This window comes from Nyctibius grandis, chromosome 3, assembly GCF_013368605.1.
Source record: "Nyctibius grandis isolate bNycGra1 chromosome 3, bNycGra1.pri, whole genome shotgun sequence".
Lineage (NCBI taxonomy): Eukaryota > Metazoa > Chordata > Aves > Nyctibiiformes > Nyctibiidae > Nyctibius > Nyctibius grandis.
The window spans coordinates 57,725,870-57,797,958 of record NC_090660.1 but is presented as its reverse complement, the minus strand read 5'-3'; the positions used below and the strand labels follow the sequence as shown (position 1 = coordinate 57,797,958).

The 72,089-nt window shown below is 39.6% G+C and overlaps 2 protein-coding genes across 3 annotated transcripts; one reads left to right on the top strand and one right to left on the bottom strand.

The window, feature by feature from the left end:
• Window positions 1-31,109: 31,109 nt before the first annotated feature.
• METTL4 (methyltransferase 4, N6-adenosine) lies at window positions 31,110-50,738 on the bottom strand. Of its 2 annotated transcripts, none has more exons than XM_068396332.1 (9): window positions 50,662-50,738; window positions 49,470-49,978; window positions 48,620-48,682; window positions 45,853-46,219; window positions 42,120-42,189; window positions 40,018-40,192; window positions 39,708-39,814; window positions 39,038-39,126; window positions 31,110-32,335 (listed from the first exon to the last, which is right to left on the bottom strand). In XM_068396332.1, exons 2-9 carry the CDS (start codon window positions 49,896-49,898, stop codon window positions 32,190-32,192), a joined length of 1,446 nt encoding a protein of 481 aa, XP_068252433.1. In that variant the 5' UTR covers window positions 49,899-49,978; window positions 50,662-50,738; the 3' UTR covers window positions 31,110-32,189. The 2 variants fall into 2 exon arrangements, with proteins under 2 accessions (XP_068252433.1, XP_068252432.1); XM_068396331.1 differs by having other exon boundaries at window positions 50,633-50,714.
• A 124-nt stretch (window positions 50,739-50,862) lies between these two features.
• NDC80 (NDC80 kinetochore complex component) lies at window positions 50,863-69,539 on the top strand. Its single transcript, XM_068396966.1, has 17 exons — window positions 50,863-50,917; window positions 52,196-52,306; window positions 52,767-52,853; window positions 53,623-53,746; window positions 53,873-54,045; window positions 56,452-56,554; window positions 57,420-57,509; window positions 58,730-58,823; window positions 59,959-60,065; window positions 60,897-61,041; window positions 61,325-61,530; window positions 62,746-62,898; window positions 65,768-65,857; window positions 66,687-66,779; window positions 68,294-68,424; window positions 68,956-69,058; window positions 69,417-69,539. Exons 2-17 carry the CDS (start codon window positions 52,206-52,208, stop codon window positions 69,537-69,539), a joined length of 1,923 nt encoding a protein of 640 aa, XP_068253067.1. The 5' UTR covers window positions 50,863-50,917; window positions 52,196-52,205.
• Window positions 69,540-72,089: the final 2,550 nt, after the last annotated feature.

Below are 72,089 nucleotides of genomic sequence, written 5' to 3'. Positions count from 1 at the left end.
TCAACTTTGGAAACGTGCTTTGAGTTTTACAGGTTTACCTCAAATCCCATATTAACGTTGCTTTCTGTTCTTCTTTTGCTTTGTGTTTCCTGAATGACCTTGAGCTCATACACTCACTGGTGGTAAGTGCTAAACTGGCTTTATAAGTGGAAGGAGCGTTGTGCACTATTCATTATACAATTCAGGCTTCAGCAGATATCCCATTTCATGCATTTATTTATGAAGATGGAACAGCCCAGAAATGGGTTTCCCCTTCAGCTGAAATCCTGTTGTATTCTGATACTACATCTTTGTTTCTGTACTTCGACAGACTATGCAAAATCAACCGCTAAAAAGGAGGAAAAAACAGAAAACTAGTACAGAGAATTTATGCGGTTCAGAGGAATATATATCTGAGGTCAGAGGATTGTCGATTAGAGAAATTATTCTGGCAATTTCTGTATTTCTTCTGTTATTCTATGGAAATGCACAAGCAAGTGGTAAAACACCAGTCCTTGGCATACAGATGCCTCACTGATAGCTTCCACCCACAGGGGAGGCAGGGATTAGAAGTTACTTTGAGAAAGTTTTATGGAAAAGAGGAAGAGAAAAAAGAGGAAGATTGGACAAAACCATGAGTGGATTCAACCCACAGGTTCAGGGAATGGATAAGGACAGTGTAAGAAGGAGGACTCTAGTCTAAGCCACCAATATATCATTTCTCTCACGAGCCACTTCTGGAAAACACATGCTGAGTCATGGGCACTATAAGCAGTAATTTTGGGAGAGATGATTGTTTGCTAGTTGAACTGCTATGTGAAAGGTCCCTCAAAATGTTAATTTGCTTTTGGAAATGCGTTAGGTCATTCAAGAAATACACAAAAAAATGTCTTACCTAAAACCCAGCTCTCTGTCCAGTCAGTTCTGGATCACAAATAATTAACTGTTTATTTTCCTCATATTGCTATTAAAAGGTTATGTGTTAAACTCAGTACTGATGAGAAGAAAAATAATAGTGTTCAACCCCCACCCCCAAATGAATCTCTCCTAGAATTTTTTCATGTTAAATGTCGAGATCCTTATGCAACTGTATTTCAAATGCACACACAGGCATACCATGCTTGCATATTTAACTATGTTTTCCTATACAAAACCTGCTTTCTGTCTTACAGACTGAATTACTAGCTGAAATGTCCCTTCTGGCCACATTTAAAATCTTGATTATAATCCTTGATGAAACAGGGAAGTGAACAATCCTTGCATTTAATCAGAAAAAATTAAACCAATGAGCTTTCCTGGTAGATTTATTACTTCTCTTATGGATGAAGTTCCACTGGCTGACCATATGCAAGCCAAAAAAAAAAAAAAAAAAGTCTATATAAGAGGTCAGGGCCATAATGTTTTAATTGAAAATAGTATATTCCTGATATGTTCCTAAGAAAAACTGGGTATGTACTTTTTCTCCCCACTTGTATGAGGACCAGATAGGAAGGGTCAAAGGCAAAGCTCAGAGCTGAGACTCAGCAATGATGTAGAGAGATGCAGGATAGTGCCAAAGGTGGTTTTAGCTAATAGCAGTCCTGCCTAACACTAAGCGATAGGCTTTAGTTCTTTGCCATTGCATTCACATAATGCCAGAGGTTGACTCCTTTGGCATCACTGTAAAATTTATACCAGCAAAAAAGTTTAATTGAATGTACATATTTAGGACTACACATGTGAAAAGTATGTTCCTGAGCTGCAAGAAGAATCAGATGGGAGAGCTTTTCTCCTCCAGCTCCCAGCCTCTCTCAAACTGAGTCTGAACAAAAAGTATGCCCTCTCTTCGCATTTGTCTCGGGGTTGTACCAATGTTTGTGAAGGGTCTAACTGGAGTGTTCTGCGCTGTTTCTCTTTTTTCCCTACCTCTACAAAGCCAGCAATGTCACCTGCACATCTAAGGCTAACGGCCAAGCAGATTCACAAATGCCTGCAGTTTGGGCAACGTTTTCAGTTTAGTTTAATATTCTCTGTAACAATACCAGGTGGATCCTCATGGTTGGGGCAAAGACTCTTTTCCATTGCACACTTACCACACTACCTGAGAAACTTTTCAATAGCTGTCTATGTCTTTGATTCCTGAGCTGCAGGTACAAAGACATAAAACTGTGGGGTTTTTTCTGCAAATTGCAAAATGTGCAGAAAGACACCAACATTTGTCTTCTGAATTTCTGGAAAAAGCACAAAGATGCTGAAGAACGATTTGCAATAACAGTTTGGAGTTGGCTGACAGCAGAACAGGAGAAGGCTCTTCCCAGTGTGAGGTGACGGACAGTCCAAGAGAGCTGTAACCATGCATGAACTTTGACGGGCAGTAGTTAGCAACAGGACCACAGATGGTGTAGCAATAAAGAAAGCTCAGGGCGTGAAAGGACATGGAAATCTCTATATCTTAGAAATATTAGTTTCCCCTTCCAATTCTTTCTCCTTTTCTTTTTCTCCTGACAATCTGATAAAGTGTGGGAGGCCAGTTGTCTGCAAGTGAAAGGTAATCACTGCTCTGCAGTCCCCAAGAGGGGGTACTCAGTCACTGCTTAAGGAGAACCGAGAACCACAGGTGTGAGCCAATTACTGCAGACTGTACACACCACATGCTTCTCTAGCCTACTTAGATAGGAAAGTATTTTGAAATTAAATTCTACAACTTTGTTTTCAGACCCCTTTCTGGTGTGGTTTTAAAAAAACAGAAGGGATGCGTTTAATGTTTCTAGTTCTGAAATTTTGGTCATTCATACTCAGGCACTTTAAACCAAATAATCCAGATCCAAGGACATGGATAAACTTTGTAGACATGCCTTTCACAGACACTTTGAGATGCAGGCACCTTGTTAAAAGAAGCGAGTAATGTTGTCGTCTATTGCAGATTGAAGTTGTTCCAAATGCTGTCTTCCGGCAGCAAACTTGAGCATCAAAGGACTTCTGGTCCAATGGAGCCCTCACAAGCCTGATCAATAAATCAACTGGATATTCCCCGGCAGGGTACTATCTCTGTAATTGTTTTCTTCTGACTTTCTTCTCACCTCATGAAATAACAGGTGAGAAAAATCTTCCATCCCAACGCAAACCAAGACAGAGAGATACATAGCAAAAGCAATGGTGAGACAGCTGGGCAACTGCTTCATTACAGAGTAACAGGCTACCAACATTTGACTGACATTCCCATAGCAAAAAACAAACAAGCTCTGCCTACTAATATTCATTTTCTTCCTCCTGCCTACCTCTTTCAGAAATGATAATCCTCTGATAATTTCTGCTGAATTCTCCCTAAGAAACAGATAAGATGGGGCTCCAAGCACGCTGTGCAAAGGCAAGCCCAATAGAAACAAGAGTCATATCAAACTCCACGCATTCTTACTTTCCCTTTGTCTAGGTTTGCCCTTCTGAGTGAGGTTTCAGCATAGCATACATGGAGAATTTAATTAAGGAGGACCAATGGGAGCAAACTTCCCCTGTCTAGCACACGTACCATGATCTCAGCTTTAGAAGCTCATGTGATTACTGAAGGAACTGGTTATACAGAAAAGCAAATCTTGGTTGTTCTTCGTTCTTAAACTCTGATTACATCTCGTAAATATTGTGCCCTTAAGTCATTTAATAATTCAGCTTTTCCACTTCGAAATAGTATTACTGCTGTATAAAAGGTTACCTGGAGGGCCAGTTCTAATTACTGAATACATCCTGCATAAAAAGAGTCAAAATTTTTTCCAAATGTTTACCAACCACAGCTTCGAGAATATTCTTTTACAAGGATAGTTCAATCGCAGTGTATCCATCTAACTTCATTTATTTTTCTGATTTAAACACGCGGCTGCTCCAGCTGTGGATTTCTGGATTTTTTGGAAACAGGTGCCTGTTAAACTAAGTTCTGGTTGAGAGGATAGTATTAATCAATATATTGCAATTTGCAAGCACTTAAGACTTGAATACCCCATTAAATCCAAATCTATCCTCAGAAGACACTAATTACGGAAATGCATTCATATATTTCAGTGATAGTAGTTACACATCTGCCACATCTGCCTCAGACAGACAAATGAAAAAATACTGCTGCGAGTTAAACATGGAGCTGTTTGTTAGGCACATAAGAAGGTAGATGCAGCAATGCAGGCTACCACCTATTACAACAGAATTTCATGACTATATAGTTATAATTCTTCCATAGCTGATAGATAATTTTCAAATACTAAAATGGAATAGAAACAGATAAAAAACAGAAGTTAGTTATAATTTTTCAGGATAAAAACCTCTGAGTTTTACATTGATTACAGTCCCTGACTGAGCAAATATTCATTTGGAGTCACCAGACTATACCTTTCATCATTTTACATGCTGTTAATCTTTGTAATAAAAAGTATAGCAAGCACAACAATATCTGTCAAGAGTATTTGCAAACATAAGGCACTCAATTTCAACAATTTGATTAGTTATAAAAAAATTGTCCTATTACCATACCTATAATGAATAATAATCCTTGCAAGGATTTGAAAAAAATGACATGACAGTCATGTGGAGTAATAACTCTTGGGGTATCTAATGGGGCAATAATATCTAAGGTAAGTAAAGCCTTCTGGAGCCTTCCTTTATAAATTACAGTCATACAGTGAAGACAGTGCAAAGTTCAGCAAAGCCAGCTGGAAGGCTTCTTTGAGCTTCAGGAAGGATTAATCAGACCATGACAAAAGCACTTCAGTCAAACATAAATAGAGCTCACATTAGTTCAATATTGGCACATCACTGGTTTAAAAGATAAACAGGTTTTCTGTCTTCTAAAAAAGAACATCTGCATTGAAAGTGTGATGTAAAAACCCTTACAAGTAGACAAATCAAAATGGATTTTCACCAGGCTATTGGGTCACATACCTGTAACCCAAGCTCCTTGTTTCCCATCAGATTTACAGCATCTGTTCCAAATCATGAGGCACTTCCCTGTTTAAATTACTAAGGCTTTACTTTTAGCACTGCAATAATGTCGGTGGTTTAGGGAAGAGGTAATTTTCTTCGCAGAAAAGAAGATCTGCTACAGCTCGAACCTCCTGACAAAAAAAAAGTGACGTTGACTGACAATGGGCATGCACTATTTCAAAGTGAAAGGCAAATATTTGACAAGGTTATAATAGACTCAAATAGACCTCTCCAAATGAATACCATGTGCAGCCTTAACATCAGCAGGACTCTGCTGTAATGAATATATCTATCCATTTCTTCAGGCCTCACGAGCACAATGGGCCTGGGGTAGAGGTGCCCATCTCAAGCCGAGGTCTCACCTGGGGCTGAGGTCTGATTTGGCAAAAGGAAAAAAGTGGCAGGACATTTTAAGAATTGTCAAACGAGGGAATTTTGACATAGCCTGGGTAGCCTCTCATCAAAGCAGTGATGATCCAGCTAGTCGGTGGAATGGTGGGGCAGACAAATTGCCTCGTTTGGCTCGCCTGCAAAAAGAACCAATAACAGAAAATTGGGAAGGACTATTGGAGTGGCTGCATGTCAAACGAGGACACACAGGAGCCAAAGATCTTTACTGTGAGGCACAAGCTCGAGGCTGGTCTGTCACTGGGGAGAACATAGTCCAAGCCTTGAAAGAATGGTTTAGCTCATTCCCAAGACCCCAATCAATTCCACCAGACAATGGTTAACCAAAACCTCACCTGGTCCTTTCACTAATAGGACGAAGAAGTTTTTTTTTTCTGTTCTTTACAGGTTGTAAGATAGAAGTTTGGAAAAGAAGAAGAGAGCGGCATTTAATGGAAATTTTGATTGTGTGTATAGTTTTAAATTGTATAGCTTTAATAATCTTTGCAGTATGCCTTTATCAACATTGACAAAATTGTTTTGGGCAGTTGTATGTTGTCTCGTCTGTACTGTTCGAAGCACACCTGGTGAGAACCTTGCTTCCTTGTTTTCAGGTTTAACATGGGAAAATGAGTTCTTGTTGTTGGGAAAATCGATCACTCAAGCTTTTAATCTTACTAATTGCTGGGTGTGGGGCAGACCATTTGGTCTGGAAAGTTGGCTGTGGATCTCAGAATCACAGAATCACAGAATCACAGAATCAACCAGGTTGGAAGAGACCTCAGGGATCATCGAGTCCAACCATTGCCCTGACACCACCCTGTCAACTAGACCATGGCACTAAGTGCCATGTCCAGTCTTTTCTTAAACACATCCAGACATTTACAACCAAGTGTGAGCATTTGCACACCCAACAGATGTCCATGACAAAGATAAGGAGGGTTCTAACAAAGACACAAGCACAGAATCTGACACTTCAGCCTTTTGTTATGATTTCTTATCAGAAGAGATTATATGTGAAGACAGTATGGTGCTTTCTGCTGACCTCAACTGTACCAGTGCAATGAAAGTGCAGTCCTTCTCTGTTAACATGTTGCTAGACTGCACAGCCCTTGATCTGTCTGCTTGCTGGTCTTAAAATATGCTATTAGAAAATACTTCATTTCTTTCCCATGGTTCAATCTATCATGACCTCACCAGCTGAGGCAGATTTAAGCTTTCATTTAAAAGAAATAAAGAGAAACAAAAAAACTCAAAACAATACACAAAAGGGAAATGTCTACATTTTCTGTCTCTGAAGTGAAATTCTCTAAAGTGATTTGATGTTGTTGAGCTTCCTGGTCAAAGAAAATACTTTCCCTGAGGTATCCCTAGAGCCCATTCTGAACATGAGAGATGCTGTGGGGGAGAACGAAGTTCTTTAAATAAAACTTTGCAGAAGCCACAGGTGACCAGGACACAACCTGAGATGGTCATAGCCACCTCTTTCTCAACATACCTTCTCATATGGTCCCTCTCCAAAGTAAGGGGTGGTGAAGAAGGGGAATCCTCAGCCACCGGAAACTTTTTGGTGGAAAGTCCTTCTGGTTTTTCAGGCATGAGAGAAGCCAAAACTTGGGCCTTCTGAGGTCAATCATCGTTTGAAAACTGCTCCCCAAAGACTTCACTGCTTTAAGACTTCACCTAGGGAAATCAAAACTAAATAGGGAATGAGAGGGAATGGTGCACTTCACTGGCTAGGCAGTTTTAGAAAAGATTCCAAGCACTCCATATACCTGAAGGTGCTGCTGGCACAAAAAACTTGTTTTATTCTGATGTTGCTTTGCACCTAGGAGGGTGAACGTTCAGCTTCAGGACAAATATCATCTGACTTGTGAGGTTCTTTGTCTTCCAAACAAAGCTTTGGCTTTTTTTTTTCCTGAAGAATTTCAGCTTGATGGATACTGGCAATGGAAAATGTGTTAAATAATGCATGAAGAGAGGGATGGACACAAGAAGTGTCAGTTTTCCTTTTTATGCCCTTTTTCCCTGCAGCCTTTGAAACATATTTTATGCAGTTGCTTTATAATTCATACAAATATATAAAGGCTAACCCTGCACATTAGGCTCTGATGAATATAGTGTGCAAATTCATATGCAAAGCAGATGTAACCCTCAGGCCATTGGCATATGCCCAGATGCAAAAGAAGTACCACCGTGTCATGCAACATTTTTTGTTTCTGGCAATCCCCCTGAATTTAAGTCAGGAATTAAACTAAATGGAACAAACAAAGGCCATCTATTTTACACTCCTTTACACCAGAAGTACAAGCTCAGATCAGCATCCTCTCTCTAACCTTGTGGGATTTTTAGCTGCCTCCAGATTAAACAAAGCTGCTGTTGTTATTGTTCCTTCCCTTCAAAAATATCCACAGGTCTGTCAATGATTTGAAAGTAGTGGTGTAGTAAGACGTTATCTCAAAAAAAGGATGCCATACGTACAACAAACACCCTTTACTTCAAACACACATATATTTGTATTGCTTGCTCAGAGCTACATTATGGCTAAAACAAATGGATGAGCACATTGAGGAAATCTTCTTTCTAGTCATACATGTTGGCGTCATATACTTTGACACAGAAAATACCTTAGCTTACTAAGAACCTGCCTAGTAGTAGTGCCAATATGAAACTGAAGAGAAGTATATTAAAAATATTTGCTCCGGCATGATGCAAAGCCAACAAACATCATTGGAAAGACTTCCACAGTCTTTCCTGAACTTAGTCCTTTAATTCTCTCCAGCAATCACAGTCTATCATGTACTGATACTCCCACATAAATAAAGTCAAAATGCATGTGCATCAGAGAACAATTAGTCTGAGAAAAGGAAGAACAAAACAATACTTTCAAAGAACAATTTCTACTAAAAATTTAGTATTAATATTTTACCACTAGGCTAAAACATCAGAGAAAACAGCATATTATAACTCTGAATGGTGACATAAGAAAACCATAAAAAACCTAATTAAAGTACATTCTGCATAACAGCAAGTCTTGGCAGTGCAAGTCATCTACCAAACACTATGAAATGCATTTGAGATTTGGAAAGCACGTGCAATTTTTTTTAAAAAAAGATATAATTTAGCTCAAGAGACAAGGAAGTTTAATAGCATTTGACTTGCTCAACATTTTATGTTTGCCTGAAATTACACATTCATCATATAATCTGATCCTTATAAATATTATTTATCTCACAGAAAGCTATCAGGCCATCAAGCTTGGGGTCCCAGTAAACTGGTACTGTACAGGCATAGACAAGCCACAGCTTTTTCTAGAAGGGCTTAATACTTGTAGCTCTGATCCAACAAATGCTCTCAACCATAATCTCTTTGGCATTAATAATTTATTATACTTAATGAGACTTCTAACATGTAGAAAATTAGACAAGTCGTTATGTCTTCAAAGGATCATTTCCTGCCAGGCGAAAGTAAGAAAGCAGCGGAGACAAGGTAGAGGAATGATCATTCTGGCTTAGATAAACAGCTCACTAATTCTTCTTTTAAGGGTATGAATTAATCACCTCCAGTTACCTCTCACAAAGCCATTGTTACTTAGTTTTTATATATAACTGTATGTCTCAAATATTTTTTTCAAGTGTTGCACAACTGTCAATTAGCATTAATGTAACTCAAGGGTCTGTTAAGGTCTGTTTGCTTGATAGCCTTTTTTAAAAGCTTAAAGTAGTTCATTTCCTCTCAGGCTGTTCCCCAGTCCCAAGCCCAACTTCAGTAAAAATCACTCTTTGCTCTCTTAAAGCATCCTTCATTCATCTTTTTGTCAGCAGTAATTCTATTTCCTTTACACAAATATTAGTACTTCTTGACACTGTGACAGCCAGTTCCCACAGCAGTAAAAATATGGTCCTTCTGCTCTTCCACTGCTTCTTCCCTTCCTTCTGATCTCCTGTGCACCAGACTGAAGCTAGACTTAAAGGATCTTCACCAGAAGAGACTACCCTAGGCATCTTTCCTGGGTAAGGCTGACTGGTTCAGATTAAAACCTCAGATTCAGACACTCTCAGAAAATTGCTCTTGCTTGAGCCAGCTCATCTCAGTCTCACTTAATCAGAAGAGGAATTTGCTCTTGCCATGTAAGAAGGGTTATATCACCCTTGTGAAGAAATTTTAAGAACAAGGAGATTGAAATATCCTACCAGACTCAACACCTGTTCCTAAACCTTGAGCCTCTGTCGATATAAGTATGAACATAAATTTTCTTCTCGTTCCAAAAGCAGATGTTGCTAAAGGCTGGCAAAGCAGCAAGCACAGGCACTCCAGAGCACTCTCTTGACTTCACATCTCTCTTTCTCTGAAAAACAGCTAACTGGAGACATTCGAACTATTGACAAAGCTAAAATGCAAAAGCTTCTACAACATCTCTGAAAGCAGCAAATTGCACTTGCAGGAGAGATCTGAAAAAGATGTCAGCAAAGGACACTGTGAGTGCTAACTTCCATGGTTTTGTAAATATAGTCCCATATTCATCTGCACAAAGGCTAAATCAGCCTGTGCAGCAGTTACGTTGTCTGGGTTTGGATTTAGTTTTATTTTAGAGTGAAGCACACTCAATACACCAGACAAAAGGAAGCCATGAGAAAAATGGGAAGATGCTAAACTAGGGTTGAGGTCGGCAAAGTACAGATGCCAATGTAAGAGGGTAGGACAAGTTTTGGAAATAATAGGATGGAGATTTACACTGGGAAAACTGAGTATGGTAGAATTAAATAAAGCAGATGGGTATAAGACTTAAGTGCATGAATCTTAGATTTTTAGCCCTTTCTCATCTCCAAAATATATTAATTTTCAGGATCTGTTCTGCTCTCTACTTTTCTGCTCAAATATCACAGATCCAGGTCCCACCTCTTCTTTATGCTGTGGAACCAGTCTATGCGAAAGGAGAAAAGTGGGAGATTAAAATGGTCTTTACCCATGGTAGAGACTAAATACTGGCTCAGAACTGGCCGCTGTTTCCTTAAGGGACCTTGGAGGAAGAGACTGCAACCAAGATACAAGATTCAGGTGGTTTCAGCATCTTACACTGCTCCAAGACAGCACAATTTAGAGCATGTGAAGAATTAGGGCAGACCTAATGAGTCACCAAGTTTTGCCATATTTTGTGACTAGCATGGAATCAGTGTTATATCTTTTTCTTTTTTTCCTTTTTTGGGGGGGGCAGTGGGAGGGATTTAGCATCTGAGATGTTTTTCTTGTGTTACAATTTTTTTAACTACTGCATTTGCAACATAACAGAAAGAATGCAAGTGTCAATGCTTGCACATTTACCTTTTCTCATTAGAATTTATCTTAATAATCATACATTACTCCAGAGCAGCAAAAAAATGTGTCCTTGTTTCTGTCAAATATTGTATATTGTATTTAGTATGCAAAGTTGTTTTTAATCTTCAGATTGGTCTGCATAGGTATAAATAGCACCTTACAGCATTGTTTTTGCAGCCTTAATGGGGAAAATGTACGCACTGGGGCAAAGTAATTGGATTTCAGCTGAGAAGCAGCATTTGAATGAAATCAATAAAGATCCTGTCATCTAATATTTTAAGTTTGATACAATGTGTATACTGGAGGTCAGTGTAAATTCATTAAAAAGATCAATGCAATGGAATTTGTCTTGGGTGCCTTGAAATATCCTAGGGTGAATTGAGAGGAAGTTGCCAAGGAAACAAGAGATGCAACTCAGAGAAACCTTTACGTGTTTTAAGTTGATGCTGAATTCTAGTGAGTTTATAAGATATTATAATATAGGAAATTGACATGGAAACAAAATTCAACAAATGGTTAATGAATAGCCAAGCTGGGTAATTACTGCAGGTGGCTGTGTCAAAACAGTTTGGTCTAGAACATCCTTAAAAAATGTGAACTATGCACAGGTTCTTGGTTGTTGGGTTTTTTTACCCAAGATAAAAAGAGCAAATGGTGCTTAGATACCAAAATGGCAGATGCATTAGCAAAACTATTAACAGATAAACATCTTTATAGCTGGGTTAATTTTGAATATTATAAATCATAACTCCTTGACTAGCATCTAGAAGCTCTGCTACAGGTAATAAACCTGCTTGGAATTTCAAATATACTTCTGTTGTATTATTGTTCATATTAATTGAAACATTTTAATTAGAAATATTTTAAAAACTCAATTGGTGTTTTGATCGGTGTCTTCTCTCTGCCAAAGGCTTTTTGTTTGCAGGGTTTTGGTTTTGCTTTTTTTCTGGGTTTTAGTCCCACATCTACTTTTCTTCAGTAATAAATCCTTCCTGACGTTATTTTAATTTCTGTAACAGAAAATAACAGTCATTTTCCAGCATCATGAAGGCATCAATGTTTTTCTTCCTTTATCATTCCATTTCAAATCCTCAATTTCCTCTTTTATTAGGGATGATGCATTTCTTAGTGCATTTCTTAGCGCATTTCTTAGTGCACTTAGACCCCTGCGCAGTGCTTTAGGGTCTCAACAATTATGTGAAAATTCTTATAACTTTATATCAAATTCAAAGAAAAAAATCCAAGAACATATACAGTAACATGCAATCCATTTCCTTTTTTAATGTATTAGATGAAACCATGACATTGGCACTCTCAGGGAGATTAGCTGATACAGATGCTACAACTGAAGACGTAGAGGACGTCTATTCTCTTAGATACAGACAAACTACATCTAATGTATAGATAAAGTAACACTTCTGCATGGAAATTCCTTTCCCAAGGCTACTCATAATTTACAATAATTTTACTTCCCCAATGAAATCCCATTTTTAGCCCTCAAATACTCATTCCTGGGAAGTTTTTCCCATCTAACACTCATCCTAAGAACATATTTCTATATAATTTGCTTAAAAGCTCCTGGCCTTTATGTTCTAGATCAGCCTGTCACTTGTTAAAAATAACAGCTTTTTGAAATGTTTCACAAACATTACTGTCTGCCTTAAATAGCAAGGAATTAAGATGCCAAATACTGTGTAACAGCATTTGTAGCTACCTCATCATTTTAAGTTATAGCTGCAGTTATAAATTTCACATTATGTCATTTCCCCCAGCTACACACACACACAATGTGTACATTTTGAAGTGTATCTGTGCTTGCAGAGGGATGGGGCTAAAGAAAGCTTGTGCCATTCACTTGGACAGTAGAAATGCTGTACACCTTTAATGAGGTTTGACTTTTTCCTGAACATACAAAAATCTTCCCTTTGACCCTTTCACCCCCTCCTCACCATTGTGCCACAAGAGTGACATAGGTTGGTGGAGTATCCACACACCCTGCAGTCCTGTCTGCCCTCTGCCTTCTGCCCCAGGTTGTTCCTCATCCAGTGCAGCACTGGCTGCAGCTGCACTGATGGCTAACAGGAGAAAAATAGGAAATACAATACAAAAATGCAAAATTTTCTAGCCCAGCAAGACCTCTACGGTTTCGTGTATTTGGACCTAAAGAAAGCGAATGTAGATGGAGTGTTACTTTCACATCATCTTCACATCAGTTTCACACAGTCCGGATGGATGCTTGGCTAGAAGAAAAAGGAGAATCTAGCCCTCTCCACTTCATTAAAAGTCTTGACATTTCAGCACTTCCTCAGACCTTTGAATAAGGTTTTCCAGGAGAATCTCAGCTTTCATATAAGATTCTAGACTTCTTTAAAAGGTTTAGAAAGAGAGGACAAAGAAACTAACCCCTGTATAGGTTTTTTTTGTATGCTTTTTTAAACATCTCTGTAATTTTGAGAGGCTTAAATCATAACACACGAATGTTTGGGACTGGTCAAGAATCAGGACTATAAATGTGAACCATTTTTAGCATGAATGCATGCCCTTGGAAACCACACACAATTTTTGACCGTCATTCCTCCTAGCAGAAAAACTAAATAGAACCAGGATTTCACTGAGCACCAGATGCTGTCCCTGAGCTATGAAGGGTACGTACAGTAAGACAGAAACGAGCAAAAAAATTCATTGTCATTTGCAACGTTGTAGTTAAGCCTACCTTGCCCTTAAATGTGTTTTGCAGCCTCTATGATTTTGTAATTGCACAGCTTTGTGCTAAAGATAATAGAATAACCTTGACTTGTGCTTCATAGCAACACAGTCAATTAAATACTTACATATGGACAAACACTTGAATATATTGTATTGTGTCTGGATGCTACGTTATACTTCTCTCGTATACTGCATTCAATTAACTCAAGGCTGTTGCTAGTTCCTGAGCTTGCTGCAGAATAAAGTCCTTTAGAGAAAGCATTTGCCTCTTGTGCGTCAACATATTCAAACCTTCAACTTGAATGAATCCTCTGAAAGTTTAATTTCAACACTATTAGTGCTAGAAACTCTCTTTTTAAGGCCTGTTGCAGTTTAAGGCAGCTGAGGAAGCAGATCAGACTCTGGCTCATTGCTCATTGCCCAAGGATGGTGTAGTCAGCTGGACAAAGGTAAAAATGTGTCTTTTTGTATTCCAGGTTTGCTATGAAGTCAAATGCCAGATGTTCTCTGTTTTTTTATAGAATTTTTTAGAAGTTATTAACTTCTTGAGATCTTAATTAAAGGGGCATGGGAATAAGAAACCTTAAAGATTTTTTATTTTGTTTTCTCAACTATTGGCATTAACTAAGTAACAAGAAAAAAAAAGCAAAAAGCTCAGTTGTAACAGCAGCATTTGCCCAGCAAATTATTTTACTTGATGCTATGTAAATACAAGCTGAAGCCCTGGGAATCCTGGGATACACAGTTATGCTACTTTAATAATTGTCTGTCCTTCTTAGATGCTCGTAAGGGTTAGCACTTACTCATGCAAGAATTACTGGCATCACTGGGGCTTCTTGCGTACTTTGTAATCACCAGCGCTACTGGATTCACTCAGGGATAACAAATTGTGCTTTACCTAACTAATATGACAAGCATTTCCGATTTTGACTACTCACAAAACTCTATTTGCATCCCTCAAAAAATATTCATGCTGAAACAAGCACAGAAATGTAATGCATGTACCTCTGAAATTTGTAGCAGGTCTATAAAGGAAAAGGCAAAACTCCTCAAACAATTCCTTATGAATGATCTTTCCAACTGTAAATGTGAAAACTGAACCTTAAAAAAAAGAACAGTCCTTTTTCCATTAACGTAACTTTCAAAATGAACAGGTTTGTGAGCTTTTTATTCTTGAAAAACGTAGCTGAACCAACTACAGAAGCCAGAGCTGCCTTCCCAGAAGTCTGTTAAATAATAAATATAAAACCCAATAAATTTCAGGCACTTCAAACCAGGCACAAAATACAGAAAACTCACAGTCAGTATATCAGAACCATGGATTCAGGCCATTTTTACTCACTTGTGCAACTTAGAGCAGTTTGTTTCTCACTGAAGTGCTGTTCACACAAAGCATCCACAGCAGAGGAACATTTTAAACATCTTGTGTATGGAACTTCCCATTAGGAAACACAGCTTGTGATACAGCAATTAAACAAAAAAGAAATTAAATGACCCTCTCAAAGGAGGAGCAAAGGAAGGTTTTTCTCTTCCAGTGCTTCAGAGAAAACCATCCCATTGCTTACATGCTCCTTCAGAAGTTTTCAACTCTCTTCTAATCTGTAGACCTCCCTGCATCTTCCCAGGATGGACTCATGGGCAAATTTAAGCCTATGGCCAAAAGACCTAGCAGGGATTGAGCAAGAAAAGGCCCATAAAAGGGTGCAGGTTGGGATAGAGAATCCAGCCAGTCCCTTGGTTAGCATCAAGACAACGGTCTTGCGCTGCAGGACGTGAGCATGCACACCTGTGAGCTAAGTCTATAGCAAAGTCGGTATGGTCTGGTCTCGGTGAATGGTGGTGGGGAGGGAGCGCAGAGGTGAGGCTGTTAAATGCCAGTTGTCACTTGCCGGTGGGCTGCAGCTTCCATGCTTGACACCTCCAGCAGTGGCACCAGCTTCTCCTCTGATTGAGAGACCAGACCACCTAGTCTCAAACCCATCTGGTGCAGGGCCTGCCGACACCACCAGTGGCATCCTTCATCCCAGGGGGAGAAATCCTGATGTCTTCCATTCTCTCCCACCACTTTGCAGCCATTCCCTGCACCGGACCTGGGCATGGCATGGCTGCATTGACAAGTCAGACGTTTAGAGATTGCCTTTCAGCAGCACCTTGCCTTTAGCCTGTGCCCCTCGCTTGGCCAGCAGACATCTGTTCTCAGATAAGCCCGGGTGAAAGGCTTAAGTGCACTGCTGACAGAGAGATTTGTCTAAAATGTGGGTGGGAGCCTGAGTTAAGCCTGCAGTGAAAACATGCTCTCAGTTTAGATGATCCATCACAAGAGTGGCAGATCCAACATGCATCAATGTGCATTTACTGTCCTAAATCACACTGTTGCTAGTGTCAGGAAAGAAAAATTAATAAAGCAGAGAGAAAATGACAGGTAAGGACAAATCACAACGAGTGAAAATACTATGTACATCCATAAGCACATGGGCACACCCCGCCCCACACGTACACCACATAATGTAATTGCATGTGCCCTGATCACACCTGTAGGGAGATAGTTCAATTTCAGCCATAAAATATAGCTCCAGTTTCTTGGGTATGTCATAGATTTCAAGGGCTGTAGTTTTTAACTATCAGTTGACAGTCTGGGCTTGAAAGAATCACCATTCATTTCACTGAGAGTAATCATAGTGTGCAAAGCCACTGATTAAAACGATGACCTAAAAGAGAGACAGAAGGGAGAGAGAACCTCTCCGCTCCCTCCTGCCTCTGCTCACTTCCCACTCCTTGGCGCTGGATTCCTTAACCTTTGCCACAACTTGCTGGTAAATAGTCTGGGCTAAAATTAGATATATAGCAAAGGGTAGGTGTTACCATCTGCTTCATGTTGTTAATTCCTGATGGCCTGATAACATCTATTTCTGATGTTCTTTATTAGCTTTCTGGGGAGGAGAATAGAGGGATAGGCCTCTAGTGCCACCATCAGTAGTTTTCAGTATTTGCTGCTTTTCTTCAGTTCACAGCCAGCTTTGCCACAACAGAGGGTTTTCAGAAGAACATGCTAGGTAAGACAGAAGACCATAGATACACAGTAAAAGAACTGGCAGCGACATCTGGATCTGCTTTCAGTTAATTCGGTAACCAGCATGTCTTCTTTCATGCAACTGTGGACCATTTTCTCTGCTGTGATCTTTTTGTTGTTGTTGTAAGCAATAGTCAGATTAGAACAGAGCAATAACAGACTGTCCATCCATCTTGGTTGTCTGGCAAGACAAAACCTCTCCCAGATATTGACCACATTTAAAAACCTATGCACACTGCAAATATAAGCTTAGACTGGCCATGAGTGACTTATGGGTATATTACCTGTTAAGCAAAATAAAGTTCTCAAGCAAAATAAGTATTATTCTTTTCTATTAATTGGCTGAGAAAGTACCAATTATACCTGCTAAGCATTTTTATTGTTTAGAGATAAAGAAATACAATGCTCTTGTCTCAGCTGGATTTTCAAGGGTCAGATGACTACGTTTTGTGACATTCAAAATCACGTGAAAGCATAAATAAACCTCAAGCAAATCTAGGTCTAGCATGACGTGAGACCAATTGCTGTGATCACCACAACATACCACAACATTGTCTAATAGGATTCTGTCCCTTTAAATTGCATTATTTTAGACATTATCCTTCATTGCAGTGTTTTGAAACCATCACTTCTGCTTTTTCTCATCTTGTTCTGTCCCTCCATTTTCATTTTTCACCTACAATCATGCTCCCAAAGAAGGAGTAAGTAAATCAGAGAAGTGACTTAGCTTACGTGACTCTCAGCCTCTTACTCAGTAATGAGCATGTGAAAGGTGGTTCTTTAAAAACCATAGCTGAAGGCCTGAGTTGCCTTTCTGATCTTTTCCATTATACATGGGTAAGGATTTTGCATCATGCACAGCTGAGCGTACTGCCAATGTAAACTGGGAGGAGAAAATAACTCAGAAATGAGCTTAGACCACACCAGCTAAACAGAATCTTCATCATAGGTAAAATTTTTGAGAAATAAGGGAAAGGTTCATTAAATATTTTAAAGGTTAGTAGTGGAGACTTCCTTTTTTGACACAAGCTTGGCATGCATTACAAGTTTTCACCAAGAATCCTAACCTTTATAAGACTGTTTATTTTGGAATTCAGACTTTATGCAGACTTCTTACTTTTCTCTTGGAGATCCTCATAAAAGCTCCCTCATAGCATGCTACCAGTCATCTCTTCCTAGAACCCCTGTTGGACATACTCAACATATCTCTTTCTTCTCCTATGTGCTAGAGATTCCATCTGATATCACCCATGACAGTGAAGTGCTTCCTCCTCTAATGAACTAGATGATGCAGCAGTCCAGCTCTTGCTCCCATTGAGGTGCTGTCCTGGCTGGGTGCCTCTGCCATCCTGATCCGTCTGCCCAAAGCCCTTCCTGAGAAGGCCGACTTTTGTCCTTCCAACTGCATGAAATAGCCAACCAACCACGCACCGCTATCGGGACTGGCAAGTATATTTGTTTTCAGCAGCTCTGTGGTGAGTCAGTGAGACAGATGTAGTCTTCAGGGCTAGCAAAGTCACATTGCCTTTTTATGAATAGCTGAGGTATTCGAAACTGCAAAACAACTTCCCAGAGGAGGTGAGTGAGCCTCAGCCTGAGATGGCTCAGGCCCTCCTGGAAGACTCACTGCCTGGAAACATTAGAAGGTAAGAAATGGCAACGGCAACAGCAAATGTCAAAGAAGAGACTTACTACTCACAAATGATACATAAAAGATCCCCATCCAGTGGGAGAACTGTATATGATATTAAGCTCTCCCCAGACATAGAGCTGTATTAGGTAGAGCTGGAAGACTTGTAATCAAAGTAGATAAATGCTTTGGCTGCTTTTAGAAAGCCTCCTGAAATATTTGGTCCTTTTCAATCTAAACAGATTTATATCTCAACATGAACAAGCTGTACTAGGACAAGCAGATAAAAGGGAATGTCTGCAGGTGAAAGTGTTACCATAAAAGAGAGAGCATAGCTCCAACACACCATGTGACCTAGAAGTGAGAATTGCTGGATACTCAGCTCAGTATTTCTAAAACTGTGGTCTGTGATGTTTCTAAGGGTCAATAAAAGATATAAAACATGTTCGAAATGTTAGACAGCAAGAGCAGCTGTAGTTCATTTCTACAGGAGGTGGGACACAAATGCAGATTATAACACAAGGCTGCAATGTTCACAAGACGAGGAACTGCAAATACTCTTAACTGCTAGCAGCAGCTCAGTTCTTTCAAGGCAAAGGATTAAGTATAAACACACGCAGCCTGTAATTATGGTTGGGTTTGATGCTCCTTCAAGACATGGAAGGAGCTACTTTTGGTGCAGTGAGTAAAAAGGCTGGGGTCACGTGGAAAATATGAGTCAAAAAATAGTCACAGATGGTTTAGAAAATACTACGCCTGCCTTATGCGGAGCTGTCTGTTGTTTTCTACAATCCAAATAAGCTGAGAAATTCACAGAAGGGATCATCAGTGATGGGGAAAGTGGACACCAGGAACTGTCAGGCAAAGGGCTACAGCTTTGTTCATGTAAACTAGCACAATTTCATCAGCTTCAGTGAAACTTCCCAAGTTCATACCAGCTGAGGACTGCCACATGTACCTCCAAGAACTGCTATGCAGAAAGGTGAGAAAGAATGAAGGTCTTGCAAAAATGAAGTCATCACCTACAGTACCCACTGGGAGGAAGAAAACTAAATACTTGTATCTGTACATCTTACTCACATACTCCCTTCTCTCACAAACACACAAACACATAAGTATGCAAAAGGACAAGGACTGTTTGCTAATCCCTGGCTATTGCAAATGTAGACAAGTAAACCTCTGTAATCAGATCTGTATGAAGCTTCAATTTTTTCATAATAAAACATTCATGTTACAGATGCCCTGACAGATTTTACCATCTTGCCATTTTATTGATTCTTAAATAGGAAGGCTATCATACTTCTGACTTCTTCTCATGAGGAGACTAATTAGATTTATTTCATCATTTGGTTCATCAAAGCAGGAAGTACTTAAGTGTCGCAGCTGGTCTCAGACTAAATATCTAGTACCAAGATTTTAAATGAAAACTATTACATCTTCACTGGGTAAGCATTTCATAAATGGCTAGATAGTAAAAAATGATGAAGATAACAGATATTATCTCACATCTCCGGGCTACAAAGGGTGTCTTAACTCTACCAGTGCACTTGGATTTATTTTCACTTGCTTTTGCTACTACCATCATCCAAGAGGCTTTGCATAATGATCAGATCTGGAAAATTCAGAGAGTATTTAGATTTCTGGCAAAGATTTATGACTGAGAATTAAAAACTCAGAGGCAACATCTTCATTTTAATTGAATCCCCTGTTATTGATGCAACCTTTCCAAGCAGAGTACTCACCACTATGGAAGGATCAACTACAAGGAAGCACATTCCCCATGGAGAGGATCAATCCCATTGTCTGATCACTATTCACTGCCCATCATTCCTCTCTGAATTAGTGGGATATCTTCTTCTTTTGCACACATGGCTTTGTACAATAATCAAATCCTCCTGTGAAAAAACACGTGTGACAAAGCCAGATATTTAATTTTATTGTGCTTCACTTTCTCATATGTGTATGCAGGGGACAAGAATAGACAAGCTACTCACTTAAAAGAAGAGTTTGTTCACCATAGTGATTTGGAGTGAAATTGCTAACTATCACCAGCAGACAGTTAGCAAAAGGCCTAGTCTTTAGAGGTCTACTTAAGGCCTCAAAAAGAGCAGTGTGATAATGGGTAAGTCATTTCCTTTAAAGAGCATTCTCATGAAAATCATATATAAAAGCAGTCTTAGTATTAGTATAATACCAAAACCTCAGTAACTTTGTTATGGATAATATAATCCTGTTTCTCTTACAGACCTGTAATGTCATTATGTAAATGGCTATACAAAGCCATGACTATATCAACAAAATGAAATTGTTGTGTAAAACAGTTCCCAGTCTCTGTAAATGAGGCTTTTCAGCACTATAAAAACAGAAATTTTCCTCTTATAATGTTAAGAGGAACGTTAACATTCTTGATTCCTATTGCATTTTTTACTGTGACGGTTATCACAATTAACCTTGAAGATCACAGGATCAAAAAATAATATGTATGTGTGAGTTGCATCATGCAGTGAAAATTGTAATACTATTTAGATCCCTTTTATGTTCTGCACTTCCTTGACCTTATTAGAAATTTAGAAATCCTTGTAACTTTGCCTGCCCGTTAATTGGTCAGAAACAGCTCTTTGTAATCCAAACCCTCTTGGTTTTTTTTAATGAGTTAGCTGTAGGCCTCATAAAATTTTAGACGGAAGTTTTGACTGGGTCACTTTGATGTGGGAAAACATAATTTTTATGTCAGAGCTGTCTCTTTGAAGTTATATGAACCAACAGATGAACCATGAACCTCAGAAAAGGGCACATTCTTTCTTTCTGAACTCAGCCTAACTTTTGGTGTGCACAGAATAATGAAAGATACAAAGGTCACATAGTTAAAACCACACAATGAACAGTTTGAGGGCAGTAACAGTGTCATAAAAATATTTTCAATAAGCTGTCCCCTGAATTAATAGTGTATAACTGTTACAAGAGAATACTGTTAAATAAAACTGTAAAATTTAGCTACAACCTTCAGTTAATGATCCTGTAAAATCATGACCCGCGTTGCTGACATTTTTAGCCTTTTACATTATTACCAATTTTTTCAATTTCTAACTTATATATAATAATTTCTGCCTCCTTTAGGTGGATTAGAAAATGATTACATTTTTCTCTTTTTGACCCTCATGTTGCAATTTGCATGAATAACACAACTGTTTACCTGGATCCTTCTTTAAGCAAAATAGTTTTAAAAAGGGAAAACATGATAGGGAAAAAAAGATCAGAAATGAAATTCAGATTTTTCTACTTTCTGCAATTGACCTGTAACCAGCAGTGTGCAATTCCACTGTGCCAGTGATGCCAGCCAGGGGAAATGCACTTGCTATTCTGTGTTGAAAAATGCTACTACCTCCAAAACAGCTAAGAGATGGATCTTTCCAGATTGTAAAGTGTCAAACGTCTGTATGAGCTAGTCCACCACGGTGGCTTAGAGAGCCATGAGCATTGTAGTGGCACTAGCTGTGGACTAGACTATGAAAGCATATAATTCTCTTCTCATTATTCCACTCCGTTTTGGGCATCAGTTTCCACTTTTTCTGTTATTTCCTCTTTACAGTCCCTCATTTTCTTACACATTAACCATTAAAGAAAGGCTATTTAAGGAAGGAAAGAGAATGGAAAAAAGAGGAGGTCTAAGACAAGCCAAGGTGAGGAATATCCCACCGGTTCCAGGTGCTTATGGGACTGTTAGCTCCATAAGGCTTAATCTGAGGCGAATAGAGGCAATGTGACAGACAAAATGAGAATGTCTGACCTCCCTCTTCCCCAGCAGAACATGTTGTTTGGTTTTTACAAAAGAAAAGGAAAACTGAATAAGGGTGACCAATATTTCAACTAGTGATAAGCAATACTGCTATTTTGTTTTAAGACAATTTACTTACTGATAGGGGAAAAAAAGAAGACATGCCACTGCATGTTGAATGACAGGGGAAAAAAATCTTACTCAAATACTTGCCTTTATAGCATTTTATTAGTAGTATGTTAACCATGAATACTATCTCCCTAGTCGATCTGAAAAAAAGTCACCTATATTCAGAAGCAGGGCTATCATTTCCATTAGGGTCATCAAATTAGGCCTCACTTTGTTCTTTTGTTATCAAACAGTGTCTTTGTTTAGCCCGCACCCGGGGGTAAACAATAGCAGGTTTTTTCTCTCCCAATGTCCCTTCCCCAAATGAGGAAGGGAACTGGGAAAAGGAGGGAGACTTGTACGTTGAAGTTAATCAGATTTTAATGAAATGAAGAAATCAATATAAATGACAACACTAAACAGACAAAAGTATACTTATCCACAGATTACTGGCAAGTTACTCCAGTAATTGCAATGAGGAAGAGTAAGACAGGAAGAAACATAAGAACAAAAAAAAAAACACAAAAAAACCACCTCTTCCTAGCAAACCCCCTCTTTTATCGTGAGCTTGATGTCAATGATATAGAATACACCTGTGGGCCAGCCAGGGTCAGCTGCCCTGGATTTAACTGCTGAGGGCCTTGATCACCGTGGCTGGCCACAAACTGAAACCAAATCCCGATGAAACCAGGACAAACAGGTATCACCAGAAAACTGATAAATAAAATTCCAGTTGTGGAAAACAATCCTGCTACATTCCTGCACAAGTTGTTTTCTCCTCCCTCCTTCCATTTTCAGGTAATGACATGGGATGGAATAGTAGGATTCTCTCTATTAACGCCTGGCTACAAGACTGGTGCTACAGGCAGGGCTTTGGGTTCTTTGATAATGGCTGGTTTTATAAGACATCAGGCGTGACCGTAATACATGGGAAAGGTTTATGTCGTAGGGGCAAAAGGGTTCTGGGACAGGAATTAGCAGGGCTCATTCGGAGAGCTTTAAACTAGATTCGAAGGCGGATGGGGTAGTAGCTGGGCTTGCACCACTGGGGCAACACTCTAGTGTTGAGGTAGACCAGGAGGCCTCCCATCCCCCTAGGGTGAAATCGGTGTGCTCAGCTCGCTCCCTCAAATGCCTGTACACCAATGCGCGCAGCATGGGGAATAAACAGGACGAGTTAGAAATCCGTGTTCGGTCGGGGGGCTATGATTTAGTGGCAATTACAGAGACTTGGTGGGACACCCCGCATGACTGGAATGTGGTCATGGATGGCTATGTCCTGTTCAGGAAAGACAGGCCACTAAGGAGAGGTGGTAGAGTTGCTCTTTATGTGAGTGAGCAGCTAGAATATATTGAGTTCTGTCCAGGGGCGGATCAGGAGCGAGTTGAGAGTTTGTGGGTGCGAATTAAGGGGCAGGCTGGCAGGGGTGATACTGTTGTGGGTGTCTATTACAGGCCACCGGATCAGGATGAGGAGGGTGATGAGGCCTTCTACAGGCAGCTGAGAGCAGTCTCACAATTACAGGGCCTGGTTGTCATGGGGGATTTCAACTACCCTGATATTTGCTGGGAGGCCTACTCAGCCAGCCATCCTCAGTCCAGGAGGTTCCTCCAGTGCATTGATGATAACTTTCTGATGCAAATGGTGGATGAGCCAACTAGGAGAGGAGCGCTGCTGGATCTTATCCTCACTAACAAGGAGGGTCTGGTTGAAACAGTGAAGGTTGAGGGCAGCCTTGGTTGTAGTGACCATGAGATGGTAGAGTTCAGGATCCCATGTGGCAGGAACAGAATAGCTAGCAGAATCACAACCCTGGACTTCAGGAGGGCCAACTTTGGCCTTTTCAAGCAATTGCTAGGGGAAATCCCATGGGACAGGGTACTAGAAGGTAAGGGGGCCCAAGATAGTTGGTTAGCATTCAAGGACTGCTTCTTCCGAGCTCAAGATCAGAGCATCCCAGCAGGTAGGAAGTCAAGGAAGGGTACCAGGAGACGTGCATGGTTAAACAGGGAACTGCTGGGCAAACTCAAGTGGAAGAAGAGGGTGTACAGATCATGGAAGGAGGGGCTGGCCACTTGGGAGGAATAGAAGTCTGTTGTCAGAGGATGTAGGGAGCCAACCAGGAAAGCTAAGGCCTCCTTGGAATTAAACCTTGCAAGAGAGGTCAAGGACAACAGAAAGGGCTTCTTCAAATACTTTGCAGGTAAAGCCAACACTAGAGGCAATGTAGGCCCACTGATGAATGAGGTGGGGGCCCTGGAGACAGAGGATAAAAAGAAGGCGGAGTTCCTGAATGCCTTCTTTGCCTCTGTCTATACTGCTGGAGGCTGTCCTGAGGAGCCCCGGACCCCTGAGGCCCCAGAAGAAGTCAGGATAGAGGAGGAGTCTGTCTTGGTGGATGAGGGCTGGGTCAGGGACCAATTAAGCAACCTGGACGTCCATAAATCCATGGTCCCTGATGGGATGCACCCGCGGGTGCTGAGGGAGCTGGCGGAAGTCATTGCTAGGCCACTCTCCATCATCTTTGCTAAGTCGTGGGCAACGGGAGAGGTGCCTGAGGACTGGAGGAAAGCGAATGTCACTCCAGTCTTCAAAAAGGGCAAGAAGGAGGACCCGGGGAACTATAGACCGGTCAGCCTCACCTCCATCCCCGGAAAGGTGATGGAACAACTTGTCCTTGGTGCTGTCTCTAGGCACATCAAGGATAGGGGGATCATTAGGGGCACTCAGCATGGCTTCACCAAGGGGAAGTCATGCTCAACCAACTTGATAGCCTTTTATGAGGATGTTACCCGGTGGATAGATGATGGTAAAGCTGTGGATGTGGTCTATCTCGATTTTAGTAAAGCATTTGACACAGTCTCCCACAGCATCCTCGCAGCTAAACTGAGGAAGTGTGGTCTGGATGATCGGGTAGTGAGGTGGATTGTGAACTGGCTGAAGAAAGAAGCCAGAGAGTGGTGGTCAATGGGACAGAGTCCAGTTGGAGGCCTGTGTCTAGCGGAGTCCCTCAAGGGTCGGTACTGGGACCAGTTCTATTCAATATATTCATTAATGACTTGGATGAGGGAATAGAGGGCACTGTCAGCAAGTTCGCTGATGACACAAAACTGGGAGGAGTGGCGGACACAACGGAAGGCTGCGCAGCCATTCAGAGGGACCTGGACAGGCTGGAGAGTTGGGCGGGGAGAAATTTAATGAAATATAACAAGGGCAAGTGTAGAGTCCTGCATCTGGGCAAGAACAACCCCATGTACCAGTACAAGTTCGGGACAGACCTGTTGGAGAGCAGCGTAGGGAAAAGGGACCTGGGGGTCCTAGTGGACAACAGGATGACCATGAGCCAGCAGTGTGCCCTTGTGGCCAAGAAGGCCAATGGCATCCTGGGGTGTATTAGAAGGGGTGTGGTTAGCAGGTCAAGAGAGGTTCTCCTCCCCCTCTACTCTGCCCTGGTGAGGCCGCATCTGGAATATTGTGTCCAGTTCTGGGCCCCTCAGTTCAAGAAGGACAGGGAACTGCTAGAGAGAGTCCAGCACAGAGCCACGAAGGTGATTAAGGGAGTGGAACATCTCCCTTATGAGGAGAGGCTGAGGGAGCTGGGTCTCTTTAGCTTAGAGAAGAGGAGACTGAGGGGTGACCTCATTAATGTTTATAAATATGTAAAGGGCAAGTGTCATGAGGATAGAGCCAGGCTCTTCTCAGTGACATCCCTTGACAGGACAAGGGGCAATGGGTGCAAGCTGGAACACAGGAGGTTCCACATAAATATGAGGAAAAACTTCTTTACGGTGAGGGTGACTGAACACTGGAACAGGCTGCCCAGAGAGGTTGTGGAGTCTCCTTCTCTGGACACATTCAAAACCCGCCTGGACGCGTTCCTGTGTGATATGGTCTAGGCAATCCTGCTCCGGCAGGGGGATTGGACTAGATGATCTTTCGAGGTCCCTTCCAATCCCTAACATTCTGTGATTCTGTGATTCTGTGATACATTACTGTTCTTCCATTTATCTTATTTACTGCTGATTCTTTTCTATCTTCATTCCTACAAAACAGGCATCACAAGGATTAATGGAGAAATCATAGCTTTCTCTCATGTGGCTCGCACATTTTTATGTCCTTGTGACAGCAGCCAATTTCACTATTGCTACAATTTCAAATCCTCAACTCCAAGAGTGTGGCCACATGGTACTTCAGATGCCTCAGGATGGCTGTGGTTGCACATCCAATGATGCTGTTGCTTGCGTTTACTAAGCAGCCCCTCTTTCTTCCCTCACCTCCAGCTGCTTGTTTCCAACCCCATGCTACACTCTGTTATGTACTGTTGTTTGTGCGAACAGGTAACAAATCAATTCAAATTGTCTTTTCCTAAACCACACAATTTTATGGCCAAGCCTTCCCAACAGTTACATGAAATCTAAGGCAATTCCAACAACATCAATGAGACTCTGATGTAACAAAATAAAGTTACTGATGTGTAAATGGATGCTTGATTGAAGTAAATCAGTTGAGAAAGAGGAGATGGAAAAGGAGAAAGGAAGAAGAACTAAACAGCACAATAACCAGAGCTTATGGAAAGTCAGACTTATTTTGTGGTAAGTAAATGGAAAACTATTAACTGAAATATGTAAATGTTCTGAAACGAGTAATAGAAATTTCAAATTTTCTCATCACAGGGAAAAGATTAAAAATGCCACATTTCTTAAGAAAAACAACACTGGGATTCCAGTTCCAAGACCTCAGTGTCAACGATGCCTCCCAGCCCTTCTTCTCATAGGACTGACAGGGAGCTAAAAAGCTGGAAGGGAGGACCACCGAGGAGGACCGTCTGCAGTTTGTCAGCCAGAGTGCTTCCAATACAGGATGCCTGGAAACCCCGAGCATTTTGGGTCTCAGCCCCACAGAGCAAGGCCCATAACTCTTCAATACCAGGACAGTCCACGTGGCAGGCTCAGATCCAAAGCTGAAAGCCCAGGCTCTGCAGCACACCAGTGGAGTTCAACAAGTTTAATAAAAAATGTTTGCAAGTGAAAACTAGTATTTTTTAGAAAGTTTTCAATCCACCCAAAGAACAACTCTGATGAGGTGATAGCCTCACCTCCTTTACACCAGCTCCCTCCTCTCCTTGGGAACAACCTGTAAGACCCAATTTAGGAACTCTGTCTTGCAGGAGCATCCTCTCCCAAAGGTCTCTAGTTAGACTGGTCCATACAAGTTGCTTCTGACAACCAAAATCTCCACTCTCTCCTCCCAGCATGGTGATTTTTAACTGTTTCACAACTGCAGTGTCAAGCTTTACCAATGCAACAAAGAAGATTTTGTCCCTAAGCAAGACATGTGCCTAACAAGACAAAGGCCATGCCTTTGTTGTATGGGTAACAGCTTATCTACACCTACCACTTTTTCTTCCTGGTTGTTTTTTCTAAATTCCCACTCTTCGTGAAATAACATCAGCATTCAGTTACCACCACTAATGGAAAATACCTAGTCATTTTACAGAAGAGATTTTATGACGTTGTTTCCTGTAACAGCAGAGCCCTTGATTCCCACTAGGTCACAGCATGCACCTCTTCTACCGATACCAGCCCTGACCAAAGCACAGTGGGGCTCCTCCTGATTATGGGAGTCCTTCCTATGGAGTCAGGGTGTATCCAGGGCACACAGATAGATCAAAGCAGCATTTTTTAGGTCTTGCAATATAGACATTGGCTCTGCAAAACAGCAGCTCCTTTCTGTGGCCATGTTCTCTGCAAAAAGCAATCCCCACCCAGGTGAGGACTGAAGAGCATGGGATAGCAAAGTGGCGCTGTGCTAGGACACTCCTAGTCATTACAACCTAAACATGTTACTGTGGCAAACCTTGTATAGCAAAATGCACTAGACTGTCAGACCATTGAGAAAATGTTTAATAATACTGTTCAATATCTTCATCCATGACATAGACAGTGGGATCAAGTGCACCCTCAGCAAGTTTGCAGATGACACAAAGCTGAGTGGTGTGGTTGACACGCCTGAGGGACAGGATGCCATTCAGAGGGACATAGACAAGCTCGAGAAGTGGGCCAATGTGAAATTCATGAGGTTCAACAAGGCCAAGTGCAAGGTCCTGCATCTGGGTTGGGGCAATCCTCAGTATCAATACAGGCTGGGGGACAAAGGGATTGAGAGCAGCCCTGCCAAGAAGGACTTGGGGATACTGGTGGACGAAAAGCTGGACATGAGCTGGCAATGTGCGCTCGCAGGTCCAGAGGAGGGCCATGAAAATGGTCAAAGGGCTGGAACACCTCTCCTATGAGGAAAGGCTGAGGGAGTTGGGATTGTTTAGCCTGGAGAAGAGGAGGCCCTGGGGAGACCTTATAGTAGCCTTTCAGTACCTAAAGGGAGCTTCTAAGAAAGATGGGGACAAACATTTTAGTAGGGCCTGTAGCGATAGGACAAGGGTTAATGGTTTTAAACTAAAAGATGGTAGATTTACACTAGATATAAGGAAGAAATTTTTTACAGTGAGGGTGGTAAAACACTGGAACAGGTTGCCCAGATAGGTGGTAGATGCACCATCCCTGGAAACATTCAAGGTGAGGCTGAACAGGGCTCTGAGCAACCTGATCTAGTTGAAGATGTCCCTGCTCACTGCAGGGGGGATTGGACTAGATGACCTTCAAAGGTCCCTTCCAATCCAAACTATTCTATGATTCTATGAAAATACCTGCCAGCTGGGACACCACAAGACTTCTGTCAGCAACTTCATAAACCTCATCCCTTGGCTATTCTCTAGCCATCTTCCATTCCCTTACTGTTATGTTCAATCCAAAATAAGTGGTAGGCAAGTCTTAAATGGTATGTTGAGGTTAACGAACACAATTCTCAAGGCATAGTATCCTTTTCCTCCTGTAATTTTATAGTTGTTTATGTAGTTTGGAAATCGATTTTCAAAGACAACTCTTTACTGATGCTGACACCTACTTGAGCTGAATCCTATAAAGAGGTAAGAGCTGCTCACTTACTTTACTTTTTTAATAATGTTTAATCTTGCAAAAGAAACTTTCCTGTTTTCACAGGAGTTCACGCCTAGCAATCACTATTCCAAAAACATCTTACTGGTATAATTCTTTTTACTTTATAGAAGTTTAAAAACACAAGTAAAGGTCATATGCTAATTTGACATTTCAAAATCATACTCAAACCTGAAGCTTCATAAAAGTTTGATTATGACACTTGATGTACTCTACATATAGAAGCAGCCTGAAATTACTTCCTATTGCTTTATGAACTGAGTTTTTTTTGCAATAGGACATAATTTTAAAAGGCCTTAAGTAGTGGAGAACACCTAGCCAAATAAGTTTTTATCATTGTCCTGCTAAAATAACAGCAGATGTATCAAATAAAGCACTTTCTGAAAATTCTTGAGCAGTCACAGTTCTCACTTCACCAAACTGCCACAAAAAGAATTTAGAACTGAAAAAAAAGTCTCTTTTGTCAATGTTTTTAGTAAAACACTTCACCTATTTTTCCTTGGAATATGTGAATTTTAACATACCAAAACAGAAAAGCAGAAAATATCTTTTAAAATGAGGGGTAAAAACCAATCATTTCTTAGGAACACTGAAGAAGTGCAGAATACCTAGGCTGCTACTTAACCATATTCACCTCAACATCTCATTACTATCCTGTATTCCTCCATCCTTATCTTCTGCCTTGTTCTTTCATTTCTTACCAAGTTTGTAAACTCTTCAGACCAGGTTTTCTTTTTTATAGAAGGCTTGACACAACAGAGGGCATCTTTCCACCACAAAAGCAATTGATACAGATAACATTCTTTCATAAAAGGCAACTGGATCATAAATTATCCTTTTATATTAGCTGGCTTCACTTGTCACTGATTTTTCAGTACGCTTCAGATTCTGCCTCAGAGGAATCATCTGACCGACACTGAAAGATCTGATGGCTGGTTGGGACAGCTGGGATTTTGGACAGCTAGAAAAGTGTTAGAGGCTATTTAAATTATAAATTAAGCACAACAGGCCAATAATCACGTTTAAAAGAAGACTCTGAAACTATCAACTGTTAATACCACCATGAGATTTCTGAGTTAGCAACAAACTGAGATATACTGAACCTCCTCCTAAGAAAACCCCATAGTTTCCGGTTGGCTGCAGGAGCAGAACACCACTTCTGTCATATTCACAAGGTTTTCTTCATAGCCAGAGCACTGGAAAAGCAGCAGAGCAAACAGCTGCCCAAAGCACAATTTTGTAACTATTTTACAGGATCGGGTATTATTTAGACTCAAACTTCAACTTTTGATTTCCAGTCTGAGCAGCTTACAGCCTGCCTGCACATGCCCTCTACCTACAAACCATACTCAGGTTGCTGGATCCCCAGCTGCTGGAATGAGCTGCTCAGCTTCTGAATGTGGCAGCTCAGAAGACAGAGGAAAGGCTAGAAGGCTGCGACTTGCAAAGGGACTGCACAGAAAAGACATTAAATAGGTCATCAATTCTTAAACAGCTTGAAGAAGGTCATTCCCTTAGAAGGGTTCTGCTGCTTAGCTCAAAGGAGGACAAAGGTGTTTCCTGATCTCTAAGATTGTTCATCCCTTTCATTTACTTGCAATTAAAAAATAATCTAGAGCCATTCACAGCAGCGGATGTGGAACAGACAAGATCATCATTGCTTGTGCTGTTATAGAGTACAAAGGGAAAACAAGGTATGTACAGCAGTTATGATTTATTCCATATTTGAGTCTCATACACTCATTTAGTACTGGCTGAGACCATCTTGGGAGGGGAGGGGAAGGCTGCTTGGGAACATAGAAGCTCCAGCCAGGGAATGTCTTGTAAAACTGAAAGCAAATAAAGAAACTTCTTATCCCTTATAAGTGTAAGTAAGGTTGATTACATACTGACAGTTTAAAAGGTAGGCTAAATAAAATCACGCAGCAAGAAGTGTTTTGCCTGGTAACTACCTTCACTGTTACATTATTTACTTATTTTGAGTATATGTGTAACTGTTAGTGGGGAAAAAATAATAAAAAAGCAAAAAGCATTTTTCTTCTTTTGTAAACTCTACAGCTCCGGTAGGCAAAACATGAAATTGGACAGTAACATAGGAACTGGGTCTGCAAATAAGACACTGACAAGTTTTTATTTTAATTTTTATTACAAAATTATTAAAAAATAATCTAACATTTAAAGCTTAATTTAAAAATCTTCACAGCTCATGAGACTACCAAAAGGGAAATGAATGTAAAGGAAGTATGCAATGCATTTTGTTCTCCATTATAAACAGTCAGAACTCTGGAGCGTGCCATCACAAAAATCAGCTTGTCCAGCAGCTCTGCCTCTATTGCTGCAAATGAGTAAGTGGCAGAGGTTTCATTAAGTGTCCTTTTTTTTATTTTTCAAAGCAAATCTAAGAGCAGCAAAGGATATGCAAATTGTACCACTGTTTAAAACAAACAAAAAAAAAAAAGATCATTTTTATGCTAGCTGAAAAATACAGCTCACTGGCATGGCTTTTTAATGTTCCAAGAACAAAAGGAAAGAGAACTTTTAAAATACTTATATTCTGTTAAAATTTCAGTTAAATCTAACAGCTTCATATGCAGAATTTGTATGATGTTGAGACTGATCATTTACAATGTATTCAAAGAATTAACACCACATACAGAGAGATGGAATTGCTGACTCTTTTAAAAGTGTAATTTTACATAGAATGTGGTCAGTCAACAATTCGTTTGCTAATTAACACAAGCACTGCTCTTTTTGTTTCCCCTGAGGTAGACAGACAGATACAAACATGCAGGAGGATACACTGCCTTCATAATTATTTTAGTTCAAAATCCACTGTTTTGCAAAAAACAATCTTCTTTAAGGAAACACATGTAATTCAGAACTATTTACTTCCACTGCCACTCTTTAAAAACAAAACATTACCATTCTTTAATACAAGTGCAACACTGTAGCACTTAAGATGTTTAGATTTGATAGATGCACTGAGAATACTTTAAAATATCTTTCTTTTCTTGAGGTTTAAAAAAAATAGGGATGGATTTACACTCTAACATCAGTATTTAAATATCTCAAGATCACCAAAAAAAGGACCAGCTTGTACAAATGGAGATATCATTAAACAGACATGCTGTCACTTCCAAGAATTTTCACTGAAGTGCAATTGGCTTTATTTCTGTTACCTTTTGAGTGCATTGTCACTAATAAAGGCAAGTCTGAGAGCCTGCTGGGAAGGCATGGAATTTCAGAATTAAGCTACAAGACCCAACTCAGTTTTCATTCTGCAGAAGGGTAAAATAGTCAACGTGCTGAAACTTCAAAACCTCGTTTCCCCAGCTGGTCCAGCCAGGCTGTAGGTTGCGAGCAAACAACTCCAAGCATTCCACATCTGGCTTGATAAACTCTGCCAGAACCGCTGTGAAAGAGGGGAAAAAAAAAGTAACAACAGTGACAAAGGTACAAATGGCAATAGTAAACAAGTAAAATCTCCCCTGTGCTGCTAGTGGATGAAAAAGGGAATGTTTCATTAAAAAAAAGAGAGACCGCAAATTAATTTCAGGGGTTTCATCAAACACCTGGACTATTTATAGTGAGAAAGTCATTTTAAGTAAGTGCCCTTGAGATTCCGAACAATACTGTCAAGGCCTTCAATAGCCTTGATTTATTGGTTTTCATTTAGAGAAAGGGAATGAGGATTTATTTCAGCCTCTACATAGATGAGTTCTGAATTTTTCACTAACATCAACCGAACACCTCCTAAAGACTCACTTAGCTCCTACAACACAGCGGCAACATTTCTATAAATAAATAAAAACTCTTCCTTAATTAAGATCACACTCTTTTCCACTGCACCTTAAAGAGAATAAAAGCATTTCTTGATGACAACTGTTAAAAGGTAAAATAAGAAACACACAGTTAAATAAGCATAGCACTAAAAGGGCTATAAAAATGCAGGGACTTATTTTTCCCCAGTACCAACTTGGCAACTGAAGAAATATTTGTATAACTGCGGTCTTTCATTCAGTAGCATAAATCTCAAATTTTTTCTACAGTTGAGCATTTTTACTGCTTAAATCCAAATAAATAGATGCCTGTCATTAACATCAGTTGTGTCACCAATTATGACTGGTATTCTTGGAGTGATAGAAAAAGATCTTGCATTTCGCCTGAAAAGTATTAGTGCAAACAGATTATTGTTAAACGTGTTACTTGTCATACAGTCATTTAGATTGTGGCTGGGTCAAACAAATTCTTGACTAGGTTTCAGGAAATAGCTACAAAGATATTATATATCTATACTGAAAATTACATGTAAAGCTTTTATTTTTGTTACAGAGTACAGAAGAAGAAAAACTATGAAACCATTTCCCTTTCCAAAGGATATTTTGGTCATTTCTGTTCAGATCTCCCAGTAGTTTCTGAATGAGCTTAAAAATAGAGCTCATAAATCCTACATTATGTTGCTTGACTCAGTCTCTTCAGATATGATCATTGCAGGAAGCAATAACACATCCAACCAGCATACATCAAAGTATGAGAAGGAATGCGCTTTTTTTTTTTTGTGCAATCCAAGTTCTGACTTTTTGCATCAAGTTTGCCAGTCACAGACTCCCTGTGTGAGACCCCAGCTGATCTTGTCATGGATTGCTTCTGTTGCAGAAAGATGAGCATTCAATTCACCTTCTAGTGAGTGTTAACCAACTCCAGATGCATTTCCTACCTACGTGATCACCTCTTCCAAAGCTTCAATCTATTCAAAACTTTTTCATAAGTATATTTTAATAGGTGTTTACAGACTTCCTTGTATTTTGGCATGGCATATAAATCTATTCTCCTTCCCCCAATCTTTAACAAACGCCAAATGAATGTCTCAGACGGATTATCATCAAGGCACCTTTTAATCTAAAAAATACTGCTACCAGCAGGAACCTTATTCTAAAAATCTGCCTCTGTTAGAGGCAAGCTAAAATGTTTAAACAAAACTAACATTTGCCGAGAAGACTCTGGGAGGTTTAGAGGAAAATGTACATTCTGGCAAAAAACTTACTGCACTGAACATTGGTGTTTGGTGTCAGGGAAGTTCACCTAATTAGACACCACTTACGAGTAGCTGCTTTTATATCATTTTGCAAACCCACCATATTAAAAAAATGTGGTAAAATTTATTGTTCTTTTTCCATGTTCTATTTAGTTAAGGATTTCCTGTGCACAATTTGCTGCCAACATGATCAGAAGGGTGGAACATCTCTCCTGTGAGGACAGACTGAAAGAGTTGGGGTTGTTTAGCTGGAGAAGGCTCAGGAAAACCTTATTGTGGCCTTTCAATACTTAAAGGGGGCTTCTAAGAAAGAAGAGGATGGACTTTTTAGTAGGGCCTGTAGTGACAGGACAAGGCATAATGGTTTTAAACTGAAAGAGGGCAGATTCAGACTAGACACAAGAAAGAAATTTTTTACAATGAGGGTGGTAAAACACTGGAACAGATTGCCCAGAGAGGTGGTAGATGCCCCAATCCCTGGAAGCATTCAAGGTCAGACTGAACAGGGCTCTGAGCAACCTGACCTAGTTGAAGATGTCCCTGTTCATTGCAGGGGGGTTGGACTAGATGACCTTTAAAGGTCCCTTCCAACCGAAACCGTTCTATGATTCTATGATTTTAACAAAGGTCTTCCAAAAATCTATTCTCCTGACAATCTAAGAAAGCCCATGTTGCAGGAGGTTGCACTTTTTCCACAGAAGAGAAGGGAGAGACTTTCGAAGGCAAAGCCCCAAAGCTTTCAATAAGCTCTCTGTGAGCAGATCCTGACATCTGTAGGGTATCATTTTGACCCTAATGGGCATAAGATTATGTAGAGCTTATTGCAGAGTCAGGCTTTATATGACTTTTTTCCCCTCCCAACATAAAAACAAAATAGAATCATTTTATGCTTTATATAGGCTTCTAAGTAAAGGAAGCAATTATTTAGGTGACAAAATTTCATTAAAGAGCACATTAGTAATGTTGACATTTGTTCTTAAAATGTATAGATTAAAAATGTAATCACAGCACTAAGTCCAGTAATCAGAAGCAGTTTTACTAAGCACCAAAAACTTCCACGCCTAAGAAAACAAATTTTAAAAGCACACTTAGGAGATTCAACCAACCTCAAAGATAGGTTTGCCAGAAAGCAAAAAAAGAGGTAGCCAAAAAAATGGGTCTGTTTAGTAGAAGTAAGAAGCTCGTGCCAATCTTTCGATCGATTTGGTTACAGAATTTAAAAAGGAAGTCCCAGGAATCTCCCCCTTCCTGCTGCTGGAGAGTTGGCCTTTTTTAAATTCAGTGGGTTTTGGGTTTTTTGGGTTTGTTTGTTGTTTTTTTTTTTTTGTTTTTTTTTTTTTACAAACAGAGACAGATTACATGTAATTCAAGATCACATTATAGCATCATTTCTCATTGCTAGGTTGTAGGTTTTTACATAACCACACCAGGGAGTAATTTGCACTGCAATGGAAATTACCATATCAAGAGGGCAATAAAGTGGCTGTATTTTGTTGGTATAAAATCTCATTACACTTGTTCCTTTAAAATAGGAAAAGTCAGTGTTCAAGTTATAAATCATAGCTTCTTTGTTAGGCTTTTATATCACCAAAAGGCTATCTTAACACACATGGATCTGACTTGCACCCCTTAAGCAAACTCTGGAGTTTTTTCCTCTGAAAACAGGTTAGAGGATCTACATCAGTAGGAAGATAAATATTAAGTTTTTCTACCATAGGAATAGATTAAAAAAACAACAAACACACAATTACTTCTATCTGCTTACAGATACCACTGACAATAAACAGCTTAAATAGATTATAAATAGATTATTCTTTATCACTTGCAGGTATCATGAACACTATGACAGCAACTCAGACACCTATACTTGGGTATCTAATGCCCTAGGACACACGAAGCCGGCTGGTAGATATAACACTGGTCTTCCAGAAAATCCACTTCCTTCTGAAGCGCAATCCGGCAGTCAGGCGGGATACCTGCCATACCTACTCTTAATCCCAAACGTGTATTCAAAATGCGTGCTGCTAAAATGTTTAAATGAGCAAAAGGAGGAATCGTTTTTGAAACAAACAACAGTTTCCCCTTATCTTTTGAACTTCCATTACCTAAATAGCAAGTTCTGCATGGGAAATTGGATACATAACGTAAAAATGACCGTTGGCTTTTCACTGTCTGATTTGTGAGCTATGTAAAGCGCAAAGCACGTGATTGAACTCATTTCATAGTAAACCTTCAAAAAAGTTTGCAATATAGAGGTCCTTATTGCCCATCTTATCTAATGCCTACACAGAGTAGGACCAGAAAAAGACCTGAAACTCAGCACAAAGATGGCTTTACATCTCTGCATCTTTTCTGAGCTTCAAGTTAAACCTAGATGTTGATGCACCTATCAATTACTCTGACAATAAGGGCTCACAAGGTGCATAAGGACCAAAAGTTATTTACTTCTTTTTACTTCCAAGAACACTTTTATAACACAGACTAACAAGCCAGGGTTGCTACAGGAGAAGAGGGTTCCCAAGATTTCCCATTGCATTCTTCTGCTGGAGACATGCAGAGCAGCTAGAACATGGCCAAGAATTAATTATAATGTTTTTAGGCATACTCTTGTACAACGTTATTTTTTCAAACAATAAAAATACATACTTAAAAACGGGCAGAGAAATGGCTATAACAAGAATAATCTATAAAACAGGAAAAGGAAAAAAGGTGTTTGAAGTTCTACATTACTTCATACTGTCTGTGTGACAGAATACCTTCTTTGTCTTCTAAGAGCAACACTGAATTGAATTAGGAAGAAAACCTGCTGTTATTTGAATCAAAACCAGGGGTAATAAAATTTCATTTTAACACATTTGCATAAAGAAGCTTAAGTACATTTACAATGACATATTAAAGCTCTAAGCATTGAACACAGCGCATGCATCACCAAAAACCCCTACAGTCACAATTTCATGGTTAAATGCACTGTAGGAACCCAAACATATCTTTTTGATGGCTTACTTTAATTTACATCTTTCTCTACCCCCAGAGAGATAAACTGTTGTAATCAGTCATTAAGTGGCTACATATGTACCAACATACAGCCTTTATAGTAGTAACAAGAAATAAAGTGCCAGACAGAATCAGTAAATACTAATATTTTTGGCTTTGTTACTACTCAAACAAAGCATAAAGAATGTGTGTGACTCATCGAGTGTCCTTCTCCCCCATTGCCAAATCTCTTATGTTCAAGTTTCTTCTGAACCACCCTGGGATGTAGCTCAGCTGCTCTTTACTGGCCACTTGAGAATACTGTCCAATCATGAAAACAAAACCCTTTTACAACATTGAAATCAAAGTATCAGCAATTAGCTTCTGTCTTATGGTCTACCTTTTCATTCCATAACCATGTTCTGAACAGAGCTGCCAAAACTGGAGGATGCATGTGGATTTTTATAAAAACCTTGTAAATCACTGATATTGCTCAACAGCAAATTCATTTTTCAAATAGAAACATAAATGCTGCACAATGGTATCAAATCCTAGCATTCAAGTAAAGACCCAAGAAATATCTAAATTAGCATGGACAATTTCTTTCAAAACCCATTCAGGATCACCATTTATAAAGGATTCCCCAATACGGTTTCTAGATTCTGCCCTACAAAAGAGTTGTTCTGAGGACCATTCTGGCACTAGAATACTCTATAATACATTCAAACTGCTGTTTTGCACCCTTGGATACCTCACAAGTTTCCTGTTTGTATCCGAGTGTGCTGCTAAATATTAGTTTTCTGAAGAGGCCCTAGGTTGCTGCCTCAGAAATCACTACCCTACCATTCATTAGCTTAAATCAACACACATACTTCCTGCAGTAGTGCTAATTCTTAAAGATCTGGCTTCAGAACTGCAAAAAGGTCCTTCTAGAATTGCCATCTTTTTTTTTATTTTTAGCTAACCAAAGTATGTGCCTTCTACTAGTTTTTGAACAGGTATATTTATGTATGTTAATTTAATAAATACAAGCCCCAAATACAAATTTTAGAGCCTCCCTGAACATATAACAACTGTCCCGATCAGCCTCCTCCTAACTGAAGTTGTTCTGTTCCTTGGGAACAGAAAAAGGAAAGCATGTCAGGGAAGCAAACTGTGATGCCTCTCCTCTCCAACAGCATTATGCATTTCTTCTACCTGCCTTTTCTGATGTGATTACATAGCACCACATGAACCTGGAATATTTGCAGATTCATCATGAGTTTTCCCCTTGGGGGAGGATGAAACCATTTAAATATGTTTCTTACCATAGCATTGTAAGGCACTTGGGTGCTATAATTATGAAAAAAGTACAACTTTCTACTGATGAAATTAGTCAGAGTGCTCCAGAACAATGTGTAAAAGCTAACATATCACACAGAAATCTTCAAATCCTTTGGACTAAACTCTGAAAAGCTGAAATGATAACCACACTAACTGACTGGCTGGAGTTACTGTATCAATTTCAACGAATTAAATACAGCTCCTCAGAAATAAGCAGTGCATGCCTTATTTATTGCTTATGTTAACAGTTTTAAAATAATTAAGTTTTTGGATTTAAAGGCACAAATGTACTGCAGGTGTATAAGCAACTCATACAGAAAAAAAACCATTTATTTCAGGATGACATAATAAAGAAAGAGGTTTCAGCTTTTATTAACTAAATAGAAGATATCCTAATTCATATATTCACAAAGTTCCCCCCTCCCACAAAGGCACTTTAGGTCATTTGGCACAGCTTCATACATACAGTATCTGTAAACTGTTCCTGCAGCATTTTAAAAACAAATTTTAAAAAAAAGCAATTTTTTTTAACATGTCCACCCAAAATATTTACACAATAATACATGAAGTTCTATTTCTCATGCTCATTTTTAGAGACCAAGAATTAAGTGTCTGATAACATTTTTAGAAATGTTGAGAAACTACAAGTCCCGTTGTGCAAAATTGCTTGGCATATGGGAAATTAAGGCATTTCATATATAAAGATATCTCATTCTAGGTACATCATTTCAGATACCCAAGTCCAATGCCCTACAGAAACATTATACATCAACAAAAACATACCAGTTAGAGGGGGTTTATGCGAATGCAGACTGCAGGGTATGCTAACAATTAACTTATGCTCTGGAACTGGAAGTACATCTTCAGATTTCCTGTTGTATAAATAAGAACAAGAAAAGAAGTGTGAGAATGAATGGTAGCTCTCACAGAGCTACTTCAGATGGGAGGTAACACACAGAATGTTCATTCAGATTCAAACCTCAGATGAGTCTAAGAGAAGTTAAATGTTGCTCAGTCATAATATATAAAAGAACAGTTTATGAAATGACTGAGGCTTTAGACAAAACATGGTTAACAATAGCCATACAAAGCCATTGAGAACAAACAACGTAATCCTGTATGTTTTCATGTGTAGAAAAACATCAGCATCCCCAAAATGGCATCAGCCTGTGCCAAGGACTCGTGGTCCAAGAGAACCTGTCAGCAAAGGAAGCCCTGTCCACAAGGTTTTTATTCAAGCCAGTTTCCCAACACAGGCAGATATAAGGAACAAAGGTTTCTATCCTTTAATCTCACTAAAGCACTCCCTCATCCCAAAGCTAGTAACGCTATTTTTAGGTCCAACATCAGCCAAAAGATGACACCGAGAGATTATATTGTATAATCAGTGATACATATGAAGAGAACCCTAGCAGCCTAAAAAAAGACATTTACCATAAACAGTCTGGCATACCTGAAGGCTTCCTTTAAGTCTCCTTGAACTCTCCCCAATACAAGAACTTCATAGGGCTTTTTGTGTAAAGAATCCAAAGGCAATACAAATTCTCCAGCTCTAGTAATCTGACAAAGGAGTTAAAAATCGGATATAAAAATCTTCCACTGTGTATTTTTGAGACATTTTCTTTATAAAAAGGAAGATAATGATGATATCGCACCTTTCAAATACAAAAGCACATGGTATTATATAGACAAATGACAAGAATATAAAGTGTCATAGTGCAAGCCCTCTCAGTCTCGAAGAAAGCAACAAAACGAGAACTTACTTTTACCCAGTGCCACTCAGCAAGTGTCTTCACAGACCAATGAGGATAAAGCTCATCCTTGACAAAACGTAAATGCTTCTGTCTGTTAGTCACCCACATGACTACAAGACAATTTGGAGCAGCTAGTGCTGGTACAGGAATCTGCTTGATTTGCCATGAAGACAAGTAGCTGTATCTATATGCCAGTACAGTGAGAAAGCAAGTTACCATATACCAAACATAAAAATTGCAAAGCAACACAAATGGATAAAGAAATTACACAGCCAAGACATTTCAAGAATGATCTCCTGCCAACACGTCGTAAAAATGGATCAAGGCTGACACCCAGTGGCCAATCTGGATTTGCATATAAAATCATTAGTGTACGTACTTAAGTTTTACTGAGCAGAACCTACATATTTCTACTAGTCCCCCAAATAAAGTATTATGAGTTGTGATCCTGAAGAAGTCTAAAAGCCCATGTTTAATTCAAGAATTATCATACGTAATTCAATACTCTCATCTTTACGCCAGAACAAAGCTATTTAGTGAAAAGTAGCTCTTTAGTCAATGTAACATTCACTTTTCATAATAAGCAATCTCTCTTCTCAATGAAAATGACGAGTCATTTACAAGTGCAAGGGCAACACTAATTTGACTGGTAAGTTAAAAGGTCATAAAAGAGTAATCACTTCTCCAATTATTTGCACAAGTTATTCATTATTTTTAAATTACCATTCATGGTAAAAGTTCTCTAGGTTATTCAGAACAGTTCTGCACGTTTTTGAGCTAACTGCGTGCTACATTGGTGCATACAGTGTGCTTTCCAGATTCTGTCCTGTTCTACCATTTTTCTCATGTGCTATTCTACACTAATAGTGAGTTGCAATTCGTGGAAACTACACATTGCAGCACCAAAAACATTGGCACACTGCCTACTGGAATCGACAGCCACCGTGTGGGTACCTGGGATTCCTACGCACTGCAACAGTGAAAAACAGGCAACAAGGATAAAATCCAAAATACCTCCTGCACTAGACTGCCCAGAAGAAACAAGATTCACAACCCAGACATGAAATGCTTAACAAAGATTAGCCATCAACAAGGTAACTAACAGCAGTGATAGCTCTTCCACCTTTTCCCTTTATTTTGTAAGGGAGAGAGGGTCTTGCTGGCTAATTCATGCTTGTGAATAACTACAATTTTCCTCTGAGTAACTTACATAGTTAAGAAATATACTTGAATGAGTTTAATTCTGGGTTTCTAAAGGTTTCTGTAGGGTTTTCAAAGTAATACCTACTAACTGGTCCCTGCATCTTCAAATTATGTCTTCATAAAAAGCTTCAAAAGCTACAGTAGACATTATTCTAGAAAGTTGTAAGGCCATATTTCCTGTCTGCCCTTCTTTCACATGGATACAATTCCATGGTAATCAAGAGAGCTCCACTGGCATAAACCTGATGTTACTCAGTGGAGAAGGAAGCCCATAAAATTTTAAGTTAATGACTTCATAAGCTACAGTACTCAGAAAGTTCCTGTTGCACTTGAGGATTTTACTGCTGCATGATCACTTTCTCTCTTCTATCCATCAGACTGAAGCTCAAACCACAGCTCAAACAAAATAAAATAAAAAAACAACAACAACAACACAAAAAACAAACAAACAAACAAAAAAAAACCCACAAAAAAAAAAAAAAAACCACAAAAAACCCCCCAAAAAAAACCTTCTAAATTAGACCTCAGTCCTGGAAATACTTACATGTTTATCTAGCTTTACGCCCACTAAAGTAACCTTATTAGTTTCAAATGAATATCTGCATGATCTGGGCCTTACAAAAAAGTTGACTCCAGGCTGTCCTTGTAAGTCTCAAGGACTAACATTCTCTCACCAGTTAGGTAATTTAAGATCTCCTCTTGCAAATATTTTGTATGCAAAATATCTGAGCCATTTCAGTGAAATCCCTGAGACATTTCATAGACTTGAAGGTAGACATGTGCCAGAACATTTGCTAGCTTAAGCTACAGTCACGGTTATATTGGTCTTTGCATCAGTACATTAAAGTGTTAATCACCCTTTGTAAGCTACGACAACAAAGTTTGTTTGATTTTACAATAAAATTTACCTGTTACTCCTTTTAACAGACTTGTTCTCCCATGGTGGATCAATCACAATTACATCATATTTTTTCTTGTCTGGGAAGTAAAATTACCAAAAAAAAAAAAGCGCCATTAACTATTTTAAAATAAATCTACTAATTAAAACTGATAAAGGCTTAGCTACCCACAGACAGACAACATATAAAGAGCCAACTATCCAGCAAAACCGCAACTTTCTTCTGTTCTTTCCAAATAAGAAGTTAAAAGGCTTCTAGCATACTTGTTTTAATACAGATAATCATACACTTCAGAGATTTTTAGACTGATTACCTAAGGAAAGGACATTTATGTGATCTGTGTCAGATCCCTTCAAGAAATTTTGAACATCTCGGGGACTTTCAGGAAAAAAAACTGATAGCAGAGTGCAAGTCTCAAACCTGAAAATTTCTCCGAGCTTCCTAACAGAAGCTATGCAATAAGCTTCACTCACACAGCTGCAGCCCTGAAAGGCTGCAGCCCTGAACACAGGATTCCTCTCCTGCTTCATCTTTCAGCAGGCCAACTGGGACACAGAGAGCTCCAAACCAGCCCTGGAAAACTGTGTTTTGCACACAAAACTGTGTTTTGAGCTAGACCCAGTGTGTGAAATGGAAATTAACGAACAAGAGGAAAAGAACCAAAGAGTTTTCATGGGAGAAGCTGGGTTTACTTCAGTTCAAGGATAGAACATACAGGACACATCCATGAAAAAACAGGACTCTCCAATTTTATTTTTTCCACAGAACATATTTGTTCCTTCATTGAGTCCGATGCTAATTATTTAAGTAGCTAATAAGAACAGCTTAATATTTAATGTCCATTAAATGTGCTTAATACATCTTATTCCATTATTAACATTGGAGGTGTTATCCTGACAGTGGGCTAACCAGCAAGAAATACTTCTTCTGGCAAGTGAAAGGGAATAAAAATAATAATTAAAATGGACAGTAGACTTCCCTAAAAAAAAAAATCTAAAGTCATGGCATTACATTGATATTCACTGTTGGCTACTTAAAAAGCATTTTCTGAAATTTCTTGGATTGCTCTCTGACCTCTGGGAGAATCCAAACTTGCTATATGCACAGCTGTGATTCAGGAAAATAGCAGTCTTCCTTCTTTCATAAAGTTGAAAGAAGCTAACTGGCTAAAATTATTATTGGATAACAAGATTCCACCTCCTGTATGTCTTCTTCATTAAAAAAAAAAAAAATCATCTAAGTTGCATATTAGAGGGGAAGAAACATATGTAACTAACAAATGTAAAATCACAGTAAACCCCAGCTCTTGCTCACAGGCAAGATCTTTCCTATAACACTGTCTGACAAAGCTTACCTGCTGATAATAAATAATAATAATAATAATGACGGTCAAATTGAAAGCTAATGAAATGGTGAAATACAGCAAAGACTGTTGCATGCTGTCACCTTAAAGCTTTCTGCATGGCCCATTAAGCATGGGGATACTGGCTTTGATAGCTTTTGATTTACTTTTAGAGGAGCTAATAATTCTAAAATCTCACCACTTCCCTTTTGGCTTAAACCAATCCTCTCAGCTGTGAAATGTAGCAGCTGAGAAGTCAACTCACATTTGCTACTCATGTTCTTGCTAAAGTGGCCTTCACCTCTAGTCAGGTGCAGCAGCTTCTCTGGGGGACACCAGGGTTGGTTTCACAATCAGTTTATGCCTATCTAAATAGACCCTGCCGCTGAACAGGATGAATCTATTATCCACCGGCAGTCCTGGTTAACTGGAGAAGTTCCAGCTGACTGGAAATTAGCAAATGTAACGCCCATCTACAAGAAGGGTCGGAAGGACGATCCAGGGAACTATAGACCTGTCAGCCTGACCTCGGTGCCAGGCAACGTGATGGAACAGATCATCCTGAGTGCCATTACACGGCACATGCAGGACAATCGGGGCATCGGGGCCAGCCAACATGGATTCATGAAAGGCAGGTCCTGCTCGACCAACCTGGTCTCCTTCTATGACAAAGTGACCCGCTTAGTAGATGAGGGCAGGGCTGTGGATGTAGTCTATCTAGACTTCAGTAAGGCATTCGACACTGTCTCCCACAGCATCCTCCTGGACAAACTGGCTGCCCAGGGCTTGGATGGGTGGACTCTTAAATGGGTTAAAAACGGGCTGGATGGCCGAGCCCAGAGAGTGGTGGTGAATGGGGCAAAGTCCAACTGGCGGCCGGTCACTAGCGGTGTTCCCCAGGGCTCAGTTCTGGGGCCGGTACTGTTCGATATCTTTATAGATGATCTAGATGTAGGGATTGAGTGCACCCTCAGTAAATTTGCAGATGACACCAAGCTGGGTGGGAGTGTCGATCTGCTGGAGGGTAGGAAGGCCCTTCAGAGGGATTTGGACAGGTTAGATAGATGGGCTGAGACCAACGGCATGAGGTTCAACAAGAACAAGTGCCGGGTCTTACACTTCGGCCACAACAACCCCATGCAGCGCTACAGGCTGGGGGAAGAGTGGTTAGAAAGCGGCCCGGTGGAAAGAGACCTGGGGGTGCTGATCGACAGCCGGCTAAACATGAGCCAGCAGTGTGCCCAGGTGGCCAAGAAGGCCAATGGCATCCTGGCCTCTATTAGGAATAGTGTAGCCAGCCGGTCTAGGGAAGTGATCGTCCCTCTGTACTCGGCACTGGTGAGGCTGCATCTTGAGTACTGTGTCCAGTTCTGGGCCCCGCACTTCAAGAAAGATGTTGAGGTGTTGGAGCGAGTCCAGAGGAGGGCCACCAAGCTGGTGAAGGGTCTGGAGGGTCTGACCTATGAGGAACGGCTGAGGGAGCTGGGGTTGTTTAGCCTGGAGAAGAGGAGGCTCAGAGGTGACCTTATTGCAGTCTACAACTACCTGAAGGGAGGTTGTAGTGAAGTGGGAGTCGGCCTCTTCTCCCGGGCAACTAGTGATAAAACAAGAGGACATATAGCCTCAAACTTCGCCAGGGGAGGTTCAGGTTGGACATTAGGAAGAATTTCTTCTCAGAAAGGGTCATTAGACATTGGAATGGGCTGCCCAGGGAGGTGGTGGAGTCACCGTCTCTGGATGTGTTTAAGAAAAGACTGGACATGGCACTTAGTGCCATGGTCTAGTTGACAGGGTGGTGTCAGGGCAACGGTTGGACTCAATGATCCCAGAGGTCTCTTCCAACCTGGTTGATTCTGTGATTCTGTGAATCTGTAAGGGACCCCTGGTAAGGGAATCTGTAAGGGAACCCAGGTGCGTAATCTCATCCCTCTTCTATTGCCTAATCTAGCTAAAAAACAAGACAGCAGGAACACCATCTGAGCAGTAGCACGGACTTATCTATGTTAAAGCTTCATCCTGCAGAATAGGGACCCAGCAATATAGCTAGTCCCAATTTAATGCATTTATATGACTTCTATACTGACAGTGGCTCAGAACATGCTCACAAACTGCTGTATTTTGGGCTTCATGTCAAATGCTGTGGCTGAGATTTCTAAAGGAACTGCCTGGAGACAGAGAATTCCCCCATGACATGAGCTCCTAACCACTCAAGGTTCCTTTGAAAACCTTCACCTATTTGCATAAAGTTAGAAATAACACTTTGAGAGCTTGCAGCAGCATTTCCTATCAGCGTGATGCTGTGTATTAAAATCTGTTCATTGAGTCCTTCATCATCTTGACATTAACTGCCCTTCTCAGGCAGGAGAGAAGTGGTAAATTCTAATGCCTAAAGATACTTACAGTTCAGCAGGGGCTGTAAACGTGAAATATCAGATAAAAGGAAACTGCTTTTTGGTGGCACCAAGTACTTCTGCCCCATCAACACAACTGTCTTTGCACAGTTTGAGCTGTTTTCTGTAACACACGAAAGCAGGTCCTGCTCTGGAATAGCGGTTTCATCATCTAGCACATGTACAGGTTGATGGTCACTTTCATTCACAGCTGGAAACTGCTTTGCCATTTCACATAATTCAGCCAACCCACAGCCAATGTGTCCAGGAACAACATTCTTCCTGCAACTGAGTTCTTCAGTAGTGGGGTGAAGAAAACCACTTTTGAGTCCTTCTTGGACTAAATGCAAAGTGCCTTCCCAAATGAGCTTCCTGACCTGTATGGGTCATAAAGAAACAGGGGGGAAAAAAATTATCTTTCAAGTATCTACTTGATCAGGGAACAAGACAGAAATCAAAACATTTCAGTCTGCAGAGTGGGAAAAGGATCCTTGCCAAATACTGAGATCATTGACTTAAAAGCTACAAGGGCATGCTAATGAGGCCATGCTAACTTTTGTTGGTTTTTTTTTGGTAAAGTGGCAATAATTAGAAGCCTGGAGAAATAAAGAGTGAGAGAGCACTGAATAAAACATTTTGTAGACAATAGTCGTGGAATATTATTGTTTCAAACAGACATAAATTTCAAAGCAACAATTTGAAGTATATGTTCAAATTCTAAACTAATTTCAAGTCACTGTGCCCATAAACATATTTGGATGTATACTGGGATCTAAAAATCAGTATTTTTCCACATTTTAATTTACTTCAAAAAAAACAATAGTTTATGCATTTTAAAATTAATATGGAAGTACAATAAGTAAATCGAATTAAATTATTAGAACTTTTCTAAGTGACACACCTCTCAAATAATCTGCCAGTGAGTCCAGGAAGACAAGATTCTTGGATCTCTATACACTCTCATTCACTTCAGCACCCTCCCTCTGCAAAATTTAGAGACCTAGTTTATTCCCAAATTATTGAGCCTTTATGAGTTTTAATTACCAATGAGGCATTTTTGTTCATTTAGAATAGCAATATTGCCAGTTACTGTGGCTTTATCAAAGCTTTCAAGTACTTATTATGGTTTCTAAAGCTCCTGATTAAGGAATCCTCAACTTTTCAAGATGTTTTTACAAAATACTCTTTATTGCAATTTCCAAATTAAGGTGGGGGGGAGCAAGGAATTTTTTTTTTAATAATTTCTTTAATAGCGCCACCATCTAGATACCTGAGGGGACAGTCATAATTTTTTAGTACCTTGGTTTGTGATAGTAAAAGTTCATACTACTTTAACAGAATTAATAAATGTATCTTTAGAAATGCTGTAAGTTGTACAGCTGAATTAATGCAGATGGATTTTCTTCTTATATCCATGTGTTAATTTGCAGGTGGACAAAGCTTCTTGACTATTAAGCAATTTAAACAGTAGTTTTAACAAATGGCTGCTGAAGGAATTTAGCATACTTTGTACTGTTCCTTATGTTGACTCTGACTGAAATTCAATGCCTACTTTCACTGGCAGACAGAAATTAGGGATTTTTTTGGAAAATTATTCTAAAGATATAAATCAGTGCCAAAATAATCTGAATTGACTTGCCAACCTTTAACATTACAAATACAGTAACAACCAATACATTCTAATCTAATCCGTGAATGGTATCAGAGGCTAACTGGGATCACACGTTTTTCAAAACTGCATGTTTCTTGCATATTCAAAAATCATTTGAAGTTACACAGGCCTCCAAGACATCCAACTTCTTCTCTTTATTTCTTCCGCTATTGTTGAACGACTTTATTTTAGCTTAAAGGTTTTCATACTCATAAACCGATGTTTGATGTTGAACTTCAAAGTTCTCTCCTTTAAAGCGATTCTGCATGTGCATAGCTTATTCACAACAATAATTACACAGCAAACTGTACATGTTTACTATAAAATTGTTTCCACGTAAAAGAAGAAAAATTTAGTCATTTAAATATAGTCCAAGATGAACAGAATTAAACAAAAAGCCCAATATGACTAACACCTTTGTCAGAGGAAAGCAAGCAAGTGTAGGTCCTAGTTCAGGTTCACATCACTATTTAGGAAAGCAGTAAGAATACATCAAACATCATCCACAGATTACATTTCTAGGATTTACTAACATGGTTCAGTGTAATTCAGTTGTAACTTCACCAGTACATCACTGATGTGAGCCTAAATAGAGACCTGAATTCTAATTCATTCATGATGCTTTAGTATGACATTGTAAAATGTTATAGGGAAAAATTCTTTCTCCGTAGCAGAACAAGACATCTTGGAGCACATTTGGTCAGATAAGTTTTGCATAACTTCAGCACAGTGTCCTGACATACTAAAGATGAGTTGATCTTCAGAACAGGTTATGCTGTTTATTTCAAACCAGTCACCTCCTGTTCAACTAATATTCACTTATCACACTATAATGCTCAGTTATCCATAACAGTAAAAGATATTTTGTGAATGCAGCTTCCATCTCTTTGAAAAGTCTCAGCTTCAGTTTCATGTCTAGTTTGTTTCATGTCTAGTTTATTTCACATATATCTACACAGAAGACATCATCTGTATGAACTTATCCATTTAAGGACTGGAGAGATGACCCTTCCATTAGGGGAACAAGCTACAAGAACAGAACTTGTCCGCAACCAAGTCTTGCACTCTGTACATGCCCAAAGTCAGGTATCACGTACTTGCAAAATATACTTTTGTTCAGACTTACCTTTGAATGGTATTCTAAAGCATCCAGTTCACCTTGGTTGAATACGCATTTCCTTTTAAGTTTCTGCAGAATGAGCAAACAATGAAGAAAAAAAATCCATATTACTACATGATGAAAGGAAAAAAATAATCAAATATACCTGAATTACAAATTAATTCGTTTAAAAGGAGAAGAAACTTTCCATCTCTTTTTTTTTTTTTTCTATCACAAGTATAAGCCAAATAAGAAAAAAGACGATCTCAAAATATCTAGGCTGCTGCAGGCACTCTCAAGGTACACAGGCTTAAAGCTATGTTATGTTACTCATGGCACTAGGACCTGCAGGTACCTAGTGCATGCCACAGTTCATGCCTCCTTTGGGCCCATACTAGAAGGAATCTGTTCAGCTGCCAAGTGCAGTTTACCAATAACAGGAGAAAATTAACTACATCTTCACAATTACATTTGTTGGTTTAGACCTGTGACTGTTTGTTTTTTTTTTTTTTGGTCCATAAGGAACAGTACTGAAAAATCTACATATTGAAAGTAAATTCATACTGCCCTTCCCTCCTTGTTAATCTGCACAGTCTTGACAGCTACCACAGTTTCAGCTCAAGTGCCTGACAACAACCAATGTCAGAAGATTTTGTGAGCAACTCACTGCTTTTGAGTCACAGGATGCATGTTACTGACATAAGAGACACAAAAATATCCTCATGACTACTTACATTTACCGTGCATCTTGAAATGTATTGTGGAAAAGCTCCTGCTCTCCTACACAACCTCAGGAAACTGAAACATGCAAGACAATGGTAGTGGTATATTATTTACCGGAGAATTACTGTAGTTTACTGTATTACAGAGAACATACCTTCCTAGCACTGGCAACAGAATCTCCAATGTCACTCTTGGTTCCTTCTTGGTGTTCCTCTCTGTTGCTGTTGGCCTTCACTTCTGTGAGATTCACCTCAGGGTATCCCTGCCACAGCTGCTCCTCAAGAGCTGCAGCTATATGGGGCTTAGAAATGTCAAAGAACTCCTCCCGGAACATGTATCTCGCTTTTGCTGTTTTACGTTCTGTTTCTATCGTATCTCCAGGACCACGACCATCTCTTGATGAGGAGGTGGCAGCAAAGGCAGAAGTGGCATGACAATCTCCAGTAGCAGTGACAGCAGTATCGAGAGTGACACCACCAGGGTATGCAAAGGAGTCATCACAGATCTCATAGCCACACTGGTTGATGAAAGAGAGATGATCCACAAGCCACCCGGCTGCCAGCTGATGTACCACGGACATCATAGCTCCCCTTTTCAGGAAGAAAAATCAACCCCCTGACACAGCAGCCGATAATCGTACGCACGTCCTGGAGCAAACTCCTCCTGTGGGAATTGTTTTTTAAGAGTTCACTTTTCAGAACTATCATTGTTTAATAAAGTAGCACCTATCTTCTGACAGACATTTCCATGCGCCCGCAGCACACACTGCGGAAACTTCTGACCTCAGCTGGTTTCCCCATTGTGACTTCTGTTCCATCCATATTTCACTATTTTAATAGCAAGCCACTTTTAAATAAGTTTTATGATTTTATACAATACAGATTTTCTCTGAGTCTTTTAGCAAGTTATAAAATAGCATTACGACAGAGGAATTACACAAACCAAGACCTTCCATGACAGCACTCCGGAGCAGCCACACGCACAGGGGCAGCCGCGGCCCCAGCGCGGCAGAGGCCAGGCCCCGCAGCCCGCAGGCACAGAGCACCTGGGAGCTCGGGTTTCCCCCCAGAACACCCCCACACACACACACCCCCCGCCATGTGTCACCGCCGCTCGGCGGGAAAAGCGGCCCGACGGCGCAGCACCCTCCTCACCACCGCGGCGGGAACAGCCTCGCAGAGCCGCAGGGGAGGACGCTGCTAAAGCCTGTGCGCGGGGCCCAGCACGGCGGTTCCAAGCCCTTACAGCGGTGGACAGGGAGGGGGCTGCCCCCCACCCCTGTCCCTCGCTACTGGTGGAGAAAAGCCCCAGGCTCACCATCGCACGGCAGCGCCTCGCACACTTACTGCCGCGGCTCCGCCACCCCTGAGCGCCGCCATCTTACTGTGCGGTCACGACCTTTTCTCCTAAGAACTTCCGGGGGAAACAGGCGTAGTGTAGCTGAGCAACCGGCAAGCGAAAGTGACGACACACTCCCGCGACCCTTCACTCCTTATCCTGTTTCTTCGCCGCTCCGCTGTGACGTCACACTCTGTGGCGCGCTGCGTGACGTTGTCGGCGGGCGGATTTGAAATTGAGAGGAAGGTGTCGGCGCCGTTAACGGTAATGGCTGGGCTATCGGGACGGCTTTCTCCGTGGCGCGGGCCTTCCCCGCCGAGGGGGGCGGGCGGCGGGCACTGCCCCACTGGCCCCCGGGGGAGACGTTGGCCGCCCACCGGGGTAAAGCCGGGGCTGGAAGGGGCCCGGGCCCAGCGGCGGTGGGGAGGGTTGGGCTGTTGGTGCGTGAACGCCGCTGGCTTCCCTGTTTGCCTTTGGTACGGTTTAAACGCGCTGTTAATGCGAGTGGCTGTAGCTGTGCCCAGTTCTGTCGCGTTCCTACCTTTTTTTTTTTTTTTTTCTGTTGGCGTGTTGACTCTAGCGAACTCTGCTCTTAAACTAGTCATTTGGTATGTTCATGAGAAAAATTTACTCTGTCTGCGGTGGGTCCGTGGTAAAGCAATGGAAGAATGCAGCTTCTTCCCCAGAGAAAATGAGGTCACAAGATAAGCTGCCCTGTGAAGTAAGCCTAAACTAAACTTCTGTCATGGTTTGCGAGAACTGGAACTAAAGTGTGATCATGAAACACTGCTCATATTCATAACGTGTTCTGGTAATATTTGTAACAAAGGTTTTTCAATTAGTTGTAATTCAGTCATTTGAGCCCACCCCACAAATAAAGTAGATCCTCTGTAGAGGGCAAAAGTTGGCATTCTTTGCAGTTAATTCTATTTACCTCAAAATCCTACTTAATACCATTGTGAGGACAGTTCAATACTTCCAGTTTGATTTATGTTTTGTATGTGTAGTCCGAAGATAGCCATAATATTATCTCAGAATAGGCTTTCCAGTTATTGTGCTATGATACTGTGAGATCATTTGCAAAATCAATAAGCAGGCTCAGAATTAGGGGATAAGGAACAGATGGACGGCTGAAGGGCTAGAAACACTAGTTGTGTTAATGCACCCTTCCTTCCAGCTGATTGGACTGAAAAACTTCTTAAGCTGTTTTGCTTTTGGAACCTGTAGGTTAAAAATGACCAAATATAAATAAAGGCAAAATAGTAGGTTTGGAACAAGTACTGTCACTTTCATCAATGAAAGAGTTAATTTGAAAGGCTGTGGCTGCTGCTATGCAGTTCTGGAGTCTGACACACACATTTTTTTTTCTATTTTTTTTTTTAAGAGAACCCAGTATTTCTAGAAACTGCCTGTCACACTGGTTGGTCCGAAGTACAGTTCTACTGGTTTATTCTGACCCTTTAGAAAGTCACTGTGGTATTTACAAAAAGCAAATACTCTTAAATCCTGGATTTTCCAATACTGACAGATTGTGGTTTACAGTTTAGTCACAATGAGACGAAGCTCAAGTATTGCCGGAAGCAGTGGTCGGCAATCTATGATGGCACTGAGAGTGCAGGACAACAACAGGATGGGCCTTCAAACACCTCAGATGTAAGTGTTGCTGATCTTCTTCCTAAGAATAGGTATATAAAACTTAACTCTGAAGAGATTTACTGTAGTGTGAGTGTGTGAGTAGCAAATGAAAAAAAAAAATGAGAGCAGCGAGAAGAAAACTCCCTGCAGCCAAGGATATTTGCACAAGTGCTCCAGTTGTGCTAAAAACTGTCTTTAATCTATTTGTATACCTGTGACATGTTTCAAATTGTAATACTTTTTCTTACATGTTTCTTAGGTGGTGGCTGGGTGCGTGTGTGTATAAAATGTATACTTATAAGTCTTGCAAAAGTAGTTTTGATAATGGACAAATAACGCATTAAAATCAGTTGACTTCTCTAAGATGCTGCTATGCTGAAGATTCTTAGGCTTATATGCTTCTGTTTACAGTTTTCTTACATAAGCAAAAGGTGAAATGGTAGAAATAGTCACTTGAATCCTTCTCCCTATTCCTCAGGAAGGACAGAGGTACATTTGGGAAGCTGAGCATGAGCAAACCTACGCCTGGAACTTCAGAAAGAAAAGTCAGCTTTTTTGGGAAGAGGTATTGATAGCTTTAGATCTCTGTACTGTAAATTAAAACAATAACAGTCCCACATCATTTTGTAATTTTTTTCTCTTGACAGATTTTCATTATAGGGAATAATGGATCTGAGGCCAGCAAACCTTCAGGTCTGCCTTGCCTCCGCTCTTTGATCACTGAAAAATAATGCTGTGGAGTAGGAACTGCTTTGAGAGCTGTTCTTCCTTTTGGGAATGATACGCTCTGCAGACCTTAAGAGCTCCTCAACAGCTTAGCCTATTTAAGGAAAAACGATATTGACAGTACACTCTGCCTTAGTTTCTTATTCTAAGATGCAAATCTTCCAAAATTCTACAATCTTTCAGCTTAGTTCGTGGCTTTCTGTGTTCTGATGTCTTGCAGGTATCTCCTTTAATAGGAACTTACTGTTGCAGGGATCTACTCCTTTCAAGTATTCCTTAAATATTTTAGTCTTTATTTTAAATCACCTACATCATTTCGCTTCTTCATCTTTGGGGTATTTTTCTGCACTATAAAACTTTATTTCTTTCAACAAACTGAAGAAAATACTCATCTAGGATGCAGTAATCCCTCTCTTGTATGTGTGCATCATGGCTTCCAGGTTGATGTTGTTTTTCCAGTCATCCCAAATAAAGAGAAAATCTCAGGCATCCTTTTGCATAGCAAATGCAGAAGAAACATTAAAATAGCAATTGTAGTGACTTAAACATTAAGAGAGTTCTTCTTTATATGTATTGTCACAAGAACCGTATTTATTTTTTGTTCTTAGAACTAGTGGGGCTGGAGGTTCACGCAACAGTCAGTATGGTGTGTTCGGTACAGAAAAGATCAAGGATCCCAGGCCAATTCATGACAAGGCATTCATCCAACAATGTATCAAGCAGCTTTGTGAGGTAACTTATTAACTTATTCTAAACGTACTTTATTAGGCATAAAAGATACTAATCAAAATTTTTTTTTTCATGGTTTTAACTTTAGATTTTATTTGGTGACTAATATGCCATGTTTCTTTCGCTCAGTTTCTTGTTGAGAATGGTTACGCCCATAATGTTTCCATGAAGTCACTACAGTCTCCATCAGTTAAGGACTTTTTAAAAATCTTCACTTTTATCTATGGATTTCTCTGCCCTTCTTATGAACTGCCTGACTCAAAATTTGAAGAGGAAATTCCCAGAGTTTTTAAAGAGCTTGGGTAAGAACATTATTGCTAGTCTGTTGTGCGAAATAGATATGATACAGCTAGAAATGTAAAAGCTAATAATTCTGCACAATAGCTGGGGAGAACGGATAGGTTTCTTTATTCAGATGAGACTCTGAAACTACAATGTTGTCATTATTTTGTTTCACTTCCATTTAGCTCTAAGTTTACTCTCTGATTCTCAGACTCTACTTTTTATATTTGAACTTGCAGAACTATAGGCTCTTGGAAGCTTGCTTTGTAATGTAAAATCTAATTAATTACCTTTATTTGTATTAAACTTTGAAAGACAGACACAAATTTTTTTGACAGACTCTTCTGGTTCATTCTGTTAAAATCCAAGAACTAAAAAACAATTTCAGAATGTTGGATCCAGTTCATTTATTTAAAAATCATTTTTCCTGTAATTTCTCTCATTCTGCTTTCAAAGCAAGGGGTGGAAATAACAAAAATGACTGCTGAGGTGAAAAAAGCCACTAAGTAGATGGGTGTTTTATTTCTAATCTTGTTCAGTAAGTGTTTGGAATCATTAATGCACCAACACTTTCCAAGAAAGAAAATCCTCTGCCTGTTGATAATGGTGAATTTTCAGTCTTGCAAAAAAAAAAAAAAAAAGAAGTGTATTTTACTTCTGTAGATTTGAGCCCACAATCGCATCAAAGTGCCAGGGCTTCTTAGATGTAGGTATAAATCTGTTCTGTTCATTTCTCAGTATTTTACTAAAATTTTGTTTTAACCTATAACATTTGAAACTGCTGACCTACCTGAAATGCTGAAAAGAAAGTTGCTCTCAAGAGGCTTTACTCTGCTGTACCAAGAGTGTAATCCTGGATAAAAATACTTATTTTGAGAACTCACTTTAAGTTGTCTTTTGAGAGTTATGAAATGGACCTAAATATTTCATTTTAAAAAATTCTCAGGCTGAATGGCTCAGGAGCACTTATTTAGAACTGTCAGTTTATCAGTAGCTTCTTGTCCTGTGTTCTTAAAATCACTTTGGGCAGCTGTCAGTCTAAAGATGGAATAAAATCTGCACTTCTATGGTCCTTGATCTGTAGAAGATTTTGAGAGGATGTCTGTAATTAGCAGTATAGCCTTTGGGTGTTCCATATTTACAGGTAATATTAATACTTTGATATGAAGCTGTTCTGAAATTCTTTTCTGTAATTGTGTGACATTAAGCTGACTGTCAGCTGCTTTTCTGTTTTCAAAGCGCATTTGACCCAAGAAGCAAGAATCTTGCCCTCCAAGAACAGGACTCCTGTGTATCAGTTTGTTTTCATATGCTAGGAAATCCTTTAAGCTTGAACACCCAGTTTGGAAGTCTAAACATCATCCATTGGACTGTTACTCCCTCCTTTGCATTTGTTGCTTTTCATTTGAGGTCTTTGTCTCATTATGAATCACCTCATGCTTACAGGGCACCCACTCCCGTTTGCTTAGTACTGCAGTGTCCATCTCTCCTCCCATAGTAGCTTCAGAAGGAGAAAGACAGATCTGGCTGCTACCAAGACCAAGGCAACATACTAAGCTGAATAGGAAGGGGCTAAGGAGTGTATGAAAGAATAGTTTACCCTTTTTTGTATGAGGCCTTAATTGTTCCTAATCTTTGGATATGCAAAAAAAGTCCATTTCTTCAATAGCTAGCCAGCTGAGGGAGGTTATCGTCCCATTCTACACTGCACTGGTGCTGCCCCACCTTGAGTAGTGTGCAGTTTTGGGTGCCTCAATATAAGGAGGACATCAACCTATCAGCATGTGTTCAGAGGAGGGCAACCAAGATGGTAAAAGGTCTCGAGGGCAAGACTTACAAGGAGTGACTGAGGTCACTTGGTTTGTTCAGCTTGGAGAAGAGAAGGCTGAGGCGTGACCTCATTGCAGGCTACAACTTCCTCAAGGGGGGCAGCGGAGGGGGAGGTGCTGATCTCCTCTCTCTGGTGACCAGCGATAGGACATGAGGAAATGGAATGAAGCTGTGTCAGGGCAAGTTCAGATGGGACATTAGGAAAAGGTTCTTCACTGAGAGGGTGGGCTGTCACTGGAACAGGCTCCCCAGGGAAGTGGTCACAGCACCAAGCCTGTCAAGGAGTGTCTGGGTGATGCTCTTAGGCATACAGTTTAGTTTTAGGTAGTCCTCCGAGGAGCAGGGAGTTGGACTTGATGGTCCTTATGGGTCACTTCCAACTTGAGATATTCTATGAATCACAAAATGACAAACTCATGATAATTGAATAAAATAGTGCTGTAAGAACTCAGCTTGTCTCCCTTGATGTACAGTATAAAGTACAAAATTGAGTTTGTTCTTCCTTCTGTGCCTTGATCTACATGTAAAAATGTGCTGTTTTGTTTTCATCGCTGTTTGCTGCAGCTATTAAAAATGTATTTTCTTTTGCCTTGTAGGTACCCCTTCCCTTTGTCAAAAAGCTCCATGTACACAGTGGGAGCACCACACACGTGGCCTCAGATTGTGACAGCTTTGGTTTGGTTAATTGATTGTGTCAAGGTAGCATTTGTTGTCTTTAAGCCAAATATTTCCACTTTTCAGGCTGGAATGTTAGTTTCAATACAGATCTCTTAAATGCTTTCTAAAAATCTCTCTGACAATTATGTAAAGAAAAAGGTAGGTGTTCTTACCTGCCATCTGGGAGCTAGCCCTTAGCCTTACTATTAGAAACTTTTTAAATGAGTTTTTAATGTTATGTTATGATAATATTTTTTTTCCTGTGTGCACTGGATAAATTTGTGTATGAGAAAGGGGGGAAAAATGATGACTTATACATACATAAAAGTGTGAAAAGTGGGTATAATAATGTATCTTCAGTGCAGATCATCTTGTGACATCTGCCATCTTCTCCTAAATTTGAAGTCTAAGGATAGAATTTTCAATAGCAATTATTCTAGTGTCCTGTGATTGTTGTATAGAGTGGAGGGTTTTGTGTTTGGGTTGTGTGTTGGTTTTTTTTTTTTTGGATGGTTGGTTTTGGGTTTTTTTAATAGTGGTAACTCTCTGTTGCTGACAGCTCAGCTCTGAGCAAAACTTGGAATGTGTGACACAATTTCACCACTGCTGAACTGGACACTCATGAAAATCCCATCCTTTATGCATTAAAAGACACTTGCTTGGCTTAGCAAGGCAATTTGGCAGTGTTGAATGTCCAGTTAATGCCTGTTCATCTATGCTTTTAGTCAACTAAACACAGGCTCATTACCCCGATGTGATTAGTCACATTCTGAAGCAGCACCATCACACCCTGCTTGCTGAAATCCTAATCCAATGTTACTCAGCTTCTTATCATGAACATGAAACTATAGGAAAACTAATGGGGCTCTTCATATTTGCTCTTTGTATGTGCACTTCTGCCTTTCAGTTGTATGCTGCCATGAGGGAAAATGCACCATCGTTTGATGATGGACAGAGCTGGGGAGGAGAGACTGATGATGGAATTGTACATAATAAGGTACCATAAAAAGTAAATTATTATCAGAATTGTTCAACTGAATTTTGTCATGTGCTGTAACAACTCAATTTAAAATATATGACACAACAATTTTAACTCTATTTATATATTCTGTTCAGTTTTACATTCACAGAGTTCTCTAGGAAGTATCGTAGCATTATATAAAATGCCTGATCAACTAGTTTCCTGAGCAGGCATCATGGCCAGTCTATTGGTGAAGACTGGGTATTAAATTGAAATGCCTTATTCTCTGAGTTGCTACTGTTTCTGTTCTCTTTTGTGGAGAAAGGGAGACATTATGCTGTTTATTGTCTTAGTAGGGTCTCAGGTATATTTCTCTTTAGCACTTGAGTCTTCTAAGGTTAACAGCAGTACAGTGTAAAGACAGTGACTTAATTATAAATGTGGTGGCTCCTGTGGGTATCTACTCAGTTTACCATTTAAAAATTGGTCATAATATTTAATTTCCTAGCCACAAAATAGGGTGCCAATGTAATTCAGGCACTTAAAAATCCAGCAGCTTGCTTTCTTTCTAATCTATCATAGATTATTAGTACTATTCAGATTTAACTGCATGTTAACTCACAGCAGATGTTTGGAAGAGGTTGTATGATGTGTCAGAACATTTAATTAGAAAATTGCAGCAATCAAATCAGAATTTTGGACTAAGGTTACAAACCTGACAGTGGACAAGTTAAAATGCTTTTAAACTAAATGTGTGCTCATACACTGATATACATGCATATATGTTGAGACAAAATTTACAATACTGGTGTAATTGATTCCGAAATATCTGTAACTTAAAGTCTCCAGTAAATTCTTTTGGGGTAACCTTTCTTTAATTCTAGATCAGTTCTCTGATGTAGTGGTCATATTTACTGAAGAGGTCTGTCAAACAGACAGTATCATATGCCTCAATATAATAAATTCTTAAATATTGTATCTACTATCTTTGTTAGGTATCCCAGAAAAATGTATCAAATATTTCCAGACCTTTCTTAATGTGAATTCTAGATGCCTCCTTCTGCCTGGATATAATCTGTTAGTGTTCTATGTTTAAAGGGAGGAAAAAAAAAGTTGATTTTTACAGAAGTGCAGTCAAACCAGTGAAAGATATTTTTGGTGTCTGTTTAATTCCATTGGTTGAGTAGATTTAGACTATCTAGATATTTTACAGCCCTTTGAATCATTGAAATGAAAACTTTTAAAATTGTTTTCAGCTTTTCATGGACTACTGTGTGAAGTGCTACGAGCACTTCATGAAAGGGAGAGATACTTTTGAAGAATTGGATGCAGAAGTGCAGTCAAAATTAAGTAAGTTTTTCATGTTTTAATGGAGTATTTAGTTGTGTTATTGGTTTATTTTCTCCTAGCATCAGTTTTGCTCAGTGAAAGTCATCTGAGGTAAGGGAACCTGAAATTCCCAAGTACTTCTCAGTTACTTTGGCTTAATTCTCTTTTTTTATGCATTGTTACTAGTACAGACAGATGGGCCGTGCTCTGCTGTTAGCTGTACCTGTGTAACCCTGTTGTTTTCAATGGCTTTGTGACAGAAAAGCAGTATACAGTTCTTCAGATGCAATTCCATCTATGCAAATGACTTGTTTCTGTCTGACAAAGTTAACAATTGAAAAAAGAAAAATATTACGAGAGGATGCACATCTGATCAGTAAGAAAGTTCAGCTTCTAAAAGCTCTGAGAACATTCTGCAAGGGTTCCAAACTGTTGTGAGGGTTCCCATATATGATTCAGCACGCACCTTTTTTGTCTTCAGGGAGACGGAAAATTATTAATTTTTTTGACTCATTCATTTCATCACCTACAAAAATACAAACAGAATATGAGAACAAGAAGGAAAAATAGTTCTCGCTTTCTGTGCCCTCCTTCCAAAGCCAGACTAAGGACACTTCAATTGCAAGCTGGAGCTATCAGTTGGAGAGAAAACATAAGCTACCAGACCGTTACTAGATATTAGCAGGAAAAAGTAATCATGCCATTGTTTGGCAAAGACTGAGGGAAGTAAGGGAAAAAATGTCTCAAAAGGCAAGGAAGTATGTGGATGAGAAAGGAGTATACAAATCAGACTACCTTGTGAAGCTGGAACAGATGAAACTTACCTAACAACCACTATCCTATAGTGAGGGCTGTAGGAGAGTTTGGAAACCCTGACCTCAGAGGAGTGATTTTTAGCTCTTTTATGACATGAGGACTAAAAAACTAATTTCTTGTTTGTTTTGGGTTTTTTGCCTATTTGCTTTGTAATGAAAGGGTTTTTTAATGGGTTTGTTGGTTGGTTTTGGGGGTTTTTGTTTGTTTTTTTTAATTTAAAACAACTGTCCAGATAATGGATATTTACTGTGCTGAAGATGAAGTGCACATATTCAGATTAGGTGATGGTATTCAGTGAGATTAATTTGTAACCCCCATCCCACCTTTTTTTTTCCCCTAGAGGATTTATTTAATATAGATGAATTCCAGATAGAAGGTTTAGCAGCTGACAACAAAAGACTTCATGAAGAGATTGCAAGACTAGAAAAAGAAAAGGAAAGTGAACCGGTTAGTAAGTTGTGTCTATGCTTGTTTATATGGTGGAGTTGAATTTTCTATTATTGACCATTATTTTAATTATTAAATTAAGATACTAATGATACAACAAATGGAAAATTATTTTCAGTGCTCTGTGAGATCTTAATTAGGCCAGGTTATTACAGACTACACCATTATAGTACAAGGCATTTACTGTGGAGTCTTCAGTCATTATTTGTTTGATATTGTGCAGATATTTTCAGGTAATGAGATCTTGCATTGGCTGAAATATTAATAAAGTACTTGAACTACTTTTTTTTTTCTGAACTTCAACACTATCTTTTCCAAAAGTGTTGGTATGAGAGCATGGGATTCAGTGGTAACAATATATTTTAGGGAAAATATTTTGTTTGAGAAGATGGATTCTGCTTTTAATACATTGAGTTTTAAAATTGTTTAGTGGCTGTGCATCTGGCAAATTGAGACTCTTGCCTACTGTGCAAAATGTGCTGCTTGTATTCCCAACTTTCCTTGCCCTTAATCTGCCCTTTGTGTATTATTATACTTAAGTTGTGAATTACCTGTAGTAAGAATTTTCTTAATGCAATGCCTAATGCAAATCAAAGACTAAATGCTAAAATGCAAGAATTAAGGTACAAACCATCTTTTCAGCCTTTTTTGTTATTATTTTAAAGATGCTTAACTTGATTCAACTGTCACAGAGACAAAAATTTATTAAAGTTCTTTAATTTTATATTTATACTATTGAAGTTGACCAATTACTCTATTGTCTTGTCTGGAAAGTAAGATCATTATGTTAGATTAATATAACAGTGGTTGTTCTTTCCATCCATTTACTAGGATCGTAGAGTATCACTACGAAACGTGAAATCGTCTCTTCAAGCAGATGTCCAGAAATACCAGGCTTATTTGGCTAATCTGGAATCTCATATAGCCATCCTTGATCAAAAAATGGAAGGTGTTAATGAGGAAGTTGAGACAGTGGGTAAGAAGGCCTTGGTTACAAATGAGATAGTGAAGTTAGAAATGTGTTTAAAATAATTGTAATTCTCAGCTTGAGGACAGAGTGAGATACTTAGCATATGCTGATGCTACAAATAAACTTTCCAAAATGGATTGCTAATAAAGACATCTTTTTGGCTGAAAGCTGTTTGTACACTAGAGTAATGAAATACAGATATTATTTACTCATAAAAATACAGAAAGATTAGGTTTAACTATATAGGCTGGTATTTTACATCCATTTCACAAATGTTTTGTGAACTTAGAAATGGAAGTAGAAGCACTGAAGCAGGAGAATGCCCGGCTCCAGCACATCTTTGATAACCAAAAGTACTCAGTTGCGGACATTGAGAGAATAAATCATGAGAGAAATGAGTTGCAGCAAACCATTAACAAGCTGACTAAGGAAGTGGAAGCAGAAGAACATCAGCTGTGGAATGAAGAGCTAAAATATGCTCGGAATAAAGAGGCGGTATGTGAAAACCCTACTACACTGAGAGGTGGCTATCAGTTTTCATCGTGCAAGCTTAAACTTGGGACTTGGACTATTGCTACCTTCTTTTCTAAATAATCTAACAGCAGCATAGATATGTCTTAACAGGCTACAGTGACAAGAATGGCTTCTGTTTACAATCTCTCTGAAAAATGTTGGGGGGTTTTTTTGCCCCTTTTCTGTTTTGAGCATAATGGAAATGTATTCTCTTCTCTTTTTTTTTCTGCATTTTAAGGGACATAGCTAGAATATGCACCACTGTCAGCTCTCACTGTTACAGCATCAAAAGCTTTCATAACATTAGCTTGAAATTGCTTTGATAACACAAGCAATTTCAGGCTAACATTAAGATTTCATAGCAAGGAAGTAATGCAAAACTAGTGCTTTGAATCAATAGCTCTGCATGCATTTAGGGCCAGATTGGTCCCTTACGTGGAAATTCTGATAGATTTTAAGGGCCAAATTCAGTTCCCTCAAACAGGATGAAAAGATGTGGTCCTGTAAGTGGTGAGATTTAAAAGCTTCTGCTTTGCTAGATGGAGAACTAAAAAAAGAGTCAAATACGTTTTGCATTTGGCAGGGTAACACTTTATCAAGCACTTGGTATTAACTTAAAATCCTCATACTGTGCAAGTGTGAAGCACATAAAACTGGAAAAAATACTTATGTTGCCGTGATAAATGGCACTCATTAATCAGAAAATAGAGCATTTAATAAGATTTGTCTAGAGGTATGCTCAAGTTAAAGTTTTTTATTAGGATGTGCAGCTATGTGGCATTTCCTGTAAAAAACAATGAGAGAAGGCATATCAACATGATGACTGATCATTGTTTTAGTTATTTGTATTATTTCCAAGCATGTTTTTTCCTCCCTATCAACTAATCCTCAAAAAGTTGAAGCAGGAAAAAATATGGCAGATGAGCAGGGAAAACCACAGGTAAAACCATTCAGTCTAACCCATACACACTGAGAAACCTTGCAGAGTGAACTCTGAAAGAATCATAAAATAGCACTTCAAACAATGCAAACTGCTGGACTGTCAATGCATACAACACTTCCATACTGTGGCATGACTTGGAATCATGTTCGTACAAAACAACTCAGAAATCTGTTTAAACTACTATATGAATAGTTTTTGCAAAGTTTTTCAGTGGTATTTCTTCTACAATTTCTGCCTTTTTCTCCTCTGAACAGATCGAAATGCAACTGGCAGAGTATCATAAACTGGCTCGAAAGCTGAAATTAATTCCAGTAAGTGCTGAGAATTCCAAAGGCCACGACTTTGAGATTCAGTTTAATCCTGAGGCAGGACCAAATTGCCTAGTCAAATACAGAACTCAAATCAAGGTAAGTAGAGTCACAGAATCAACCAGGTTGGAAGAGACCTCAGGGATCATCGAGTCCAACCGTTGCCCTGACACCACCCTGTCAACTAGACCATGACACTAAGTGCCATGTCCAGTCTTTTCTTAAACACATCCAGAGATGGTGACTCCACCACCTCCCTGGGCAGCCCATTCCAATGTCTAATAACCCTTTCTGAAAAATTCTTCCTAATGTCCAACCTGAACCTCCCCTGGCGAAGCTTGAGGCTGTGTCCTCTTGTCCTATTGCTAGTTGCCCGGGAGAAGAGGCCGACTCCCACTTCACTACAACCTCCCTTCAGGTAGTTGTAGACTGCAATAAGGTCACCTCTGAGCCTCCTCTTCTCCAGGCTAAACAACCCCAGCTCCCTCAGCCGTTCCTCATAGGTCAGACCCTCCAGACCCTTCACCAGCTTGGTCGCCCTCCTCTGGACTCGCTCCAACACCTCAACATCTTTCTTGAAGTGCGGGGCCCAGAACTGGACACAGTACTCAAGATGCAGCCTCACCAGTGCCGAGTACAGAGGGACGATCACTTCCCTAGACCGGCTGGCTACACTATTCCTAATAGAGGCCAGGATGCCATTGGCCTTCTTGGCCACCTGGGCACACTGCTGGCTCATGTTTAGCCGGCTGTCGATCAGCACCCCCAGGTCTCTTTCCACCGGGCCGCTTTCTAACCACTCTTCCCCCAGCCTGTAGCGCTGCATGGGGTTGTTGTGGCTGAAGTGTAAGACCCGGCACTTGTTCTTGTTGAACCTCATGCCGTTGGTCTCGGCCCATCTATCTAACCTGTCCAAATCCCTCTGAAGGGCCTTCCTACCCTCCAGCAGATCGACACTCCCACCCAGCTTGGTGTCATCTGCAAATTTACTGAGGGTGCACTCAATCCCTACATCTAGATCATCTATAAAGATATCGAACAGTACCGGCCCCAGAACTGAGCCCTGGGGAACACCGCTAGTGACCGGCCGCCAGTTGGACTTTGCCCCATTCACCACCACTCTCTGGGCTCGGCCATCCAGCCCGTTTTTAACCCATTTAAGAGTCCACCCATCCAAGCCCTGGGCAGCCAGTTTGTCCAGGAGGATGCTGGGGGAGACAGTGTCGAATGCCTTACTGAAGTCTAGATAGACTACATCCACAGCCCTGCCCTCATCTACTAAGCGGGTCACTTTGTCATAGAAGGAGACCAGGTTGGTCGAGCAGGACCTGCCTTTCATGAATCCATGTTGGCTGGCCCCGATGCCCCGATTGTCCTGCATGTGCCATGTAATGGCACTCAGGATGATCTGTTCCATCACCTTGCCTGGCACCGAGGTCAGGCTGACAGGTCTATAGTTCCCTGGATCGTCCTTCCGACCCTTCTTGTAGATGGGCGTTACATTTGCTAATTTCCAGTCAGCTGGAACTTCTCCAGTTAACCAGGACTGCCGGTAGATAATCGAGAGTGGTTTGGCAAGCTCATTTGCCTGTTCCTTCATTACTCTGAGGTGAATCCCATGGGGGCCCATAGCCTTGTGGGTGTCCAACTGGCACAGCAGGTTACTAACCGTCTCCTCCTGGATTACGGGGGGTTCACACAGCCCCCCGTCCCTAACTTCAAGCTCTGGGGGCCAAGTCTCCTGAGGACAGCCAGTCTTGACATTAAAGACCAAGGCAAAGAAGGCATTGAGCACCTCTGACTTTTCCTCATCCCCTGACACTACACTACCCTCCTCATTCAGCAAGTGGTGGAGGCTCTCCTTGACCCTCCTTTTGCTGTTGATGTATTTGTAAAAGCTTTTTTTGTTGTCTTTGACTGTAGCAGCCAAATCGAGCTCTAATTGAGCTTTGGCCCTTCTAATCTTCTCCCTACACGACCTGGCCACGTCCCTATAGACCTCCCAGGTTACCCGACCCTTCTTCCAGAGCAAGTAGGCTCTCTTTTTTTCCTTAAGTTCTAGCCTAAGTTCTCTGTTTAACCAGGCCGGTCTTTTTCCCCGATGGCTTGTCTTCCTACACACCGGGACAGCCTGCTCCTGAATATTTAGCAATTCCCTTTTGAAGCATGTCCAGCCTTCCTGGACTCCTTTGCCCTTCAGGACCGATTCCCAAGGGACTCGGTCCACCAGCCTCTTAAACAGGCTAAAGTCAGCCCGCCGGAAATCTAAGGCAGAAGTTCTGCTCTTGCCCCTCCTTACTTCCCCACTATCGAAAACTCTAATATTTCGTGGTCGCTACTCCCAAGACGGCCACCGACCCACACATCTCCCACTAGTCCTTCTCTGTTCACAAACAACAGGTCAAGCAGGGCCCCTCCTCTAGTGGGCTCATTTACCACTTGCATGAGGAAGTTGTCCTCCACACATTCAAGGAACCTCCTAGATTGCTTCCTCTCTGCCATGTTGTATTTCCAGCAGACATCCGGCAAGTTGAAGTCGCCCACGAGTACAAGGGCCAGCGACTGGGCGGCTTCCGACAGCCGCTTGTAAAACGCCTCGTCCGCCTGCTCATCCTGGTTGAGTGGTCTATAACAGACTCCCACCGTAATGTCCACCCTGCTGACCTTACCCCTGATCTTCACCCATAAACATTCAACCAATGTTGTCAACACTGAATGTTTGTTACCACTCACAAAAAATGTGTTTCTTTTGAAATGTGGGGAAGGTCTCAACCTCTCCATGAAACTTTGTTGAAAAGCTTCTGTGATGCATTGCTGTAACTACATTATACTATAGGAAGGAAATTTGGTATTGGAGGGTACAGCAGCCTTAAATAGAAACGGGAGAGGGAAAAGATGTACTGGGGTATACATCTTAGTTCAAACTAACAAATTGCATTAGCCAGATCTTTTTGTGTGTGTGTTACAGGCTCCCCTTATGGAGATCATAAACCAGACTGAGGAAGAAATTAGGAAAGCTACTCAGCGGAAAATGTCTTTGGAAGATACTTTGGAACAGGTGTGTTGGTTAATGAAGATTAAGACTAAGATAACATAATGCTATCTGCTGGTCTCATTTGACCTTTTGCATGGTGGGTTGTTTTTTCATTTGGGTTGGTTTTGTTGGAGTTTTTTATTGGGTTGGGGTTTTTTGGGGGGAAGTGGGGGGAAGCTGTGAGAAGAATGCTTTAATTATGATGGAACCTAAAAGTTTTTGTGAGAACTAGGGTCTCCTCCTGTTGGTTGAAATAAAGTGTATTCCCTACATTGAAGATTATGCAAATAATTATTACAAATATTTGACCATAAACATTGGAAAGATTTGTTTTTACGGGCAAAGAAGTTGCCCATTCCAGTCTGTTGTGTGCCTTACCATCACTGACAAGTTGTCATCAGGAACATTTTTAGCAATATTGGGTTCAGAATGGATTGGAAGAAGAAGAGTTTTCCCCGTTCTTCCCCTACCTCAGTTTTTATTGCTGAGCATGACAGTATATGGTATGGAATATCCTTTTTGGCCAATTTTGGTCAGCTGTCCTGGCTATGCGCCTTCCCACCCCCTTGCCTGCCCCTACCCTATTCACTGAGGGGCCGTGGGAGGGAGACAAAGCCTTGGTGCTCTGCAAGTGCTATTCAGCAATAGCCAAAACACTGGTGTGTTACCAAGACTGTTTTAGCCACTTATCCAAAACAAAGCACCATACAGGCTGCTATGAAGAAAGTTAATGCCTTCCCAGCCTGGCCCAATTTAAATATTTCTGGGCTACCACGGGTTGTTTGTGATGGCGTGGATTTATATGTTGGAATTCATTTTGAATTATGTTTTCTTGGTCATGTTTTCATTCTAGGTGAATGTAATGGTAGTGGACAAGAAAAGCAGCGTGAAAATGCTGAAAGAAGAAGCTGAAAAGCTGGATGATCTTTACCATCAGAAGCTTAAGGTAGAACTTCTTATAGGTTGATGACAGTTTGTCCTTAATGATATCCTTAATCCTTGTATTTATACGTAAGTTTTTAGTTTGCATTTTTGTTTGTTTGGACTTCTGCCCTTGCCTCCTTCCATTCCTCTTGCAGGATTCTCTCATTCTTTTCAGAAGTATTTGAGTGCTACCTTAAGTGAGTCAGTTTTCACTTTCTCATAAGATAATCTGGCATCATACTTTGGCAGATCCTGTAAATCATAAGCTACTACATCCAGCAGTAAAAGCAACAGCAGTCATCTCCTGACCTCAGGATGTCTCAAAGCATGTGCTTGAAGGAGATTTTAGAGTTAACAGTATGTGCCCTGTCTATTCAGTTTGTATATAATAAATACACTTAGTTTTTAGTAAACATGTTTATCACATTAAAAACTAAGGAAAAAATCACTTGACTAAAAGCACATTAAATGTTTTAATAATACAAAATTGTTGCTTTTTTGTTTTTCTTCCCCCCGTGGGGGAGCAGTCCCTATCCTTTTCCTGACTTCTAGTTTAGCAACAAAACATAGCCCTCTCAGTCAACAGCTAAGTGACTGCTTCAGTACCTCCCAACAGCATGGCTTTGGTGGGACTGTGGTGCCCAGGAGAAAAATGCTTTTTGAACTAAGCTAGCGTTTAACATACCTGCTCTTTCAAATCCGAACTTCTGTACTATAACCACGAAACAGGGTTATTTCATTGCTAATACCTGCTTAGGTGGCTGAAAGCAATTAATTTAGTTTATTGCTTTCAAAACCACCTGAAATTTAGCTTTTGATCTATACTGTTGCATATGCTTTTCTCTTAAGGTAAGCTCATAAAATACTCGGTTGCAACTGGATGGTTATAATAAGACATAGTCATGTAATTCCTCATGTAATTTTTAAAATGCTATTCATAAGACTTCAGTATTCAATTTATTTTTGAAGGATGATGCTTCAGTAATTTAGCAAAATTGCATGTTTAGTTGATGGTAGAATTTAGTTTGGTTTTGTGCATGTATGTGTGCCAAGTATAGTGTCAACAGTGTCATTTTCCTTGGAGAGATGATTACTTAAATTTTGTACTCATCTTTCAGACACAAAAGCGAAAAGCAATTTTCTCACTCAAAATGTTATTTTTTAACCTAGAAACAGTTGTTCATGATGCTCCATTTCTAAGCTATTTAAAGTATGTAAATAACACTTTTTGAGAGGAACTTTGATGGAAAATAGCTGCAACACAGACCTTGAAATATGGTTAGAGAAATAAAGGGAAGGTTAGGTTGGTATTGAGTGGAAGACGATACAGAAAATAACTGAAACTTTAGGTTTGGGGGGATGTCCTTGGATTTTTTTAGTTCTGAGTTTGGAGTTATGTGTGTGAATTCTGAATTCAGGTATCAGGATGTAATCAGGTAATATAAAGGAGAAAAAAAATCCTAATTATTTCTGAGTTCTGTGATTCTGTGATTCTGTGAGTTATGCATTTTTTTTCCTCTTTCCTTATGTTTACAGGAGGCAGAAGAGGAAGAGCAAAAATGTGCAAATGAACTGGAATTGTTAGAGAAGCATAAACAACTACTTGAGAGTGGTGTCAATGAAGGTCTCAGTGAAGCCACAAATGAATTGCATGATCTTCAACGACAGTAAGGCCCATAACTTCAAGTTGTTTGTGTAGTTTATTTTGTTTTTTATGTCTGTTAAGGATAAAGACATTTCCTTGAACCCTAATGTAAAATTCTTAGGTGAGTGGGTATCCATCTCAGCATATTAATTCCACAAACTCACAATTGAAAGATGTTTCTTCTCAACACTTAATATTTTGCTAGAATATTTGTCTGCTGTATCAGAACTCCTGTTTTCCATGCAATTTTTTTTCATATATGTGGTTGTACTAAGCAAATTAGTTTGTTTCCAAACTTATGTGACAACTACATTTTACAGCCTAAAGTCTGGAAAGACTATTCTGACTCTAAAGTACATTGTTTCTTACCAGTTAGCAAAATACAGTCCTTCTAAGTTGAGTATTAATATACAAATCTAACTTGGTTCAAGTTAATACTAATAGAAAAAATTATGACTAAACATGATGATATATCAGACTTGGTGAAGTGATTGGTTTAGATGTCAGGAATTTTATAATTATGGACATGATTTTCTAAGTGTTTTCTTTTTAGATATCAAGTTGTTATGCAAACAACAACAGAAGAGAGCAGGAAAGCTGGTGATAACTTGAATCGTCTTTTAGAAGTGATTGCTACTCATGTAGTATCTGTAGAGGTAAGCTAAAATTTGATATTCAGAAATAAATCTTCCTAGAGTCATTTGCAACTGCAGTTAAACAAATGGAAATTAGAACTTACTCTTTCCAATAAAGTATCAGTTATTTAGGGTTACTGCACTGAGTCTGTGGATTCTAGTTAAACAAATTTGTCGACAAAACCTTTGGTATAAATAATCAGAAGCAGTCATTAAATTTCAGCAGTAACATCCTGTTAATCTGCTTCTGGTAGATGTCTTTCAGAGAAGTGTTTAACTGAAATCACTTAACCTGTACAATGACTGCTTAAAATGCTTTAGCAGAGCCATTACAACAGAGACGATGATAGTTCTAAAACTTTCTGTAACTCTTTTCTAGAAATATCTTGATGAACAGAATGCAAAAATTGACAGAGACTATGAAGAGTTCATGTCTGAAGATCTATTGTCAACCTTGACCAGAATTCTAGACAGTTATAAAAAGAAGGCTGAAAGTCTGTAATTACCAAACAGATGAAGATGAAAACTTTGTGTTTCTGAAGCTCTGGTATGGTGCCATCTAAAAGGATGTGTACTCCCTGTGTTTAGCAGTGAAAGTGGTTTTAAGCATAAGGAAATGTTTATGAACTTCCTTTGTTTTATTGACCACAAATACATTAAAGAATTAAACAATATATTTTCATTTTCTTAAAAAAGGCTTTGCTTTCACTTCCTCCTTGCAATGCATTATACATGATTACAAACATCTGTGACAAGACAACTGTGGAACAACTTAATTTCATTTTTTCTTCATAATCTAATCATTTGTGCTCTTCTAGGAACATCAGTAAGTCAAGAGTACAGTTAACCTGTTAAAATAACAAGCCAGAGCAGACTTAAAGATGGAACTGCAAGTGGCAGCACAAATGCAGAGGGTACAGACAACTTGAAATACTGCTACTTAAAAATAACTAGTGGTTTTTGAAACTTGTGAGACTGCGAACTGCGAAAAGAGTTACGCTTTCCTTTCTGGAGTATAGTGTGTGCATTTTGTAATACATGTATGTATTTAGCACACATGCTTGACAGTGCACATCCTTCCCCAAGCTTTTCTTTTAGTAGCAAGACCAAATATAAATGTCTGTCATTCTCCTGCTTGTTCAGTTATCTATGAAACTGCCCAGAGACCCCTCTTACATAGGTAAGATTTTTTTAACAAAAACCTCCTTGAAAAGATCAGTAGTAGTTATACAATAGTCTTGTAAATACTCTAGAGAAAGAAAGCTAAACAGTTTGAAAACAAAGTTCTGTCTCTGACTGCTGACAGTCCCAGATGAAACCTCACTGTAATTCTTGAATATGTATACCAGGGATAGTTCTAAGTAGGACAACTTACGAATTCTGGCAATATAGCTCATCAGTTGTAAATTTGGCTAATGTTGGATACATCAAAATGGTCTAAAATTAGTCTGCATTATTCTTGTTAGACCAGTAGGACAGACTATTTGGTTTTTCTTCCTCAGGAAAGTAGCAGTAAAATTAGTGTATGGGGAACCCCAATCCAAATACGTTGAAGAAAATGAAACCCCATCTCTTGAACACGTACTTCTCTTTGTTCAGTGCTATGTCCAACTGGTATCTTCTTATCTACTCTGTATATACTTTTGTGCTTAAAAAAAAAAAATCAGCATTTCTGTCTTGGATAGTTTAGTTTATGATGGTATTTCCTAATAAAAGTATTGAAGTGTTTGAGTGTTTTTAAGAGTTCAGTGATAAATATCACTGATTCAAATATACAATGATAAAAACAGCTTTGCAGTCTTCAGAAGTTTTTAGCAGCTGATAGCTAAATTAAGTTGCTCATTAATTCTATAATTAGACACAATATTTGAATGAAACACAGATCCCTAGGACATACAACAAAACTTAATTTGGACCATCTGAACACAGACTGCAAATAAAACTGAATTGTCTTTAATTCTAGGCTATTTTTGCAGAGCATATATAAAACTCAGTTGTCAACATAGTGTGTGAATCTTCTGGCTCTGATATGAGTATTTTGTTTCAGATATCATGATAATGATGGCATTATTTCACTTTCTAACTTTCTGTTCTTTTGTTGTACTCCAGAAGTTTAATTTGACAGCTATAAAATTTTTCTGTAAGGTGGGTAGTATTTCTGCTTTCTTCTGTTGTCCTCTTTCATTGTGCCTTTACAAACTCTTACTTTTTTTCTGTAACAGCCTAATCCTTATCAAATCTCAGTTCCTTCTCTCTAGAAGCTTTTTTCTTTTGCAATCTTTATAATATTTCTGTTATCTAAAACAATACTCTTCTAATTAAGCAAAACTGTGAGAGGTACAGAATAATCATGTTCGTTTAAAATATATGCTTATTTAGGGGCTATGCTCTCTCTTGGCTGCCTGATACTGGTTTGTCTCTGCTTCTATAACTGACTGTTCTTGTGTTTATTAGTATCTGCAGGTTCTTTGCCATGTGCAGTAGTCAGTTGACAGAGTAAATGAAAGCAAAATAAATGTCATTTCCAAGGACTAATACTAACCCAATGGTAATGGGTTAAAGAATCAAGGTCACAATGACCTTCCTTCATGTACTGGCAAATGTAATATTCTGAAATTAAAGTAGTCTGAGTAATAAAAAGTCCACATTTGTAATGTTGGCAACATGTTTTTGTTATTGGGCTGAACTATTGGTTTGTATGTCAGTTAAACTGAATTGACTTTAGAACCAGCTCAGGCTTTGACCTGGGTTCTGTAAAATACTATGGGGATTTTTATGTCGTCATATGACATAGATTAACATCGTCCAGTGTTTACTAGGTAATATGTCTTCACATTTTAAAATGGATGGAATTTTTCAATGCTTCTTGAACATGCGTCCTGTGTGACATTTGAAGCCAGGTAGTCAGTTATTTTTTATTTGTATTCTGGAATATGGCTTTTAAATTTAGACAATAGACACTCAAACATAATTACTGCTCTTGATTTTGTTTCTTTTTTTTTTTTTACCAGAATGTAAAGTCTTAATCAGAATGTACCACTGGCATCTGCAC

Excerpts from the sequence above, each read along its gene's own strand:
- METTL4 (XM_068396332.1), bottom strand. The coding sequence starts at position 49,898 with ATGATGTCCGTGGTACATCAGCTGGCAGCCGGGTGGCTTGTGGATCAT. Across the intron at positions 46,220-48,619 it reads CTTTAGAATACCATTCAAAG|GTCAGGAAGCTCATTTGGGA; the intron begins GTAAGTCTGAAC and ends TGACCCATACAG. Across the intron at positions 39,815-40,017 it reads CTGAGTGGCACTGGGTAAAA|ATTACTAGAGCTGGAGAATT; the intron begins GTAAGTTCTCGT and ends CTCCTTTGTCAG.
- NDC80 (XM_068396966.1), top strand. The coding sequence starts at position 52,206 with ATGAGACGAAGCTCAAGTATTGCCGGAAGCAGTGGTCGGCAATCTATG. Across the intron at positions 54,046-56,451 it reads AGAGTTTTTAAAGAGCTTGG|GTACCCCTTCCCTTTGTCAA; the intron begins GTAAGAACATTA and ends TTTGCCTTGTAG. Across the intron at positions 66,780-68,293 it reads TTTACCATCAGAAGCTTAAG|GAGGCAGAAGAGGAAGAGCA; the intron begins GTAGAACTTCTT and ends TTATGTTTACAG.